At 42.0% G+C, this 60,798-nt stretch overlaps 4 protein-coding genes across 8 annotated transcripts; 2 read left to right on the forward strand and 2 right to left on the reverse strand.

Annotated features, from left to right (window-relative positions):
- Positions 1-431: 431 nt before the first annotated feature.
- gpr176 (G protein-coupled receptor 176) lies at positions 432-15,312 on the reverse strand. The gene is made up of 3 exons (XM_063902802.1): positions 13,430-15,312; positions 5,088-5,340; positions 432-2,514 (listed from the first exon to the last, which is right to left on the reverse strand). The coding sequence occupies exons 1-3, from the start codon at positions 13,650-13,652 to the stop codon at positions 1,287-1,289; spliced, it is 1,704 nt and encodes a 567-aa protein (XP_063758872.1). The 5' UTR covers positions 13,653-15,312; the 3' UTR covers positions 432-1,286.
- A 216-nt stretch (positions 15,313-15,528) lies between these two features.
- acot20 (acyl-CoA thioesterase 20) lies at positions 15,529-24,455 on the reverse strand. 5 transcript variants are annotated; one of them, XM_063902806.1, is made up of 4 exons: positions 24,421-24,455; positions 19,209-19,749; positions 18,938-19,140; positions 15,529-18,329 (listed from the first exon to the last, which is right to left on the reverse strand). In XM_063902806.1, exons 2-4 carry the CDS (start codon positions 19,663-19,665, stop codon positions 17,739-17,741), a joined length of 1,251 nt encoding a protein of 416 aa, XP_063758876.1. In that variant the 5' UTR covers positions 19,666-19,749; positions 24,421-24,455; the 3' UTR covers positions 15,529-17,738. The 5 variants fall into 5 exon arrangements, with proteins under 5 accessions (XP_063758876.1, XP_063758874.1, XP_063758877.1 ...); XM_063902804.1 differs by lacking the exon at positions 24,421-24,455 and adding an exon at positions 20,628-20,688; XM_063902807.1 differs by lacking the exon at positions 24,421-24,455 and adding an exon at positions 20,628-20,652 and having other exon boundaries at positions 19,209-19,746.
- On the forward strand, positions 23,246-53,212 carry susd6 (sushi domain containing 6). Its single transcript, XM_063902809.1, has 7 exons — positions 23,246-23,483; positions 29,242-29,409; positions 47,574-47,768; positions 48,546-48,740; positions 48,858-48,996; positions 49,771-50,240; positions 50,678-53,212. Exons 2-7 carry the CDS (start codon positions 29,283-29,285, stop codon positions 50,701-50,703), a joined length of 1,152 nt encoding a protein of 383 aa, XP_063758879.1. The 5' UTR covers positions 23,246-23,483; positions 29,242-29,282; the 3' UTR covers positions 50,704-53,212.
- A 1,522-nt stretch (positions 53,213-54,734) lies between these two features.
- On the forward strand, positions 54,735-60,182 carry srsf5b (serine and arginine rich splicing factor 5b). Its single transcript, XM_063902044.1, has 8 exons — positions 54,735-54,888; positions 55,162-55,311; positions 56,079-56,149; positions 56,276-56,395; positions 56,790-56,862; positions 58,173-58,246; positions 58,345-58,452; positions 58,716-60,182. The coding sequence occupies exons 2-8, from the start codon at positions 55,186-55,188 to the stop codon at positions 59,035-59,037; spliced, it is 894 nt and encodes a 297-aa protein (XP_063758114.1). The 5' UTR covers positions 54,735-54,888; positions 55,162-55,185; the 3' UTR covers positions 59,038-60,182.
- Positions 60,183-60,798: the final 616 nt, after the last annotated feature.

Consider the following 60,798-nt stretch of genomic DNA (forward strand, 5'->3'; position numbering starts at 1 on the left):
TTTCCAGCCGAGTGTGAGTGCACAATTCCACCTGATAACAGCACAGGTAGGACGCAGCATATGGATCCAGGTTTTTTTGTGGACACAGCAGAGAATTGTGGGTAGCCCCGGGGGGGAGTTACGGCTTGACAAATATTTGAAGTGCAGCCCGGCTCTGTTTGCCTCGGCCAAAGCTCCGGGTTGAGGCTGCTTCTATTGAATTATGCATCACAAAAGGAGACACAGCCAACAGCGTGAGAGTCGGAGAAATTGAAAAATTGAAAAATTGAAAACCATTTCACAACTCCTGATGATATAAAAAGGTGCGCTTGTATTTCGGCTCTTTTTCTTTTTTGCTTTATTCTTTTCACAGTCATTCGATTGAGGAATTGATTTTCAGGCAACACCTGGGAGAAATCCATAAAATTGATCTACGTGGACTAAAACTGGATTTCCTTTTGTGTGTGTTGTTGTTTTCAAACACACAGGTAACCTTCCTCCTTTATTCCTGTCTATGTAATGCACTTTGTGTTCCAGAAAACAAATCTAAAAACACAAATAAACCCTGAAAATTTCACATTTTTATAACAGGTATTTGCATACATTACATCTGCATTTTTTATCTTTATCAAATCCACTTACATTTAAAGTACAAATGACAACAACATCTACCACATTAGAAGATATGTTAATATTTTCTCAAAAGAGACTTGAGAAAAAAAGGCCAGCAGGGGACGAGTTAATCCCAAAAGTAAAACATAGATACAAAACACATTCCCACAAAGGGTTAAGAGAAAGGACTGACACTGAGACATGTTCATTTACAGAGTGCAATCACAGCATAACCATTTTAATAAATGTTTCGATAGCAGGTTTGATATAATCGCTTCATTATTTGCTATGGAAATATATGATTCTGTATCAGTGCATCTTTCGGGAGAATTGGATTTGTACAGTGGGTCTGTTCTACTGGAGCCAGCTCTAATCAAAACGGATTCAAAAACAGAGGTCTGCCTTCCCAGTAATCATGCAGCCGTGGTAGAAATCCTTAATCAAGTAATTGGATCTGTCGGAGTTGCATGGGAAGTTGGACACATTTCTCCCAGCGTGTAAATATTTGATATCAAATTGATTCTCGTCCAATAAGAAAACTGCAGTAGTCGAGCAGAAAAACCTCTACAAACTGTCTGAGAAAATTCAAAAGAAGGTTTCAAAAGACAAAAAGAAACCAAGCGTCTCACCGAGCAGCATGATTCGCCCCACACTGTAATGTGTGGTGTCCAGTGCTGCGGGTCAGAGGGGGCAGTTCACAGGTCCACCGTGGGGATGGTGCTCACCTTGTTGTTCCTGCTGATCCTCCTCTCGGGCCGCGGCCGGGGCAGTTTGGTCTGGATCAGCTCCTCGGGCGTGTTCCCCAGAGGAGGCAGCAGCCTCTTCTTGCTGTTCCTCGTCTCCGGTAACCACTGGGGGGGCAGCTCAAAGGGTCCGAACCCAAACTGTGGGGAGTCCTCAGCCTCTGTAGGTGTCGCTGGGGCCACCTGAGAGGAAGAGGCGTAAGCACATGTGTGGACCGGAGAGGCCCTCGGTGCTGTGACTAAAGGAGGGCCTTCCTTAGTGATGATCAGGCCCCCCCCTGACCCCTGCAGAGTGTCTTTTGTGGTGATCACCTCCCCTCTAAAGCTCCCCAGTCTCGTCCTGCCCTTGTGGTCGTCTTTAGGCCCAGAGCAACCTCCTGATATTTGAGGAGGGACCTCGTTCTCGACGTCCTCCTCCTCCTCAGAGGGCCTATAGATCTGCTGCTGGCCGATGTTGAACATCTCCAGGAGCTGGCTCCCCGAGCGGCCGGCGGTCTCCAGCCCCACTGGCTCCCCGATCACCCCCTCAGCTCCCAAAGAGTCCAGCCCCCCGGTGCTGACCACGTTACGGCGGCTGTAACGCCTGTGAATCCGGGCAAGCAGGTCCAGCCAGCTGTGGCGCACCGAGCGGTTCACCGTCAGAAACAGAAGGGGGTTTGTGAACAGGGACACCTTGGGGAGCCACAGCGCCGTTAGGTACAAGGAGGCCGGGAGCTCTTTAGTGTCCGCCAAGATGCTGCGATAAACCACCAGAGCTCCGTAGGGGGCGCTGCAGGCGGAGAACGCCAGCACCACGGCCAGCAGCGTGGCGTGCAGCTCGGCTTCTCTCTGCGATACGTACGGGATGGAGATGCTGTTCTGAGGAGTCCGCAGCGCCGCGATGATCACCTTCTTCTTCTGGCTGGTGCTGAGCGCTCTGCGGATCAGCAGCATGAAGAGGAAGACCAGCGCGAGAGGCAGGATCACCGTGGTGACGTTGTAGATCAACACGTACACCATGTGGCCCAGCGAGCGGGCGTGGTCGTCGGAGCAGGACGAGGTCACGTACACATCCGTCACGTTGGTCACAGCGAACACGGGGAGGCTCGCCACCATGGCGTGGACCCAGATGTAGATGACAAGTTCTCGGGATCTCGCATCGGAGATCTTCCTCTCCAACGGGTACAGCACAGAGTAATATCTGCAGCAGAAAGACAAATCATTTCATTTCATTTCAGCGGTAGGCCTTTTTTCACTGAAGGCTTTTTGACATTTCACAGTAGGAAAAGCACAGGTTTAAATTAATTCAGCTGTTTTGTATTGTAAATGCTTACTCACTGTCTCAAAAGTCAGGTTTCCATTAATGTATCACACATTTTTTACCAAAATTAGGAGAAAATTGTTAAAAGAAAATGAAAATAAATGCTGGTTTCCAGCCACTAGTATTATGCAATTATTAGAAAATTGGTTCATGGAGATTAGCAGAAATTGGCCACAATTCTCGAGTCAGAGAAAAACCTTTACGAAATTAGAAAGAGGGTGATATAAGATGGTGTAATTAAAAGAGCGCCAATCTGAATTTACATGATCATGAATGCATCTTAAATACTCCATAACAGAAGCTGAAGGATCCTTTTGTTAAAATACATGTTCACTCTTTTCAGTGTGTGTGTAGTTAATGAAGACTTGTGACTGAGAGAAAGGCTTTGAATGGTTCTGCAGAAAGGTTCAAATATAACGCACCTATTATCTAAGCTGTAATACAAAATCAAATCAGTAGAGCCCAAATGTATCTTTCATCCTCTGGCCTCCAGTTACTACAGTATATTGCAGGGGCTGATTAATGTCCTCTTTCTCTTAATTTAACTTTTAAGAAGGAAAATGTTTCTTCAAAATACCTGGATGGGAAACTCTCAGGATATGAAAATATATTTGTAGAGGAAAATAAACCATTGAATTATTATGAAACTGTTAATATGAAAGTGCCTCTAACCACACAACTTATCAACGGAAAAAAAATAACAAAAGGTATCTTCATCAATATTGTCTTAGTTGACTAAATTGGACTTCTGAATAATCCTATAACTAAGAAATGACTGCAGCATAACACCGTATAAGCTGCTTATAAAATAGGGGTAAAAAGAAAAAGTATGCATACTTAACATCATTTAACTGGAATGAGATTAAAGGATTTTCTCTCCAGTTATCCGGGGTGTACTAATTTATGTTGAAATCATGTAACTGCACAAGTATAATGTAAAACAAACTGTCATCCTGTTTTATTCCCAAAACAATAATAAAAAAAACACTAACTGTGTGAAGGACTATTTCCCTGGATCACATACTAGAGTGTGTGTGTGTGTGTGTGTGTGTGTGTGTGTGTGTGTGTGTGTGTGTGTGTGTGTGTGTGTGTGTGTGTGTGTGTGTTCATGAGTTGGTGCAGTCTCAGCCCGTCTGTACAGACACAGCCTCGATTGCCCTCCTTGAGATTAAATTATTCATCGGTTCGTTTGAAAGCGTTCTGGCTGTATTTTGTTCCTATGGAGGCAAAATCATCTTTAGAGCGGTGAAACCGAGGCTGAGGCGAGGCTGCGACAATACACCGTGTGACTGCAATCACCATCAGACCACACTTTATATCTGATGCTTTTAATTTGATAATGAAGTCCTGCACAGTGTTCAAATGATAACCACTACAGTCATCCAATATAGATTTTTTTCACGGACAAAATGGTCTGATATTGTTTGAGGAAACTGCAGGGATTTAATACATGATGGGGTTATGAGTAAGCAGGGATTTCATATGGTTATTACCCTGACTAAGGGGATTTAGGTTTGGTTTGTACGTCTGGTCCCCTTTATAAAACATGAATAACTGAATTAACCTCCTCCACTCTTAGTTCAAACTGCTCCACCGAAGATGAATGAGGCCATCAGCGTTGCTAGTTCTTTTCCAATAAAAGTAGCTAGCACTAAGAGGGATTTAATGGCGTTTTTTCTAGTGAAAATTGCCTCTTTTAGCTGCGGCTTTTATCACTGCAGGGAGGCCGGGGACGTGTCTGCACAGCGGGGCGTTGACATGCTCCATCCATCGCCACAACCAAGGACACAGGGTGTAGACGGAAAAAGTATTTGTCGAAAGTGGATTTTTGTGTCCTCTTATTATTTTATTTCTCTATGCCCATGTGGTAAAGGGGTTTGAGTATCATTGAGGTCAAAGGTCAAGGTTATTGTTTCATTTAGCTCTTGTTAATTATTTATTTTGTAGCTTGTTTAAAGGTCAGTGATTCCTTACTCTGTATCGTCTACAGAATCTGTGATACGTTGTTGTGTGATATGATTGTAAATTACAGAAGGCGGGAGGAGAATATTGATTTGTATTATCAATGATGGTATGGACCTGGAAATCAGAGTACACAGAGAATAAAAATGAATAAAACAGTCTGATGTGTCTCTACCTGTGTAGTGTTGATTTGCACTTCCAGGAAGAGAATTATAATGCCGAGGGATTTACTGATAAACTGATCAGAGGTTTTGAATCATCCACTTCTATCAAGTGGCACTTCCAGAAAAAGTGAGTGGGAGGTACGCTTCTGCTTTTTGAAACACATTTCTCATACGTCAGATGTTCAGGATGCAGGTTGAAGTGAACATAAAACATCTCTTTTATCCTGCTCAGGGACAGGGTTTTATATTAGTTCGAGGTGGGTTTTAATTTGAATTGCTAGTCACAGTTTTATCTCTATGACGTGTGTTTTGTTTTCCTGTGCTGACCTGTCGAGTGCGATGGCACTGAAGCTGAGCACCGTGACGGAGCAGAAGAGCTTGTGTAGGAACTTGATGGCCTTGCAGAGCAGCAGAGTGTGGAGCCACCAGCAGCAGCGCGGGCTGGCTCCCAGCGCCACGTCGAAGGGGACGCACGCCAGGCCGGCGCAGATCCCCGAGCACGCCAGGTTCTTGATGAATCGGTTGGTCACAGATTTGAAGACGTTTGTGCAGCAGGTGCACCACAACACTGTGGCGTTTCCTGTGGGGACAAGGTGCAGGGGTTTAGAAAAACATCAAACACACAGCTTACTGTCGTTTCCAAACCTGTGTAGAAAAGACTCATTTCTGCACATATTGCTTGTCTAGTTTCTTGGGGGTTTTAAGCACTTAAAGGCTTTCCAAAAACGCCTTTGAACAATTGGACAAATTATTGTAAGTACACTGGCCCGTGAATAAAAACATTTTCTTGGAAGAGCTGAAAAGACTTTGGTTTATTTTGAGCTTTCCGACATTAAGGGAGTGCTAGCTTGACCGCTAACATGAACCTTTTAAAGTCATATTCTAAAAAAATGATTTAGTTTTAACTTGTGTTTCACTTGTAACAAAATATGGAAACGGACAGAAATATCTCTTGGTCCTACCTGTCCATCTGAATGTAACTAAAGGAGAAACAGTTCATGGAAACCTCTCTGAGCATTACCGTGAACTTATAAAGACTAATTGCCCGGATCATTATGTTTCCCCTTGCAATGGTTGTTCTCCGGTCATTTCATTTTCCTCTCACAATCAAGAAAGACTAAATATGGGTTGCCTGGATACTCCATGTTGCCCATCGGTATGAAAGAAGGGCGACTGCCGATCTAAGTGCATTAGCACATATAGATGGATCATTGTTTGTTGGATCAGAGACTGTATGGAAAAATAAAGGAGCATTGCATGAACTGAGAGTAATACATATCATATAGATATCTGAGTGGTTACACCCCTCATTTTACACCATCGTTGAGTTTTCCTGGTTCATTTTTAAGGCCAAAACTGATACCTTGAAGTGACGTCTAATTCAAATTGTGCCACATGGCGAGATAAGACAACGATAATACATGTCAGCTGGGTTTATCAAATACAATACACACAACATTTTCATTTCTAGGTGCAAACACTGATTTTTCTCTACTTGTTGCAGCATATTTTGGATCCACGCATACCAGTCGCAGCCAGTTTTGCTGTTTTAAAATGATATTAGAGTCTTTATTTGGTGGGAAAAAGCGAGGACTCCTGCAACTGACAAAGGTGTGATGGCACAGAGATCTTTCAGGTAAGTCTGGAGAAGCTGTTGAGTCCGCTTCACAAAATCCCATCTGACAGGGTTTCCAAGGATAAGGATAATTCTGTCAAAGAAGAAGTACGATCAAAGACGGATTCTAAAACAGATGTAGAGCTCTTTGCAGGGTGAACAAATCTATTAAATCTAAACTGAGAGTGGCAGCACTTGATAAGGTTCAAGCGTGGAAACTGACATTTCTATAATTTGGAGCAACGGGACAGCAATGATTGTTAATTAGGTTTTGAAAAAGTGAATGTTAAACCCTACCCCCCGCGGCGCGCTGGCTGATGTCAGGGCATACGGGGACACGTGTGACACCAGCCTCTCCAAATGTAATTACCCGCAGAGTGTGAGCTGTGCTCTCATTGTGAGAGACAGAGCAAGATGTTCCCTGGTGAGGGAAAAAAACGTGTAATTTCTTCCTGCCGGTTATTTGTTCTCCTGTCTGCAAATGTTCAGAGCAGAGTCTGAAAAACAAGCACTCATCATCAAGTGCCAGAAACAAAAATCTGTTTACAGCTTACAAAGATATTAAAGCTATCAAATCAAGGTTATATATAAAAAGAATTACGAGTGTTTTTGGAAGCCGAATTGTAGCCGGAGAAGTTTTCGATGGAGCTGTTTTTGAGGGAACATTGTGTGCCTTACTGCTGGTTTCATAGCAGCACACAGCGGTAGTATTTCAGGGAAACCCTAATGAAGCTGTAAATAATGCTCAGTGAATCCATGAAGCTGAATCACATGGGATAATGACATATAAGCAAGAGTCATAACTTCCATGGTCAGTATAAAAACAATCAGTTCTGACCTATTGCCAGATAGGACACTCGACATGAGACAATTCTGCAAGACCCAGATTAAGTTAAATGATGAAAAAGAAATCTTGCTTTCCGCAATTTTGATCAAGTAAAGGTCCAAGTTATGGAAAATCGTGGCTATGGCAAAAAGAATTGGAGTATAATAACAAGAACAACACAAAGACTACAGTAGATGGTAATGTCTTTAGTTGTGCAGGTATTTGGTACTTGAACCAAATAACAATTAGACACAAATATGGCACTAGATCTAATGTAAGGGAGTCACTAGAGCTAAACTGTTTCTTGCAGAGGAACATGTACTATATTTCATTCCACGCATTCACCAGCTGTTAAGATATTTCCCTGGATAATGAACGTAAGTGATCATTTTCAAGGTTTACAAATAACGGTAGTAAAAATGCAAAGGGCTCTTGGGAGGAGCTGAGTGAGAGTTGTGATATCACACCCTGACAGCGGTTGCAAAGCAAGGGATTTACTGAAGGTGGGATCCAACATTTGATTTTAGAACAACATGCTAAAACATTTAACACAAAAAAACAAACAGGACCAAAGAGGGCGATTCTTAAACATTACAAATTAACAAGTTACTTTTTACTTCTTTGACATTACGTCATGGCATGATGGGTTGTATATATTGTGCCATTTTGGACAATTCTACAAGCAAGTGTAGACAAACATTATATATCCTTTGAAGAGCCTTTTGAGGACATCGATGGAAATCAAAGTTTATTATAGTAGCAGTTTTTCAGTTCAGGGTTACAAAGTGCTTCACATACATGTAACCACTAAAATATGTCCTGGTTAGAGCATCATGGAGACAATACTGGGAACTTTTCTCCATCATAATTGTTAGAGAATTTTTGGCTTAGGTAGTTAAACTTTGAGACAGCTCATGATTTTCTCCTTCCTTTGTCTGCATTCCCAAGGCATAGTTCTATGGCCTTGGGGGGCTGTTATCTCCCTTAAGGAGGGGCAGCTTGGGCGCAATGTTGATGCCAGTCTATGACCGAGCACAAGCTACCATGAGATAGTTATTGTTCAGGGATGTCTAGAAGCCTTTCTTATCTGGAATGCAGGTTCCCTGGCGCACATTCTTTTCCATGGACGACAGCTGTAGTTAGATTCAGCGTCCATATTTGTCTGGTCTCGCTGATGAGGAATGTTGATTATACACTCTGAACTGGTTAAAACCTCGTATTGGAGATCTTCAGGATTGGTCGGGCAACCGCTGTGTCACCTTGTGGCTGCAGCAAATGTCTTGTCAATTCTCCAGCCGTTAACTTCATAATAAAACTTCAGTGTTTGCCATCAAAGTTCCAGCTCTCCCCGCGTCTCTCTGAGTTTCGTCTCAATTGCTCCAGAAGTTTCCATCACAATAATCAGAGCCTTCATTGTCATTGTCCTTAAATACACGCCTGACACTTGAGCAGCTCCTTGGCAACCTTACTCAAAGCAGCCAATGTAAAGAGAGGGCACTCGCTACACATGATGGATTTTCTCCACTTAATAAATGCAAGAATAACTCTAAAAAGGTGTTTCTGCTTCACAGACATGAAGATAAAGTGTGTCATCTCTGGAGAGTTGTTAATAAGCTGCTGTGACGAGTGGAACAAGACTCATCCAGGCGTCGAAACATGTTATCATTAGCTGCTGAAACTCAAAGTGTGAAACATAATTAACACACATTTTTGCAACCCTGTGATGTTATAACTGCTTTTGTTTCATTTATGAATGGTAAGGAGCAGCGGAATAAAGAGCCAGATATTCACATCCTGTAATTCCTCACAGGTGTGATTACGATCTGTAATGGTGCCGTGCACGCAGCAGCACATTAATGCGCTTTACGGTTCAAATCTGATCTGTGCTTTAACGGGATAAACCACAATTGTCTGCTAATAAATAGGAATGTTATAACCTTGTAAGGCATTTTTTGTCAATGCTTTCTTTCTGAGTGTTCAGGATGACCAGATGACTCCCATGTCTGAGTTTAAGGGGCGCCAGATATGCAGTTTTATACCTTAATAAGTGAAAATGTGTTCCGTCTTTGTTTAAAACAAAAAGCAGCTCTTTGTAAACCTCTTATTAATTGTTTTAATAGCGTGGTGTATGAAACTCATGAACTGATGTGTGTTCATGTTTCATGATGTACTAAAAGAGCTTTTCTGCAATTTGTCAGTCACTCGGACAGATTTTCTCCTGGAAAAGAAGAGAAATTAAATCATACCCACAGCAGGACCATTAAAGTGCCTACAGGATGGAACCAACATCATCCTTGACAGTAAGTGCCATCTGATGATGTACTCTAGCTTTTATTATACAATGAAACCCTTATTGTGTTATAAAAAAGTGGCCAGAGCATCATGAACACACTTTTATAAACCTCAAAGACACTCCTCTGGAGCTTCATCACTTTTATTATTCATTGTTCTACTCTCTGGGCTATTTATGGATTCGTAGCCAGGCTGAAGGTTGCCTGCTAATAAAAAAAATGTATATTTCTCCTCTTTTTGTTGTTGTATTATATTCATTAGGTGGAATGAAAAAGATCTCCAATCAACCTTGCATTGGGTGTTTCAATAGGGACTGTTCCCAAAATGGATTCATTATGATGTGTAATGATAATGGCTTCTGTATTAAAACTTTAAAGCCACTAAAAACTTGAAACATAAACACTGTAACTGTGATGCTATTAGCACTGAGCGTTGGGAATTTGAGGCTTATAGCAGTGAGGCTCATTTGAAAAGAAAGGGGCAAACTATATTTCTGCATGTTACCTTTTTTAAATATGTGCAAATGGTAGAGGAGGACAGAGATGGCGTTTGCTTCGCAGCGCGGTGCAGGTGCTTTGACATTTACACAGTTTCTTTTTGCCTAATTTGGGCAGGTTCTTTTTTAAATGATGCCCTGGATTCACTGTTTCTCTGTCCCTCTAGAATCCTTTTGCTATAACGTTCAAGGGTTGTGTCGGTTTCTTTTTAACATACTGTGCTCCAGTGGTGCATTCATTGCTGTGGGAACATATGGCTTAACGCAAGTGTCTCATATGTACTGCATTTAAATTTTAGGCTCATAGAGACAAGGTTGTTTGAAAAGGAAAGTAGATGTTTTATATGTGTCCAAGCCAACAGATAAAAAGGAGGTTTTTAAGCTGTGCTGCTAAAAGGCAGATTTTGGCAGCCATTCCTGTCAGGCTTCCCTGACCCTGCCACATTGCACCGCACAGCAGGAGGTGGCACAGAGTCAGAACAATAGTCATTTGACAGTTTTGATATCAATTTCCTCCCATTTCATCATGGTGGACTGTTTGTGCAGCCTGTGATTGTGATTGCCTGAGTCCACACTTTTCCAAAACAGCACTAGCAATCATGTCTGAGTGTGTATAGAACAGCGAGGAGGTAGGATGTTACTGCCACATTTGTGACAAATAACACGTTCATATGCTGTGCTTATTTTCGGCCGGAGGATTATGTTTTTTTGGCTGGCATTAAGATGGAATGGATGTCAAAGGTTGTGACACTGATGTGCTGCTGCGCTCCGTCAATTCTCACAGCTCAATCCTCGCTTCCATCATTATCATCAGCACCCTGAGCTTCTCCTGGCACATGCAGGAATATTTGTCTCAGAGCCAGCAGAGACTCAGCTTGAAAGAGGCTTAAATTATGTACGATGAGTTATTGCTACCAATTTTTGCCAATTTCATGGTAAAATAGGTCACCAACACGTCATGTTTACCACCATAGACTACTGGCTCCTTGGGTTGCTTACCTAAGAATTCACTTTGAGGAAAGAAGGCCTTAAATACACAGTTTAAGGGTAACTTGGGTGTTTTCCTAATGCTGTTTAACATCCAATACATAAATAAGCATCCAATGAACATATAAACGCAAAACAGACTCATAGTCAGACATCATCAAACAAGATCACATGCAAACCATATTGTACTTCTTTGTGCATCCATATGGACAGCTACAGTGCAGAATCAAGGCTGCTGTCAGTACAGTTTTCAATGACCAAGGAACTGTCGCATGTCTTGACTTCCGTTTCAACAGAAGGAAGTGGAGTTTATCATCATGAAAATGTGGGGTATGTGCACAATGAGTCTGACCAGGTGGAGTGCAGCATGCTCTGAGTCTTCCCCCCAAAATACCTGCATCCTTCACTGCTGTGTGCAGTCAGGTTTGAATATTTTAGGGACGTCTCCCTATGATGATGGTCATGGTAGGATCATCTATGTACAATATGAGTTGCTAAATACCCCATTACGACCGTGACCACATTTTACGTTGGGTACAGAAGAAAGACACCATGCTACTGCCTTATATTCAATTCATTAAGGCTTAAGATATTTTAGGAAGACTTGTTTTTGCAGATGGCTTCAGCTATTCTAATTAATCTTGCATAAATTGTGTCCCTATGTGGATCAATTCAACTATATTTAAGAACCAAACTGTTGAGGCTCATGGATGCAGTAGCCTAGTAAATGTTTCAAAGGAGTGATTCCAAAACATACCTAAGGTTGTAATGTCTGCAGGTGGTGTAGGGGGCCTTCTGTCAAGTATGCACAGTATACAGTGGGGCAAAAAAGTATTTAGTCAGCCACCAATTGTGCAAGTTCTCCCATTTAAAAAGATGAGAGAGGCCTGTAATTTTTATCATAGGTATACCTCAACTATGAGAGACAGAATGAGAAAAAAAAATCCAGGAAATCACATTGTAGGATTTTTAATGAATTTATTTCAAATTATTGTGGAAAATAAGTATTTGGTCAATAACAAAAGTTCATCTCAATACTTTGTTATATACCCTTTGTTGGCAATGACAGAGGTCAAACGTTTTCTGTAAGTCTTCACAAGGTTTTCACACACTGTTGCTGGTATTTTGGCCCATTCCTCCATGCAGATCTCCTCTAAAGCAGTGATGTTTTGGGGCTGTCGCTGGGCAACACGGACTTTCAACTCCCTCCAAAGATTTTCTATGGGGTTGAGATCTGGAGACTGGCTAAGCCACTCCAGGACCTTGAAATGCTTCTTACGAAGCCACTCCTTCGTTGCCCTGGCGGTGTGTTTGGGATCATGTCATGCTGAAAGACCCAGCCACGCTTCATCTTCAGTGCCCTTGCTGATGGAAGGAGGTTTTCACTCAAAATCTCACGATACATGGCCCCATTCATTCTTTCCTTTACACGGATCAGTCGTCCTGGTCCCTTTGCAGAAAAACAGCCCCAAAGCATGATGTTTCCACCCCCATGCTTCACAGTAGGTATGGTGTTCTTTGGATGCAACTCTGCATTCTTTCTCCTCCAAACACGACGAGTTGAGTTTTTACCAAAAAGTTCTATTTTGGTTTCATCTGACCATATGACATTCTCCCAATCCTCTTCTGGATCATCCAAATGCCCTCTAGCAAACTTCAGACGGGCCTGGACATGTACTGGCTTAAGCAGGGGACACGTCTGGAACTGCAGGATTTAAGTCCCTGGCGGCGTAGTGTGTTACTGATGGTAGCCTCTGTTACTTTGGTCCCAGCTCTCTGCAGGTCATTCACTAGGTCCCCCCGTGTGGTTCTGGGATTTTTGCTCACCGTTCTTGTGATCATTTTGACCCCACGGGGTGAGATCTTGCGTGGAGCCCCAGATCGAGGGAGATTAGCAGTGGTCTTGTATGTCTTCCATTTTCTAATAATTGCTCCCACAGTTGATTTCTTCACACCAAGCTGCTTACCTATTGCAGATTCAGTTTTCCCAGCCTGGTGCAGGTCTACAATTTTGTCTCTGGTCTCCTTTGACAGCTCTTTGGTCTTGGCCATAGTGGAGTTTGGAGTATGACTGTTTGAGGTTGTGGACAGGTGTCTTTTATACTGATAACGAGTTCAAAAAGGTGCCATTAATACAGGTAACGAGTGGAGGACAGAGGAGCCTCTTAAAGAAGAAGTTACAGGTCTGTGAGAGCCAGAAATCTTGCTTGTTTGTAGGTGACCAAATACTTATTTTACCGAGGAATTTACCAATTCATTCATTAAAAATCCTACCATGTGATTTCCTGGATTTTTTTTTCTCATTCTGTCTCTCATAGTTGAGGTATACCTATGATAAAAATTACAGGCCTCTCTCATCTTTTTAAATGGGAGAACTTGCACAATTGGTGGCTGACTAAATACTTTTTTGCCCCACTGTATATATATATATGTGTGTGTTTGAAGCGACTTACCGAGTAGCGATCCTATGAGGATGAACACCTGGATGGCGGTGGTGAAGTCCCGGTAGGCTTGCTCTCGGAGGAGGCGCTGCCCGGTCCCCTCCGCAGCCCTGCCGCTGTCCCACAGCAGCGGCGGCGGGCTGGAGGCGTTCAGCGGCTCCAGCCAGAGGTGGGCTGCCGCTGTGAAATTGGCTGCCCCATCTCCCACCGTCACAGCCCGGCTCCCACTGTCCATGTCGCTCACCCCGCGATCCTGGCGGTGTTTAAGACGTCTGGCGGGAGGTCAGCAGCCAGCGTTGGAGAGGCATGTCTGTGTGGATGATAACGATGCCTTACGAAAAAAAAAAAAAACCTACAAGCTTGCAAGCAGAGATGTCAGTGAGGCGGACACACAGGTAGGCAATGCGCGCAGCTGCCAGGAATAACAGGATCTTCTGTCAGGAAATGTATCTGATACATCAGGAAAAAGCATGATGCAATTGCATCATGCATCAAAGCGCAGGGAAGTATCATGCATGGGCAGCATGACCCATAATCCTCCAATGCGGATGCATGGCAGAAATCAGTCACTTAAATCCGTGCGCAGTGATGCTGACACCGAGTGCACCTAAAATACACACCGGGTTGCAAGTATCCTTTCCAAAGAAGAAGCTTGCAGCACCGAGAACACGCCACCATCTCCTCTGGCCGTCCAGAGAAAATATCGTGCCCGTCTGTAAGGCTGATTCTCGCAGCAGCTGTCGGTAGCCCGAGAGATGTGGAGCAGTGTAACAGAATATCTCACAGCGTGAGGTGTAACACCGAGAGGAAGAGCCCCTCCTCTTCTTTGAAACTCCATTGAGTCTTATGAATGACAGTCTGTGGCCGAATCACACACTGGTCGGTGATTCACAGTGGTGGAAATGAACTAAGGTCACTTACTGAGCTATCTTTCAGATACACATATTGTACGTTTCACTTCTATTTTCTGTAGGCATAGTTACTTATACTACACATTTACTTCCTTTTTTTTATGGATAAACTTAAAAATTAAGTGTTCTTGTATGTGTTTAAAAAAGTTTCCTAGTTCTTAAACCAAATAACTTATTTAAATTGTCGCAGACCCAAAAATAGTGCTGCATTTTTAGAGAAACTCAAGAAAAGTTCCCCTTTTTTTTTTTTTTAGAGATGCCTTGTTCTCACAGGACAGCAATGCCACAAACATGGAATTGTTATTGATTATGATGCACTGCTGTATGCCGACCTACCCAACAAGTTAACAGTTGTAAACATGTACAGCAGCAAAATGCAACATACACATTAATGCAGCAGTGTTATTAACACAGAAAGTATAACTGATCCAGAGACCCAGTTAAACAATGTGAATGAATAGATATGTTTACAATAATGAAGCTCTCTATAATTGGTTGTTTTAACCCCAGACAGTACTTTCCATAGACTAATGTAACCAGACATTACATGGGCCTCACCCTGAACAGAAACCCTGCTGTTGTCCTGCTCAGACTGTTCTCTCATAGGAACGTGTGACATTCCCCATTGGTTTGCTGGAAATACCAAAATAGGAGAGGACATACCTCCATAAAACAACACAGAATTTCTACTTTACTTGATGTTATTATTTATAACAGTGTGATTCTATTTCTAACCAACCAGGGACACCCCGAGGAGATGCTTGAATGGACCGTTATGGAGAAAGGACAGAAGATCAATGATCTTATAATCATATGCTAATAATGCTAATTGTAATGCAAAATATATATAAACAGCACTTGTATTTCAAGCATTAATCAGCACAGTGCAGACATGCCTGACATTCATTAAGTCACATTCTGTAACATGTGATTTAGAAACATGTCATGTCTGCAACAAAGGTGGATGTGCTGAGAGGGATATCAGTGTCTCCAAGAGAATCAGACTATTTAATGGGCTACATTATTAACAAAACCCTAAGAGAAAAAGCTTCCATCATCAAAGTAAATCCACTTCCCTTTGAAACAGACCCTTCATGTAGAATTCCAAGGTTTTCAACATAAACAACGGGATGAATTTGCAACAGTGGGATCAAATTAAACGAGGAATATAGGCTTTTGTCACACAATCTTTGATCATGGTGTGTTTATATATCCTTTATTTAACCAGATAAGTCTCATTGAGATTCAAATCTCTTTTCCAAGAGAAACCAGACCAAGAAAAGCAGCACGAACAGCGTTACAACAAACAATACAGGCAGATGAATACAACACAAAAGACAAAAGAAACGGTAAAAACCAGTCAGTATGGAAACAAAAGATACTGTTAAAAGCAGAAAAACTGACAACTTCATTTAAGGGTTAAAAGAGCAACCACAACCACCAAGAGTATTTTGTTCCTTTTCCTTTAAAATGGACTTGAACTCCCCCATAGTTATCAAATCTGACAATTTCAGCTACATTTCTATTAGGAGGGGCTGCAAATTTAAAAGCTTTTTTCCCTAATTCAGTGCAAAGATAAAAAGGGACCAGTCCAAGAAGCGATTTATATATGAAACCCAACCAATGGGCTGCGTGCATACAGCAATGGACATTTAGCAGCGGCGTACAAAGTGCAATGGTGTACACGATAACCACCTTACATTGTACTTTATTATCTGTAAGAGACATCAAAGATAGATGTAGGACGGCTGAGCTGCCACTAGAGACCAATATTAATCAAATTATGATTCATATTCATGGAGTCTTTGTCTGGGAGACTAATTAATGCCTCTGCTGTTCCTCACGTCTCATAAAGCCACTGATAGATCATGCGTTATAATAAGGATGATGAAACAAAATGATGCAATTGCTTACTGACGTAGTGTAAGACTGCGATCCTAAATCATTTGGAATTACACATTTACTTTAGCTTCATTATCTAAATCTTTTCCTCTATGATTACTTTGTTAAGAGTAGCTGTCCTGTATTTTAAACACGAACAGTTTCTGTACTTTTCATAGATAATGGCCCAATTCAGTTTTATATATTTGATATTGCTGTATTACAATGATGGATTCATGAGTGTTTTCTTATATGTTGCAGCTTGTAAGAGATAGAGATCATTTCAACTATTCTATATGCTGCTGTTTGGATTAACTTGTAAAAATATATCACTCTCAAAATTGTACTTTTCAGTACTGGGCTAATGTAAGCAGATGAAATATAACACAATCATATTAATGTTCAATGCAAAACTATAACACAACCACAAGTCACAATATGATGCCACTCAAAATACACATCATTAAACTACTTTGCCTTTTTCTAATCAAACACTGAAAGAAAACACTTAAATCAGAGACACAAGGATTTTAGGATGATGAAACTAGAATTGTGCTGAGTGTTCTGTAAAAAGATACTGGAGGTCATTTTCCAAGCAGACATTTTGTCACTGCACTGTAGGAAGAGCACAGCTATAATTAATAACAGTATGACCGCTCCTTTACCTTCAGATGCATCAGGTCAGGGTCCTGGTATTGTGCATGCTCACTTACTGCCTCGCCTGAATGGAAAACTTAAAGGGAACAGAGGCATCGTTACGTTTGGTATCTGCCTCACCTGGGATTTTCCAATACAAGTTCAAATATCTGCGGTGGAAACGACATATATGTGAATACATGACCTTGTGATGTGCAAATTGGAACCACAGCATGCCGAGTTTGTTCCAGCGCTATACAAGTCTTTAGGAAACAAATTAAGGAATGGTTTGGCTGTTTTGAAGTGGGTTAGTATAAAGGTACTTCTCCATAGTCAGTACATACAGTAGACTGCAGATCACCCTCCCCAGTTTTCAGAAGAAGACACGAATACCAGTACAGTAGGAAAGCTTTGTACTGCTCAATTCCGGTGAATTTGTTTATGGTGTTTTGGGCTTTGGTGAATCCAAACTAACCCTTTAAATACAATAAAGCCACACAAGGTCAAATGTCATTTTAAGTCTAGGTCTGATGGTTTAATGAGAGCATAGATGGATATAGTGGCTTAAGTGTGTTGTTGCAAAGGGCTGTCTGATGGCAATGTAAAGCAGGGGAAATGTTCTAAATAAAGTATACACTGATTTTTTTGTTAGGTCCATATTTTAGGTTTAATAAAATGTTTTAAATCTGATGCCGCTGGCCAATGCATTACATTGCTTACCTTCCGTGCTGGTACTCCTGTTCATTCCTCCACACAGGCAACATAAGAATACTCATTAAGTATCACTAAGTACACCTTTGAAAATGTAATTCATTAGACACTGAAGGCAGTATTAAGAGTTACTAACGTCAGCCCTTGTGGCATGCTCGATACACTTGAAGCAGCATTGCGAGCTAACAAGTACTCTTGTTGTCCAAGTGGCTCTTGAAGAACTTCTGGACTCGCTCCCACAGATCGTACTGAGCCTCAGAGTGGGCTTTTGGCTCCCCACCAAACGCCACCTCGCTCCCTACCGCTGCATGAAACCCAGAGGGACAATGAGGCATGTTAGGGACTTCCAAAAAGTGTCCAGCTTTAGGGTATGTGACCACCTGAAAACACTCTTTGCCATGACTTTTGAGCGTAGCAGCAGCCTGGTTGGCAAAGAAAACACTGTTCCAGTTGTGGTCGTCTTCAGAAACAGCAAACAGGAAGTGGCAGCTGGCACATTCGATTGGAAACACTGACGCCCTGTTTTTCTCCAAAGAAGGGTCAGGTAAACCATCACGTATATATAAAAGCCCAGAGTCAGTGAATGTAATGTTCTTCAGAACAGGGGTGAGGGGAGGTATAATGAGGTCTTTGTAGTGTAGAGGAATCACCGTATTTGCATTGCAGCCATTAATGCAGACGGTGGCTGAGATCCCAGAGAGGAAAGAGGACATGGACAGAGCCAAACCGCCACTGTGAGAGATCGATATGATGCCGATCCCAGGACCTTTAACCTGCACAGAGAGGGTTTGTATTAATAACCAAGTTTAAAATACTGTTCCCCTACTAATGACTTAATTAATAAAAACAATAAAAACAACAACAGCGTCTTAATGGTATCCAGAACCGAATTATCTAAACATTGGTTGCAACTTACAACTATTTTCAATTCATATTACTTCGCCATTATTTTCTTTGTTTTAATCATTTTTAAACGTCAAATGTCAGAAAGTACACAATAATGTAAACAATTCCTGAAGAGCAAGGTGACATTGTCTTGCTTTGCCTTGTCAAACAATCCAAAGCTTGAAGATATTCGGTTTAATATGTCATGTCTGATTTAATGAAAAGGATCAGAGAAGCATCTTTATGCTTCATATTCATCCGTTTCCCTCACAGGCATAGACTTGTGCCTTCAGAGAGTAGCCAGTAGGTGGCAGCATTGACACAGAATTCTAGAAATGGGCCTATATTTCTAATACATTTTCAGTTTGGATGTTATTAGTCTGAATTATTTTTCCCAGCAGGTGCAAACAGAGAAAGATGAAATGGATGGATTATATATTGACATTCTAATTATCTAATTGTGATTGTCTTAACTGTTTGAATATCAGACACTTGCCTCTGGCTGTCCCCTCAGATATGTCACAGCCTCTTCAAAGTACTCCAAATCCAACTTTTTAGGGTTTTTGGGTAAATCCTCGTAGCCCATGTAGGCCAGCGCCAGAACGACAAACCCTTTATTTGCCAACAGGCTGGCTCTGGGCTCAGTGAGACGTCCACCAAATGTGTACAAGTCCACTATTCCTGGGAATGGCCCCTTTCCTGAGAAAATAATACGTATGAGTAAAAGTTAATCAAAACACTTTCCAATCTCTTAAAAAAACACTGACCTGGTGGTACGAAGAGGACTCCTCGTATTCCTCCCTCTTTTACAGGTATTCTCTTCATCCCCTCTGTCATGTATCCTCTCTCGTTGGTTTCAGAAACTAAGAGCTCACCGGTGTCTGCGCTCAGTGCCTCGATCTCCACACGTGTTGGACTGAGCACATTCTTCTTCAGGGGTTTACTGTGTGGAGTCTCCGGTGCCATGGCCCAAAACAAACCCATGGGCTCCACTCCGGTGTAACTTCCTCCCAGAGAGGGTGCACGGCAGACATCCACCTGGCCGCTTTCATCTGCTTTGTACAGGGCAGAAGCCTTGAACATCAGCCCTCTGTCATCAACTAGTTTGGACCTCAGTTCAACTTGTTTGTGAGGAGCGAGTCCCTCTACTTGTACCTGCACCAGCTTATCAAAGAGACATCGAACGCTGGGCAGAATTTTCAGGCGGATCTGCGAGTAAGCCATTTACGCTCTCTCTTGATTGTGTTTTTCTCCCTTTTCATTAGGCCTTATTTTAGTCTTGTTGGTACAGCGTAGCTGTCGTCACTTCTGTGAAAGAAAAGAAAGAATTAAACAAATATCATAGCTTTCACAAAAATAAACCTCTTGATGATGCTGAGAAGTCTTGCTCTTGTTAATATTTGTTACACAATGATATTCTGAGCCATTCCAGGTATACACGTTTTATTTTAAATGTGTTAATCTTGGGACCCACAATGTATTTTTGTAGGTACTACAGGTTGCAAAAGGAAATAAGGAAATATACTAAACTGCAAGATGGAGTCACTGATCCAACTATTGCACTTCTCCTACTATACTATGATGTATTTAAAGGGCCATCTGTTAATTAATGATGGCGGAATTACATTGAGCTGCTTTGATTTCAGGGTCATGGTACTTCGGATGCCTGCTCACTCTAACTGGAACACCTGAATACAACAGAGCCATTCATGTTATTAGTAACACATGTTCCTGCTACGACAAGTCATAATATCTACTGTGAGAAAGACTGTATAACTCCATGAAGGAGAGTCACATGGGCAGCACCTGGGTGTTTGGATAAATAACACGCAGTAGCCTGTCCTCCGTTGATAGAGAAGAGTTCATTTGTTTAACTGGGTGAAAGGTCAAAATAACACATCTCACTTTTCTCCAAATGCATAAAAGAAAAGACGACAAGTAGTTAGTAACTGAGAGAATAAAGCTAACTTTACATTATGGAGGTATCCGGTTAGCTAGCTTAAACATATTCATTAGCTAATGTTAGTTAGCAGTAAGTGTAACTTTGTAGGTTTGCTCAATGGTTTATGTTTTAATTTAACGCCTTGTTTTGTACAAAACAGCTCACAGTAGACTAATTTAGGGCATACTGTAAGTATTAATCGAAATGCATCTCCAACAGCCCTGAAAATGTCTGAATTGCATACCTGTTCAACTACGAATCGTTAATGTATACCGAGGACATGGAACGTCTACCATTGAAGCGAGTGGGAGGCAACTGGGAGAAACCACTTTGCTAAAGAAGGGGGAAACACGTTTTTCCGTCAGCCGCTTCTGGGTTTTGTTTGTTTATTGAGTGCACTGATTTGAGTGATCATTATATAACGACTTTTCATTTAAATGATATGATTAAAAAATCAAATAAAAGGAGAAGTTTGTGGCAGTACGACAACAACATCAGGGGTTCATCCCTCTTGTGCAATGTAACCGTCCATATATTTGACAGTGGTTCCTTGGAAACCATTGACAGATTTAAACTATTCAAACATGAAATAAAATGAAATAATTACTTATTTTTAATTAGTCATTAGTAATTGCCAAATAAATATGATCGACTTCAGGATCATACACATGTTTGTAGGAAGGTGAAGCAGACACTAGATGTAGCATTGGCACAGTGTATTATTTATATTTGGGAAAGCATGAAAGGTTAAGACATCCTTCCTGTACAAGCAACATTGCATTTTGATCTGCTTCTAGTGTAAATGGTATTTGGAGGATGCCATATAGTGTTATCACCATGAACAGGCCTGCAATACGACAAGGACAGGACATGATAGGAAACTAATTTACACCACATGTTCCTGCAATGGAATAGATTATCTGATTAGATGTTGGACTACCTTGCTGCATATATTTTCATATTAATGAGCTGGAATAGCAGAACACTGGGCTCAGCTGCCTCTTGTTTATCTCTAGGGTACCAGTTCAGGTCTTGTCAGAGATTGTTTACATGACTCAAGGACATGTCAAGGTGTTTTCCAGGAGATTTATTCAATTAATCATTATTTGGCCACTGCCAGGGTTTCCAAACCTCTGGGATAATGAAGGGATATGAATCCTTTATAGACAAAGACAGGAGGTGGATATAACCGTAAATAGAGACCAGGGTTTGAGCCAACTTTAACAGGAATTGTATAAAGTGAAAGTGAAAGTGTAGTTAATAACCTTATCAGTTTAAAACATGTGACAAACATGTTTGTGCTTTGCTAAAATGAAATGTTATGGTATCTGAATTTCCTTCCTAGACCTTTAGCTGTTGATTCATATAACTAGAAGCGACCTTTGCACCATTTGCTCAGTGCAATAACATCATAGCAAATAAAGCAATAATGATCGACCATATGAAGGACAATACAACACATACAGTATCGACAAACTCCACAAAACACAATAATCCATTTAAACAAATGTTTGTCTTTAAAGTGTTTTAAAAAGATTGTCTTATTGTGCTAAAAAGTAATAATTCTCATTTAAAGGAACCTATACTTATACGTCCAAATTTAAATGACAAAGAAGATAAAGGATTGATATGATATGGATGAATTTGTCCTCATATTAAAGCCAAATCTGTTTTATATTTTCCCAGTCAACATTTCACTGTAGTAAACATTATGTGGATTTCATAGCTGCAATGCATATTTAATCAGGCCAGAAAACCAATAACCCAATTAATATTGATTCAATATTTTCTTATGCATCCATAGGACAGAGATGTTTGCAAATACTTTATGAACTCTTGCAGGTTGCAGCACTAAGATGATGATCTAAAAAACAAGCAACTGCCTCTTTTGAGGTTTGCTTGTAATGACGCATTATGTTTTGCAGGTGACAGTACAGAGTGATCTGCGGTTAGGTACGAAGAGAAATCTCACTTTCTTTCCCTTCTGAGTAATTGAAAGTAATATTTCCACCCACTCGTTTACCTCTATCTTTTATCTGCAAGCACATTATGTAAATACATTGCAGTACTATGCATCAAATAATAGAATGCAAATACTTTTAAAGCACGTCAGGACCAAATATATGTGTATTGTATATTTATTTATCCGTTGTTGAGTTTAACAACTACTGCCTCTATGCATACACATACCATGATGATGTTAAGAGCCTTTCAAATTGTATAGCTACAGAAGACAGACAGAGGTAGAATAAACCCATCATAAAACATACTTATACTTGTATTTAAAATACATAGTATAGGCATACACATTCCTTTTCATCACTCACAATAGTGTGCACAATACAGTTGTACATTTCCACAATAAAAATACCCATAGTGATTCATTTCATTGGTGATCATTGAAGATAAAGGCATGTTATTATATTTGACTATACTCAGCTCCTCACATAATTATATTTTGTGTAATTTTAGTCTTTATTTGTTACAATAGTCCTACAATATATATATTTTTTTAAGGAGCTCTCCTCATAGTTCTATTTTTTATAACACGTTTTTGCTACTATTATTCTTTCTGTGTCTTTGTATGCACCATATGTTCCAAAGCAAATTCCTTACATGAGTAAACCTACTGGTTAATAAAAGCAATTCTGATTCTGATGAGCTTAGTGTCTAATTTGTATTCCTCTCTCATTTAAAATCTAAATAAGACATTTGCCGTTGTTATTGTTCAGGATGTTAGTGTATTTTTCTCTCTTTGTGTGCGTTTCTTTTGTCTCTCCAGCAAAATTCGGTGCTTTTATTTTGAAGTGGAGCCCTGTGTCAGAATAGGATCCGCCCTTTTTAACGAGGTAGCCATGGAGACCGCGCTAGAGCTAGGAGGCAGCTGGTAGAGCGAGTGTTTCCGCTCACCTAAAATAAAGAGCCGAGGACAAGGAACAACGGAACAGCACTGACGGAGCTACACGACGAAAACATTCATCGTTTCTTTTGTATTGTTTCACCACATTCTTGTTTTTGGTGTCTCCATTTTGTACAACCTTTTAATGCCTCGAAAGTGAAGCAGTGAGAGGAGGGCTCGTCGCTGGTAACCTTTCCGTTGGTGAGCCCGTTTTGTCTGTTTTTACGCAAGCTAAGCACACATAGGCCACTACGAGTTCTCTTGTCTTCCCTTTTCCTTTTGTTAGCATGTGATGGTTGTATTAATAAAATCGGATTCAAAATAGTGCGACATTTATTGATTTATGTCAAGGAGAATTACTAGTTGTCAATGTTGTGTTCGTCAACTAACTAGCTTAAGTGTGTTGATAATTAAGCTAGCCGTGACACACGTTAATAAGCTAACTGTTAACCTTTAAGATAGCTTTTTATTAGTGACACTTATAATGTACGCTTAGATTTGAGATATCCAGAGGTGGAAGAATTTCTCAGATCTTGTACATAAGTAAAAGCAGAAGTACAATGGTGTAGAAACAATCGGTCACAAGTGAAAGTGCTGCAATGCAAATTGTAGAAATGGGAAAGTATTGGCATCAAAATATACTCAAAAGTACTCATATTGCAGATTAGCCCATTTCACAATAATATATATGTTATATGTTTTTGATTATAAATATTGATGCATTCATTTGTTTATTACAGGCTATCTTGTTGATTTACTACAGGTGTAACTAAAGTCTTATTTAAGTGTTGATTGTAGATCATATCATTAATCCAAAGTAACTAAACATATGCAATTAATGTAGTGGAGTGAAAGTACACTTTTTACCTCTGAACTGTAGTGGTGTAGAAGTAGAAAGTAGCAAAAAATGGAAATACTCAAGTGTAGGTATCTCAGAATGGTACTTTACACCACTGCAGGTATCACATATCATTACATTACAAGTGTAGGTAGTAAGTCCAGGCTCTAACAGTTGTGTTACTGTATTGATATTCTTTTCATATCATGATAACAACAATACAGAGCACATTTATCAACGTTGTCGCACAATACCCACATTACTTACGGTGAATTAACGTAAGACTGACAAAGACCTTACCATTGTTTCCGAGCTACTTTGTTTGAATGTCTTTTCAGTGGTGTTGTTTTTGTCCTCTCTGTGTGTGTGTGTGTGTGTGTGTGTGTGTGTGTGTGTGTGTGTGTGTGTGTGTGTGTGTGTCTGTATTCCTGGCACTCTACCACACTCTTTGTTTAAATAGCTCGCAGTACAGTTGCACGTGTCGAAGCGTGTGACTCCGCTTTAGAGCTGCCATGAAGGCAGGACACCACGTTTCATACGGTTACAGGCAGTGGGTTATTGACTTATAAGGGCCGGTCTTCATCAGATATTCCTTACGGTGTAATTTCCCACTCGCCCGCTGATGTCCCAGTAAGAGTTCCAGTCGCTTCCTGTTAGCTGGGCAGAGTCAGATATGAAGCTTAGCGCAGCAACAAAGGCAAGGGGGTCCAAAGGTGAGCTGGGGTTTATCATCCTAATGGAGGACGTAGATTAAATATACATTTAGATAAAGGCAGAAGAATAAGTGTGTGATGTTACCTCTAAACAAATAGTATGGTGTGCTGTTACTGATATAGAGCCAACCAATGTTTATTTGTTAGGGGGGTTAAAGATTTGCTAATGTTTTGCCAGAGTTGACTGTTGATCTTTCACCTATGCATTTAAGTACTTTGATATGAGCAAACACATGACTACTCTTTGATTTACAATTCATAAAAGGATATTCCTGCTTACAAAAAAGAAGTACCGTTGCTGTAAATGTACTCCCCCACAAGTAAAACCACTGTCACACAACATTGTCCCATCAGTGGGCTACTTTGTCTAGCAGAACATAGCTCAAAGATGACATTTAAAAAGGGACAAACACTTTGCTTTGTCCAGAGAAAGCCAATACATATTCTTTGATTGCACATTTGAGGATCAGTGTTATTGCTGTGTGGTGATGTGCCTATTTCCACTGTTTCTTGATATTTTAGCATGCTTTTAAATCATTGTGATCAATGGTACACATTGTTTGTGTACATATGTAAAGGCAGCTTATTTAGGTATTTCTGGAACTATGAGTTGTACTTTCTATGGCTTGATTTAAACTTAGAGACGTTGTAGAACTGACTTAGTAAATTGTTGTGTCACAATCACTCATAACTCCTTTTGTTCAGACAGTGTTGTTTTGTTCTTCCGCATTGTTCACACCCTGGCTTTTACTGAGAAACTACAGCAGTTATACAATGGGTAGCTCTAATGTTTCTTGAATTAAAACCCATACTGTGACTGCAGTAAGATTTTAACTACTCCCAGTCCAGCATCCAGATGCTTTTCCTCTTTGAAAGCTTAGAGAAAACATATTGCGAGTAAAGATAAGAACACTGTGTTGGGCTTCACTCCCATTCTCAGATTCCCCCCTCTTTTCACCAATGTCAACGTAACATATGGCAGTGTTTCTCCTGTTTCATCTTCCTGTCTCTCCTCTTATGATGTGTCTTTCTCCTCTCCTTCTGTCTGTTTCTGTCCTGTTCCTTGCAGCGGTACAGAGGGATGCTCAGGCGCTGTGGGGCTTAACACTACATAATACTCCATAACAAAGGGGTCCTTTCTGTGCTGCCATGCAGAGCCCCGTCTCTGGGCTCCCTCCGCAGGCCCAGGCGGGCTCTTCCAGCAGCATTAGCATTGGGGCCTATCGAGTGAAAATCTCCTCCCGGCTCTTTCTTTGGCACACTGAGTGCTCTCTGTTCCCGGACACATGCCTTCGCTGCTGCTCTCCTTGGCTCCTTTTGCATTCCAGGAGCCTCGGGCAGCTGAAAAACTGCAGTAGCAGCCTGCTGGCTGGCTGGTGTCTGAAGTGCTTTTCCCCGCAAGTTGAGGATTAACCAGACCAAGTATTTTTGACGTTAAAAAACACCACTTTCCTAATTTAATGGGCCAAAGCATTGCCGACACACATCTGATGAACACCATTGCTATTTTTGCAGTGTCATTCAGGCCTGAAACATTGATTATTTGCATTATTAGTTGTTTTGGAGCAGGTAACATCTTAAATGGGCTGTGTTTGTTCCACCAGCAGTAAAAATGTAAAGATATTCAGTTTAAAAATGGAGAAAGAGAACATCAACTGCCCTGTTTCTTGCGTGAAACAAGGAAGTGTTCTAGATACGAAGCTGTGTTTGCCTTTCTTGCCACATACTATTAGCTGATGCTTTTCATGTCATTCTTAAGTCTATGTAGAATACTTTTTCACTTTCTCCTTGTAATATTCTTCTACTCAGTTGCCTTTGTGTTGGTGCTCTAGTTTCGACAAGATATATATAATATTCCGTCACCCATCTGTTCCAGTGACATTTATGTATCTTCGAGTAGTCATACTGCAATAATGGCTTGAATGTCAGCCATTTAGAATGACGCCGCAAGGACGCTGATGGCTATTTAATCACACAATGTTTGCCTGTACATATACAAATGACTCTACGGGATCTAAATGATGTTTCGCTATGTCAGGTGTTACCTGGCCACACGCAGCTGTTGGCAGGAAGTGTTGTTTAGGTGGTTTTGACAGGAGATGTTGTTCCAGGAAACTCTTGAAGTTTAAAATAGCAGCACCTTCTTTAATGTGATCTGTCAAGCTCAACGTCTTTGGCAGTGTCTGACAGGAAACCCACACAGCTGCAAGTTAGAAAGTTGACATCTAAACTTGAATTCTTTTTGTGCTTTCACTGTCAAACTGCCTGCCGTGTTATCACTCATATGAATGTGCAATCATTTGAAGGTCTGCGAGAAATTCCTTTCCCTCTCTGTGCTACCTTGTTCCAGCTGATTGGAATACTGTATTCTGTACCATGGCACAGAGTTAATGACTTTGTCCTTTCCCAGACGCTCTTGTGTGAAAGCAATTAAGCTAATTCTGCTTAAGTTTTCAATTTGCAAACACACTGGTCTGTCAGTATTCTGCCCTCAGCCTTCTCGGGAGGTCGGCCCAGCCTTGAAGATGCTGTCCTTATTAATATTTACATCCCAACAAGTGCATTAAATAAACATGCAATATGTTTTTTTTGACAATCGGGAGTCTTTTGTTTGTCCTTAATATTTCTAAGACACTCATCTGGCATGAGTTGCTGTAGGTCCTCTCTGTAACCCCATGCCTTTGCAGCAGTGCTCTGATCCCAACATCGACAAATGAGACCGTGTCTATGTATCAAATGGCTGGCACACGTCCCCTGCATGTGTTTTTGACTGGCTGCCCTTTGGCTCAATGCAGTGCCCGATCTGTCCTGCCAAATCCGGCTTACGTCACTCCCTCCCACTTGCATGCGCCACATGCAGGTACGCCTCTACATCCTAATCCTAGGAAGCGGAAAGGTGGCAGGCAGTAGGGGGCCCGGCTGTTTGTGTAGGGAACATTTCTGATTTAAAATGCAACCCAGTGCAGGATTTGAAGGGGATTCACAAAAAAAGCATGAATGTGAAAGTGTGTTTACTCTTGCTTCCCTCCTCGCTGTAGTTCCGGTTCAGCTGTGGCAGTGCCAGTGGCCAGGTCTGCAATCAAATTCTCGGCTCTCTTAGTGCAGCCATGCCATTACCGTAGCCATTAGCTCAGCAGCCTTGTGTAACTGCAATGGGCCCTCTGCCCTCTCTTGAGGATGTTCTGCTTGCCAGCTAGCTAGTTTTTTTCCACAAAACGCAACTACCGCTGCTTCATCCCAATCTCTCTGCAGCAGCATTACGAAGGCCGTGTGCACCTGCATCTCATTTATGTAATGGCAGTGTAAGTTTCCCCGAAATCAACCAACAAATGCTTTCAGGAAGTTCGTTAAGCTGGTATCATGGAGAGAGATTAATGAAGAAAGGATGGGGTGTACATTTTTGCAGACCTTTACAGCAGATAGCACTTTTATTAGATAGGAACAGCCCAATGAAAGCTTTTGTAGTCGATATGAAGTGAAAGCGGGCAAGAGGCAAACCAGAAGCTTATTAGGCTTCTATTGTAGGCTTGTGAAATACACTTTACGTCTTTCATCTGTTTGTACTGTATGTTGGCCATATGAGCAGCTAAGGAATGCTGGACACGTTCCAGGAAGCAGCACCCGAGGAACTTTTCTTTACATAAAAGATCCTAGCAAACTCTATTGCTAATAACACTGTGCAGCATATGGCAGGGTAGCATCCCAGCTGTGCAGACGGGGGTGCATCTGTTTGTCATTCAGCTGTAAAGTACTCTGCTTTTTTTTGGTGCAAAAACCTGTTAATGACTGAAGAAATCCACACAAAAGTTTTGGATTGTATACAAACTTGTATTGAATAACTAATACGGGCTCCAACACCAGGAAGTCATAAACATATTGAAACCTTGCTTATTTAACAATGACGCTACAGTGAAACGCAGCTCCTTGAGCAAACTCCTTTCATGAGTTGCTGTTCTGTTTTGCGCTGACTCTCTCTCTCACTTTTAGCCTGTAATGCTCCTCATCAGCAGCATGGATCTGTTACATCATCTAAAGCGAAGTGTGATGGCTGGTTTGGTTAGGGCTGTCTTTAGATCTTGTGGCAAAGACAAAAGTGGGAATCGAGGGGAACTATATTGCTGTCCGTCTGCCTGGGGGGGTGGTTTAAATAGCCGGATTTAGTTTAAGTAAGCACAGGAAATGCATGTAGATTCAATCAAAGTTATTATCAGTAAACCAACTTGCTGACCTGCAGAGAATACTTTTATTATTCTTTGTGACTTTCTCTCTCCCGTTGCGAGGGTTCCAGCTCTCTCGCTGTGTTCCCTTCTGTCTCTCTCTGTGTTGCTTTTGGTTACATAATCCTCGCTGATGTTGATAGTAATCCGCGTCGCCCCCTCCCCCTTCCCTCTCTGTATGGCCTGCACAGGTTAAGCCGTAGAGGTCTCTCGCTGGTCGCCGGAGGAAAAGATGTGCGATGGAATGGTAGCGTTTCAGACGAGAGCCCCGTCCTCCTCCTCTTCCTCTCGAGCCCACAGGCTGGCTGCCTCCGCTCTTCTCCTCCTCTTCACCCTGCTCCCTCATGGTCACGCATCAGGTAAGTCACACACACACACACACACACACACACACACACACACACACACACACACACACACACACACACACACACACACACATATTTCTTCTCTGTCTCCATTCCCACATGATGCACATCGATTAAACCGCCTTGTTCGCCCCTCTCTTGTGAATTGATTGAGGTTATTTTCCCCCGTCTTGCAGGTCAGTTAGATTAAATTGGCTTCCTTTTTACCCTTGGGTCGGTCGGGTTGCTCTGCCTACGAGCGGCAACTGAGAGCTCAATCCCACCCACTGTGGATCCATTCACTGGCCTAATGAGTCAAAACTGTTTTACTCTGCTATCGAGTATGGAGAGACGATGCTGTCTGCGGTCTCATGTTGTCATCAGGTTTTAATCAGCCATGACATTTACTGTCCTCTGAGAGCTTTTAGCACTGATACACAGCTTTGTTTGTTGCCCCATGACAACCTTCAAAAGAGGTTTTGATCTTAGATTATTATCTTACAGTGTGGGGAAATAGGTTTCCAAATAGATTTGGTTGTTGTCTAGTGGTAGGAAATGTAGTCCACACAGTAAACACGGGGAACTTCTCATCCGTCTTAAGATCTGAAGAGCTTCGGTCTTTTTTCCCTTCTTCCAGAGGAATATAATACTGACGGCATGTACTCACTGAACTCCGTCACTTGTGCCAGCTTTTCTTTCACTTCAGCCGTCCAATGTTCCAGTCCCCCTTCCCCCACACAAACACACACACACACACACACACACACACACACACACACACACACACACACACACACACACACACACACACACACACGCGCACACACACACTCCCCTCACATAGCCGGCTTGTGAAATGTGCCAGATGTCCTTGCCACAGAGAGGAGGCAAACTGTATGTGTGAAGAAGTGGATGTGTGTGAGGGGTAGTTTGAGGCTCTGTGATGATTTTAAAGCTTTAATTGATTAACTTTCTTTATGGCGTTAAATTAATGAATGTGTGTGAGAAACGGCAACAGAAGGAATGGAGGGAGAGAGAGATTGGCGGAGGAGCAGGGGGAGGGCACTGCTGATCCCAAGTGTATCGTGGCTCTCTCTATCTATGTGTTGCGTAACACACATGATTCATGTGGAGCCCAGAGGGGATGGTACCACGCTCACGTTCTACATCGAATACACACAGCATACTCAGGGACATTTGTCCTTAAGCCCCAGCCCACGTGCTCTGTACTGTATTTATGTGTTCCTGTGTGGGTGCTCCACACACCGATATTTACCAGTGGATTTGTACTCATAAAACACACTGTAATGTTTATTAAAAATCCTGTGAGTGACAAAAGGCAGTCACTGTCTCAACTGTGTTCATGACAGTTGCTGTATTACAAAACAAATATGCACCCAAGAACTCCTGTACCCATAATGCACCTGCACCAACTGCCTGTCAAATAATGGAAGAGGACAGATAGCTCTGTAGACTCCACGTCTAGGATAATCTGCAGATAAACAGAAATATTTGTTAGTTGCTGCCCGTCTTGTTTAACTGGCTTGTTTTGAAACCTAGATATACTATAAATATTATTTTTCTCCTAGTAGATTAACTGTTTGAAAGGATCCGTGTCAACGTTGCAGTTTCTTTTATACTTAATTTCTTATTGACACTAATATTTCTTTATGTTGTTACTTGCGTAGTTTTCAAACCTGTATTGGACATTCTAGGCGTTGCTTTAAGTGAACTGGCGTCCATAAAAAGGCTATTTTTAGGTGTTGTCTTAGGTGTGTATTAGTATAATTGCTTCCTTATGGTGCACAAGGCAATGTTCATGCTGACTCACAGCTCAAGAGTTCTGGCTCTTCAACACGTCACTTGATATTTGCTCTCCTGCAATAACTGAATATGAGATGACATATATTTAGAGTGAATGGCTTACACACAAGTGTCTAGGCAAAGTGTTTTGAAATATACCTTTTCCCTGACCTCTCAATGATGATGAGTTTCAGATGTCTGATGTGGGCATTTTCAATTCTGGCCCGTAGAATGTGAGTCAATATTTCATTACCTATCACAAGATACATTTACTGTGAAATGACAGATTTTGAGTTGTAGCCTCTTGATAGCAGGAGTCACAGAAAAAGCTGGAGTATTTTTTTGATCACATGGGAAAAGATGACACTGAGATAAGAAATATGCTTTCTTCATTGCCTTTGAAAAACACTCACTGCCGAGACGAGTGAATATGAATCAGAACAGCGTAAGCAGGGTGTACACATAAAAGACATAGCAATTTCAATACTAAAGCAACCAGTACATACATTTACAAAATGTCAGCATGAAAATACACCTATAATTAGAAATATTACCATAAAGGTGAGGCCGTCGTTTTAAACCCATTAAAGTCTTCATGTTATTAGTCCTTCTGTTCCCCCAGTCGTCCCTCTGTCTCCTGCTCAGCATACATAATTCACATAGGTAATCCCTTGACGTGTTCCAGGGATGGAGATTGCTCTGGAAATATCCATGAATATGAAATTTCATCACTGCTGACAGGCCTATTCCAGACTCATACAAATAGCAGTATGAATAGAAATCGAAACTGAAAAAATATAATGTACATCATTTGCATACTGCAGCTTGAATCGCCCGAGACCGAGCAGCATCAAGCTTCTGTTTTTAGTCTTCAGGTTTATATGTCATTCTTTGAGGCAACGTGTCTCTTAAGTAACGGTTACGGTTGAGGTACTCTTTGTTCCCATTCTCGGTTTCTTTAACAATAAAAGGAAAGGCTTTGAGCTTCCGCATTGTTCGCTTGGTGTTCTCTGTAAAAACGGTTTCTCGTACCTGGTAGTGCGCTCCGTGAGGAAGTAGTCACAAAGCCCTTGGAGGCCGATGTATTTTTAGGTCCAATCACAGTCCAGGCAGTGTCTTTTTTATCTCTTGTTCGGCTGCTCATTGTAAACAAGATTACCAGCGGGGTGTCTGTGCTAATGTTAATGGCTGTTTGTTGTTTCTGTGTATGATGACATTTCTGTTGATGATTCTTCCAAAAGTATAAACAAGCTTTATGGAATGGATGCCAGTAAGCAAACACCACAACAAACCAATTATGTGGATAAAATAAATGGCATTTCTGTTGAGGATTCTTCAAATATGACTTGTTTCATGTCTTTCTTGACATCCACTAATGTTGGCTGCGTGGAGCTCAGTTCCTAATATGGTGTCAATTTCTTCAAGTGAGCTTTTGTGGTTTGTTTCCCAAGAGATGGAACTAGACAGTGAGTCAGAACTGAGCGAGCAAAGAAGGGAACTGGGAGCGCCAAAGGGTCTATTCACACAGATCACATGGCGTGTTTTCTGCTCTAGCTGTGTTATATGTCAGGAGGCAGAAAGACCCGGACCGTCCTTGTGGGTCCACTTAAACGGATAAACGATGCCCTCCACTCACGCATTGTGTTCTGAAGTTGAGTTAAAGCGCTACAGGAAAGTGCCAGCAATGACCAGAAGTCTCCCACAAACAAGCCCGCTGTGTGCTCTGTGTGGGGGGGGGACGTTTATGTATGTTCATGTGTGAGAACGGGAAATGGCTTTCCCCTGCCGGGCCTGGAAGAAAAGTGGAGTCATAGGGTAAAGTCAAGAGCAGGGGGAGGAGAGCAGGAGAAGGAACACAGAGCTGCCTTTCTAATTTCCTCTGGGATTTGTGTTTGTTTTTGACAATCGATTGTTGTTCATTCTTGGCGCGAGTTCAACACATTTCTCTCCACCTGATGAAGTCCTCTTTTGCTCAGACGGATCCCTTTTTGTTTCGGCAGCTCTTGCGTCACCGTGTCGGACCATCCCAAGGATATGAGGATGTTTTCTTGAAAGTCGATCTCAGGGAAAAAGACTTGACAACTCCCTTTTTTTCCCCCTTCTTCTTTAATAACAGAGTCGACTCCAGTGGCTAGCATCACGTCACTGCTCTGACCACAGAGGAAAATATCTGAATGAGCCATGCCCCGCTCTTCAAACAGCTGTAGACTTTGAAACTTGGAAAATGGTGTGTTTTTAAAAAGCTGTAGTTTGTCAGTCTGCCTGCTGAAAGTACGGTAGATGGGCTAGGTGTAGAAACAGTGCAGCGAGAGGCGGGGGTGGGCAGTGGGTCCTATGCAATTAACTGTTCAGAATAGTTCCCTGAAGTCCTGTTAGCAAGGCAGTTTGCAGGCAGGAGGAAAGCAATATGCTAGCTACTGGCCCTCTTCTGAAATGTGAGAACAAAGAAGGCTTTAAGGGGGGTGTTGGAAGCAACAGGCCAAACCACAGGTGTGTGTGTGTGTGTGTGTGTGTGTGTGTGTGTGAGACATGTCTCTGTCTCACTCTCTCCGGCCATTCGCCAGGTGAGACCGGAGCCCATTAGCGGGAGCCTGGTCGAATCTATCTGCCTTTCTCTTTCATTACCTGTGTGTTTATCACTTGAGCCATCACTCTCTGCTCTCACGTTGTGCCACTTAACAGCACTTCCACCCAATCAAGCCCTAAAGGGAAACTTAAAACGCTCCTCTCGACAAAGAAATCCTCCATAGAAAGAGATACTGCAGTGCGCCGCAGGGCCATTTCTTTTTCACTTTAAAAACCATTGACCAGAGAGTGCAATTTCTGGACACTCATTTTGGTGTTTTAAGTTGTCTGTGTTTCACATTTTTCTCCTGCAGTGTGCTACCATCTTGTTCTATCTCCACTGATGACAGGGGCTGTATAGTACATGTTAATGAATGTTGAAGCAGGAATTTATGGCACCGGCAGCAGTGCCATAAGTGTTTCAAACCGACCTGTTCCTAGTTATTTGAGTATGTCATGTTAAAACCTGTGCAGTTGTTATTCAAAACACCATGTTTTGGGTGTCTCTCCAGAGCTTGATGATTATTTTTTAAGGCCGGGAAAAGGAGAGGCAGTGTGTAAATTGTTTCCCGGTGAAATGTGTGTGGTTGACTGAAGCAGCAGGCAGTCATAATGATTTCCAAAGGGCCTCATCTCAGGGACCAGCCTGCTGAGCAAAGGACATCTCTGACTAATGAGCTGCTAAATATATCCCCCAGGCTCTCGTTTCTTCTGTTGCTTTGCTTCTGTTCTTCCATTCAGCCTTTTTATTTATTCCTGAGTTTTATTAACCACCTTTGTACTTGTTTTAGTGTTCCTTATTTGCGTAGTCAAGTTGTTTCCTTATAAAGTATTTACACATGTATAGTTTTTGCCCTGTTCGATCTGTTGTTCTCTCCGTCTGTCCTCTCCTCTGTGATGTGTGTTTTTCAGGCCCACTGAAACAGTGTGGGCTGATTTTTGGATACACCGTTAGTCAGCAGCAGCCTCCTGTTCAAACACATTCATCAGCTTACCAATAAGGCAGCAATCATCCTACACACAAGCTGATTTTGCAAACAGTTGAGACACGCACACGGTGTGAGTCTGTGAGAAACCATGTCCTGCTGAGCGTACAGCATGAATGGGTTTCTGAACAACCGTGGGGAACATTGTGATATCTTGGGGAAGGCTTGCCAGTTTTCTGTGGCCTTCACCATGTTCCCACAAATCACACAAATTGCGCATTTTTTAACTGACAAAAAGGGAAGAAAAACATCCCGATTTTGCTTTTATAGAACAAGGAAGTAGCAGTTATTCACAATCCTTACTGTAGTTGCCTCCAGTGGTGTTTTTATTTGAATGTGAAGCACCAGAAGCAGCATTCTCCCTTAAAACAGCAATTACCACTTCAAGCCACGGAAATTGTTAGGTTAGACATCAGCAAGACTTTTCCTTTTTTCTTTACAACCGTGCTACAATTCTTTGGCTGCCTGCATGTCCAATTTAGCAATCAACAGCAAAGTCAAGGGCGGCAACTGTCATGTTCGTACCAAAATGCCGCCGGGGTAGCGTGGGTATCTCCTGCTGGGAGTGCACATCAGAGTACAGAGTGGAAATACACATGGTCATGCTTCAACATGCCACAGCTGTAGCGAGACGCTGTAAATGGGGCAATGCTGTGCTGCATCACGCACACACACCCTTAATCTGTTGACTCAGCTTTTAGCTTTGGTCCAACTTTAGCTCTCTGAGAAGCTCTCGTCAAAACTTTACTTTTTAAAAAAATACATATAGGCCATTAAGTCCCAGGATGCAACATAAAGCCTGATCTGACAGACTTTGTGATTTTAAGCAGAGTGTGTTGTCCTGCTGCTCTCGTGTTGTTTTGGGTGGAGGTGTTGTACAGCTGTTTATCTTTAACTCTTAAGCAGAAACAGCTTTATCAATGCTTTCCGGATATTTCTGCTCAAATAAATGTTGAACAGAGATTGTAAATAAGGGTAAGGGAAGGAAAGGCACTCCATAACCCATGATTCTTAGCTGATATCAATACAGAAGGAAGTCAAAGGCATACATTGGATCAAAACCGACCCCTGTAGCTGTTGGCTTTTAAATGCCTTCAATAAAAACACAATGCAAAGTTGCTGACTCTTGGTCTGGTTCCACTATTAAAGCCCTTTCTGCATCACCCTTTTTTCCACACACTTCAATCCAGTTTCTGCTGTGAATACATCAACACGCCTCACTCGTTGTTGCTCGCACGGCGTCTAAATGATCATACTGTACTTCCTGTTTACCTCCCATTAGTTCCCTGTCTCCATCTATTTTCATCTCTTGAGCTGTTACAAGTCCATTAGATTGCATGGTGAGATGTTTAGTGGCCAGTTGGCTTAGTGCCACTCTAATGCCCTCTGTCCTCATTACATCATCTGTAAACCGCGCCCTGCAACAAACAGCAGCCAGGCGCAGAGGTCTTTGTACCGGCTGCACTGGAGTCCATTTGGATAAATGTGTCAGGATTTATTAAGCGTATGTGTATGTCATATCTATATATTCATTGGCTTATCTATTTGTATAGGCTTGTAGATTAAATATTAATCTTTGAATGAGGATTACATTTAAAAATGATGACAAATGGACATGACAAGCTGTCCAACATCCTATTTCCAGCTTAGTCTGACCAACAGCCCAAAAAATTAATTTACAGTGAGAAATAAAGAGAGCTTTAGTATACATTCTGCCACTGCGTCGGGTTTGCAATTTATAAATAACAGAACATAATCACATGACTATCAATACTGCATTTGACTAGTGTTGATAGGTTTCTCTTTTTAGCACTACAACCTCTCTTTATCAAACCCTTGGCTCGTGTTTATGTGTGCATTGTTAAAGATGTCAGAGTCACAGCCTTGAGTATTTGTAACCCACTTTGCACATTTGGAAATACCTTGTGACGCGTTGATGACTTGAGGCTTATCACTTCCAAGGGCCCACATTTAATTCAGTATGTGTAAGTAAACAACTATATTTGCCTGTTTATTGTTCTGCGCTTCCTTTCACACTCTGTCGCAGCTACCAGTGAGAAGTGTGGGAGATGTTACCTTGATTGTTAATGATGGCGGCAGGCCTTTTCAGGATTTAGATGATGATGGGGTTTCATACCTCGTCACTGCTGAGGTCTAGCTGGCAATGTAAACAGTATTTTGTATCTTCCTCACGATGGTAAACAGCAGTTTGCTGGTAACTCTCTCACTGGACTTCCTACTCACAACAGCTCTCTGTTAGGTAGTATTTTTCTCATAAGTTAAATCAGTCTACCAAATGTTTTCACTTCCTCAACTTACTTCTTTTACTGTCGATTGTTAGTTTTCTTTTTGAATTTACTGTCATCCAGCAGGTTTTATTTTTGTACATAAATTGCTCATCTAGTTTAAGTTGAACAAACTTTTCCTGATGTGGTTTGTTTTGACTTTCACTTGAGGCTTATGATATTTTCCCAGGAGCTTGATTTTGTTTATTTGGTAATGTTCTGTTGTCTCTTTAAAATACAGGGTCAGGTTTTTGTTAATCTGAGTATTATTACTCCCCAGTAGATCTGCTGTAGTGACAGCAGTGAGTGTTGATGCTGCCTCTGATCCAGATCCAGGTCCTTTTTAGTATTTAGCATCATCATTAACTAATACAGGCTATGTTTTTTTTTATCTAAAAATGGCCTTTGACACAATTCCCTTTTAGATATGGACATGTATTTTATATCATTTAATTAATATTCTGGGGTTTTTGAATTTTCTGCCATTTTATAGACCAAACCCTCAGTTGATTAAATACAAAATAATTAGAATATTAATTGATAAAAACAATTCTCACTTGCTGCTCAGACAAACTGTATAAACTTTGTGGAGTTTGTGGTTTGATTAGCTTCCATTTGTGACGAGGCAGTCAGCAGCAGGTTGAGTGTATTCTGAGGTGACAGGAATTTGCAACAGCCTACTTAACCCCCCGTTATATATTAGTATGTAAGACCCCACTGCTAACAACAAACGGCATACCACCTCTCTCAGCGGAGCGGGCTGCAGGTGTTAACAGCTTACACACTCGCTGCCATTTGCCCCCCCTCAGAGCTGGTTGAAAAAGTGACTGCGTTGTGGAATCACTGGGAGATGATATGCAAAGCGTGAGATACTGTCTGTTGTTGTTATTACTTTCTCACCAGCGTCTTAGTTTCTACCACAGATAAATAAACCATTTGTGTATCCTAACTCCTGCTGTACGGCTTCCTGTAATAGAACTGTTTAAAGCTGCTCCCCCTGTGTCGTGTCGCCGATAGTACAGAGTGTGCTGTAGCAGTGAACCTGCTCCCCCATCAACACACACACACGCAGGTAAAGACACAGACAAGAAAGACCTGCTGCAGAATAAGCTGTAGTTTTAAAACATTTGCATACGGTTACAGCTGTCCTCAGACTTAACCCCCCCCCCCTCACCTGTAGTACCAATATCAGCGTGCTAGCCCTCCCAAGCAGGGTTGGGATTATCTCCCTGACTTTCACCTTCTACGTCCCACAGCACTCCTGCCTCTGCTGCCTGCTGAAGTTTGATCAGCCCACAGTTCGCATTGAACGTTTTTTAGGGGGGGGGGGGGTTTCTGAACACATGCACGTGTGTGTAGGAGGGGTCCCACACACTCTTTTGTTTTCCTCTGAAAGCTGAGAAGAAGGAATGTCTGCCTCCCAGCTGTCCTCAGCAGCGAGAAGGGGGGTGCTCACAGTTCGCTGACATCCATCCATCTGTTGCTCTGGGGGGGGGGCAGAGTGTGCGTGTATGCTTGTATCTTTGGGGTTGAAAAGAGGGTCACACAATGGTGATACCCCCACCCTGCCCTCTACCCTCTGGCCCCCTCATGCATATTTAACCCTTCATATGCGGAGTGGTCTGTTGTGGAGGCACGCCGCTCAAATCTGTTACTGTGCCCCCTCCCTCACAGAGCCGGGACAATGGGCTGATATGGCAGCACACGTGGCTCGCTAAATGCATTTCGACAGCCGGGGGGCGGGCGGGCGGGTGGGGGTGATGGAGGACGTTTCTGTTGATGTCTGTTCAGAGACTTCCTTCATCCTCTGTGTGTGTGTGTGTGTGTGTGTGTGTGTGTGTGTGTGTGTGTGTGTGTGTGTGTGTGTGTGTGTGTGTGTGTGTGTGTGTGTGTGTGTGTGTGTGTGTGTGTGTGTGTGTGTGTGTGTGTGTGTGTGTGTGTGTGTGTGTGTGTGTGTGTGTGTGTGTGTGTGTGTGTGTGTGTGTGTGTGTGTGTGTGTGTGTGTGTGTGTGTGTGTGTGTGAGAGCTGCAGCAGGAAGAGCTGCGGCAAGTGAAGCGCTCTTTGGGAAGCCTACAGATGTTGGACTCATGGCAAACATCCTGTTTACTGTACTCTTAGACTTTGTTGATGTTGGCACCAGGGGACAATACACACATTGGTTAGCCTTTTTAGGAGTGTGTGGAGATGAGTGCCCATTGCTTTGTCCTCATCACACACACACACACACACACACACACACATTCATCACACGGATAGGATGACATTGAGTTTACAGAGGCGCCTTGGGACAACCTACACTTGCATAGTAAGATAAAATAAGAATGACTTTATTAATCCCAATCTGGGAAATGTTTGTGTTTCAGCATAATACAATATAGAAAAATAGTTAGCAATAAAAAGAAGAAATAAACCATGCTAAAGTGTAGACATCTCAAAGAAGAAATAGAAATAAAAATAAACTGGCATTAGAGAAAAAATATATACACAGTTGACTCTGAAGATAATAATCTATGGACTGTCAGACAAGTAAACACTACTGAAAAGCTGGGAAAGCGTTGCCGCATTTCTACCATTAAACCCGGGGGCGCTGTTGTGTCATTCTGCCATTGAAGCCGGGAAAGCTGATACGCCATTTTCAACAGCACTGTGGTATTTTTTTTGCATTAATTATCGGCCTCTTAGTCAACGGAGGGAATTCTGGAATTAGTGAAGGTAGTGATATTGACAATCTGAACAGCGCTGATGACATTATTGCTGACGACTTTGAACCCGTCGAACCAATCGACCGAGAGTTATGGTTAAGACGTATGTTTGAAAACAACGACCATGATGACCATGAGTTCGAAGGTTTTGAAACCGAGTGGAGGACGGAGAGTTACCGCTCTAATCCACAGAGTTTTTTTCAACCGCACCCCAGGGGTGACAGTCAATTTACCTGCAGAGGCCACTCATGAAAGCCACAGCTGTAAGCTCTCAGATACTTTTTGAATTTTGTTTCTATCTGCTTCAGAGGCTGAGAAATCAATTATTTAGTAGGCGTTGACACAATTGCTGAATTTCCAGAAACACTTCAGGTTTTAGGGGGTTCTTCTAAAATCGCCCATAGGTTTTACTGGCATTTTTTTTAAGCCTTAAAGGGTTAACTAAATATAAAGCAGGATATTAAATAGTGAGTAAACCGCCTGTATCTGTGTGTACTCAGGCTTTTGTATAAATGCGCCGGCACCTCCCTCACACTGCATCCCTGATCCTTATCCTCCCCCGTTCCTCCTCCTCTGTTAGGTCACTCCACCTTTCCCCTCGAGCCTCCGTAGACGGAACAAAAGCGCTTTAAGAAACCTTGGGTTCATACTTTGAAATTTTAGCTAATTTCTTTCTGAAAAACAAGTCTCCCTTTTGATAAGATGTTTTCACTTTTGCGTTCCCACTTCCCATAGCCTCTCCCCCTGTTCAAAAGAATCTGCTCTTCTCTCAGAGTCTCTTCCCAGCTGTCATGAGAGGGCGGACATGAAAGCAGAAATGATCGGAGTGTGTGTATCAGTGTTACAGCATGACGACTCCTCACTCGCTCCATGTAGAATTCGACACTGCTAGTATCACTCACCCAGACATTAAGTGTCCCATGTTACGGCCCCCCTGTCACCCATCCAGGTCAGCGCCCAGAGAGCTGTGTCACTTCATACGGTGTGAAGCGTCTCACACGGAAAGCTAATCTGCGATGTTGTTGTAAGGCTGAAGGAACAAAAGTGAGAGCAGAAACTAAATCAGAAAGACTATGACTTGCCTAATATCATTTTGTGTATAGTCATTAGAATTTAAGATGGATTTACCTGAGGTGAACTAGTACATTTGAACTGTTATATAAAACAAATCTTGAATCAGTGAATCTTCTACTTTGAAATATCAAACCCGTTACAGAGTCACTTCGTTCACGGCACGCCTCTCTCATCTCATCTCTCCCTATTTCCTGTCTTCAACCACACTGTCAGTTTTGCAATAAAGGCGAAACATTGCAAAAAATATTGTCAGAGGAAAAAAAAAACGTTGGAGTAACTTCCCCCCCCCCCGTAGTCAGGAATGAGTTTCCAGCTCTCCAATTCTTTCCAACATTAGGCTCCGCCACTGTACTGCACTCTAATAACAACAGCTTGGCTAAAAATCCCACAGATTAGCCGCAGAGACGGGGGAACGTGGCAATAACCAAAAACACCCTCGGACCAAAAATGACAGCAACATCATCAAAAACAACAGAGGACTTGGCGCCGTGCCAACAGCAGGAACAAAAACATATTTACCCAGCCAAAGAGAGCATCATCATCATCCTCTTTGGGTTAATCCAACACGCAACCCCACCCACCCCTCCCCTTAGCTTACATTCACAAATTCCCCTGCTTCTTGACACACTTGTACACACACACACACTCGAAAGCGCACCCCCCTTTATAGCCTATTGTTCTGTAGAGCAGCCCAACAGCTGGCTGCAGAGGCATCAGGATCTGATCTGCTCTGGAGTTGCTTGTAATGGAGGATAATTAGAATTTTAATTTGCCCGAGCAAAGAGGGCTGAAACCCTTGTCTTCCTCAATCCAATCCCCCGTACAGCTCTTAGCGGGCGAGATGTGCCATCGCTAACAGATGGGGAAAGGGAGATATTCACCGCCAGGCAGGCACTTCCTAGCAAAGCAGGGGATTTTAACGCCCCCCACGGCCTGAGTCTCCTCCGGCATGGCTTTAAGGCGCTGGATGTTGGGATTAGCAATCAGCCTCGTGGGCGCTCTGTCCTTCCCCAGTCCTCCCACTAAATCAAGTGTTTCGCCAACCTTTTATGCGCTGTGATCAGCTTACAGTTGTTAGACCAGGAGATTTCTAGTAGTTTAACCTTTTAATATGTCCACTTCATTAAACCCAATATGGCAAGTGTCAGATCTTAAAGGCCTTAAAATCTCTGGGATGATACACTGACTTGAAATAGGAGTACTGTGACTCCTGAACACCTGTTTTTGTAATATTGTACTTCTGTTGGGCGTTCGCACAATCTCCTGGGAGAAATGTGTAGGGCTTTATTTTAAATTTTATGGAAAAATCCATTTCTGGAGACTGCCCAAACTTTTAATGACGTATAGAGTTTCCTGATTTGACAAAAAGCTTTAGTTGCTAAAGAAATCTAACTGCTGCTAACAGTAGCTACCAGTTAGCTGTTAGCTCCATTAACAGAGGTATTTACTCCTCTAGCCTTAAAGCAATGGACTGTAGGACGTTTTCAAGCTTGAGTCAGGGGGGCTTTAGTGTTGAGCGATGCCACGGTGCTGCCAGAACCTAATCTTGGCGAGGAACGAGGTCCAGCAGGCTCTATGGATGACTTACCGTGTATTCTGTTAGCAGAGTTAGTGAACCGTTTTTTGTTATCTGAGGATTGCCCATATATCTGAGCACTGTTTTCAAGTCAAATCCTTTTGAAAGGAAAATGTGGAGTGAAAACAAACACTATAACTTTTATGTTCATGTAAGTGTTTGTTACTGGCTTTTTCCATTTGCTTCTAAAAGGCACTTGCAATACTGCTTTAGTCATTTTTGATTTCAACATTTCTCCAGAACCTGTTCTGTCGAGCTAACTCTTAACATCAGAACGGTGGTAGAACAGCTTGTGTTTAACTGTGACTCAATCCCTTACTCATAAGCACAAAACACAGCATCCTGAAGTCTATTCTGGCGATGCTTAGTGCTTTAATCAGTATTTTTTCCCCTGTGTGTTTTCAAAGCCAATGAGAGGGCGATGGAAAAGGGACAACCAGGTTTTTTAATCTTAACCACTCTATTATCTCTGGATACAGAACACGCCTTCATTCTTTCCTCTGTTAGAGTCTCTGCGTTGTGCTAGCCCAACCCACAGTTTGGTATGTAATATATCGGCTGCTTTCTTCCAATTGTTGTTTCAAAGAGCCTCTCCTTCACTCGGAGAACTAGTGGTGGACTTGCCGTGACATGTCTGTTTTTGCCTTGTAATTGCTCAGGGACACAGTCCTCCATGCTGACAGTTTGTTCGCGCTCCCTGTCTTCTCCCCCTCCCCCTCTCTCTTTCTGCCTGTGTATCTGATGATGAGTACTTTTCCTGTCAGTATTTTTCTATCACCTTTGGTAATTTGCCAAAGTAGTGTCAAATTTGTCTCACATTTAAGGCAGGCTCTTACTTGTTTTGACGTGTATAATCCCATGCGAGGGTGATTTTAAGTCAAAAGTCTTCACTGATTTAAGTTTAAGAACCGCGGACATTTCTTTATCTTTTCTATTTTGTCATCGTACCTTTTTAATTAAGCTGACAGCGCCTGTATCTTATTACTCATACCGTAATAAGATACTGGTGAGACTTCAACTAAAGACTTGTAAGGGTAATTCTTCATTAAGTCTAACCACTGATATTGTGTAAGTGCCGTCAAATTCGAACGATGTTTGAAAACCACAGATGGCATACAGGCAGCATAAAAAGTTCTCCTGGAATGAGCATGAGAGCCAGGTTTGTTGCTCAAAGTGGACGTTTCACTGGCTTCATGGTTCATTTAGACTGACCTGACTTCAGTGACCTGATCCCTCTGAAAGAATTAACCCTCTGTTAAGCCTCACACAGCAACCATTTCTCAGCGCTAATGCAAAGGCCTTCCCAGTAGATCTAACGACAAAAGGAGTGGATTTAAGCGTACAAGAAAAATATCTCGTCTCATTCTGTTTTTGTGCAACTGATGAGGATCTTGACGTAAAGCGAGATTATGTCGGATGTTTTCCTACTAAAGCTCCGCTCTCCTTATTCCCTCATCAATGTTTTTTTTATTTTAAGCCCATACATTGTGTTCTCTTGACTTGTCACTGAAGGTATTTGTGTAAAATCTTTGTTTTAAGAGCCTAATGTTTTCAATACATAGTATTTGGTGTAGACAAAAACTACTGTAAACCTACTTTCTATGATAATGAGTAGAAGTACCTCACATGCCTCGTTTCTGAGACAATCCCACCTAGAATAAAGCAATTTAAAGTCACATAATGAATGCTGTTAGCACTCATCTGTCTTCTGCAGTTGTATTGACTGCCTCCTGCGCACCACAAAAGATCAGAACAGAGGCTGTTGGCTAGGAGCTTTTGTCCTAAACTGCCCCCTTAGGCCTTTTTTATCCCCCGCTGCGTCCCTTCCTGGGGTCATCAATTTATCACCTTTACCACCTCCATTAACACCATCTCCCCCTCAGAGAGCCTTCAGCCGCCCCGGGACGTCTCTGAGAACAACCGCCCCGCTCACGGTGTCGGGTGGCGTCTTGAATGGCGGCCGTGCAGATAATGTTTCTGCATGTGTTCCAGACATTAACCCGGCCTGTCTGTCATGGCTGTAATGAATGTCTATAGCTTTGATCTGCAAATGTGGCTTTCTACATGCATATCAGTTGCATATATAAATAGTATGTGCTTTACAGGGATGTTGCATTTAGATTTTTATTAAAATAGTCATTTTGATTTTGTTGTTTAAGAGGCAATTTAATATTTGTTTTAATGAGGACATACATTCTTTATTAAATCTAATCAAAATCATGCAGCAGTAATTAGTAGTAGTTATTTCAGAGACTGAATCCTTCAATCCTTCAAATACTTTTTCATCCCAGCTTCTTAAATGTGACTATTTCTGTTATTTTTGGTCTCATATGAGTTAATCTCTCATGTTTAACTTTTTAATGTAGGTCAAAAAAGGAGACATTTACTGCATACTGGCTTTTTTCCCTTCCTGGCAGATCACTCAGTAATGAAAGCGGATTCATTGTAGCCTTGCAACAGCTTCAATAAATCTTGTGATAGAGAAAGATAGACTTTGAATGAGCTCCAATATCTTCAGTAGGAGTCGTATTATCACTTTGTTCTTGTAGTATACCTGAAGTAAAGAGTGTTAGCCCGATGGTATCACTCAACTTAGCCCTGGGATTTCAAGGTTTTATTGGTCATATGCACAGCATATACAGCGTATATGTTGGCAATGAAAATCTTATGTCCCATGCTCCTCCAACAACTCCACATACAAGGTGCAACTAAGATAAATAAAATAGTGCAAAGGGAGGGTCTTTGTTTGTGGGTGTCGCTTGTGTCCCTGTGTGGGTAAATAAGTGCTCACACATTTGAGTGTTCGCTTTTAATCTTGTGCTGCCAGCTTAAAGAGACGTTCCTTCCCGGAGATTAGAGGATGGTAGCGGCAATGCTGTGGAAATGGTCTCTCTTTCAATTTCTTAACACACACTGAGGAAAAACAAAGTGGCTGTTTGCAATGGTGCTGTTGTGAAGCAAGCAATAAGGCCCTGGAAAACACCATGGCTAATATGATTTTATAAATACTCAGACCAAGGATTAAATAATGAGCCATACGGTCATTAGTGATGGTGTTATTAACTGTGGGGGTGTTCTTAAATGTACTTATATCTGGGCTTGTTACTGAGATAAATCGCTACACATATAATTCCATAATCAGATAAAACCATGAAAAAATGTCATGTATCACAGAAGATTTAATTTATATATATATAATATATGAACAACAGACTGGTTTTAAGTTAGAGCAAAGACTTTCTAAAGATGTGGATGACGTCACCATGATGTTGTCTTTTGGTTTGTGGACATTTTTCAAGCCGTGCGTTTGTAAATGTTGTTTTTTTTTAAACCAGAAAGGACACAAGAAGGTGGAGCTATGTACAACTGAACACTTAATACAACATATTTAGGAAACCGTCAAGAACTGCAAAACCACTGTTAAGGGTTTAAGTTGGAGAATGCCGTTGAAGCCATCTGTACCAACATCCTAAAATATACACTGCTTCCTCGTCAATGTGACACTAAACCTGACCAGCTTACAAAGTAAACAACGTGCTGAACTAAATAACTAGCTATTGGGAATAAAAATCCAATAAAAAATGTTTAAATCAAGAGAGAAGAAGGTTAATTTTCTCATAGACCTTTATACAACTGGCCTTGACTTCACTTCCACATTGGCTTTGTGTTTTGCTTAAAAAAATGTCTTCAAATCCAAACAAATTACAACATAATCATCCCTCTGTATTGACTAACTGGCCATTGAGACCATATTATCATTCATAAAATGTTTAAATCAAGTGAGAAGTAGGGTCATTTTTTCATAGACTTCCATACAACTGGACTTTGTTTTTAAGGTTAAAGCCACTTCCATGTTTTTTTCGACCTAGACTTAGTTGAGAGTTAGTGTTGGAAACATTTCCACTGAAGCTGAGCCTCAAGTCTTAGATAACCACTTCAAAGATGATCCAGATCAGTAGTTATAAAATCGGTATGTCTCTGTCTTTTGCGTTCTGGAAGATCAGGAATACTGAAAGTAATGTCGGCCTCTTGCTGTCGTGTCTCAGTTTACACAGGTGCTGCAATGTTATGTCAGACCTGCTGGATTTAGATTATCCATTCTCACCAGATTGCCGCTCCAAATGTGTGTGTATAGTAACATGAGCGTGTGTAATGTGTGTGCGAGGAGCTGTGGGAGTGAGCGAACTTGCAGATAATTCCCTCTCATACTGCGATGAAACACACTCGGACACAAGGAGCTGGCGTGACTCTGCAACATCTTAGATGGAGTGTGGGAAGATGGATCAAAGCAAAATTAACTTTAGGTTTTTTGCCTCGTCCTGTCTTTATTGGCCGGCTTAGAGCTTCAAGTCTGTCATTAGAGCTAGTAAATGAGTTCCCTGTCTCACCGCCGGACAGATAGATGCAAGGCTGGCCCGGGATAAAGACAAGTTAATAAGAAAGAAATAAGCAGGGAAATTAGATCTATATGAAGCTCTTTGTGACATTTAATTCCACTGTGAGCACTTCAGGTTTTCTCTGTGCTGCACAGCTGTCTGAACCGTGCTTCTCATGTTGATATAATGCTTTCCTTGTGCAACCTAGTTTCAAGTAACAATACCTCTGAGTTTCAATTATCAGCTCAACCTGTCAACTTGACAGAGCTTCCCTGTGAGAGGTTGTTTGACCCAGTGGCAGCTGCCTGCAGAGGAGACAAGCAGACAGTTTGTGTCAGCCTAATGACAGAACAGCAAAAATACTCCAACGCGTTCAAGTTACCGAGGAGCCAGCCGTAACCGGCAGCATTAGTGATCGTAAAGTCCCTGTTTATTTCACATAATATACATGTGATTCATCAGAAGAACCAGGACACGTGTGACGAATTGTCCTGGTTCCCCCAGCAGGCCTGTAAAACATTAAATCCCTGCTTAAATTGAAAACTAAGATATTAAATATTCTGTTTACAGGCCGTTTCTAAACCTATTAGGTTTAAGTACTAACTTTATAATTAACTTCATGAATTATTCAAATATTGTTCAAGATCCCAATTCGGCTGCGGATGCTCCTAGTTCCTCACATAAGGAAAGCATGATCCAGACTAGAAGAAGAAGTGCTTCATTTCTTTTTGTCCTGTTCAGAACTTTCTGTTATCTACGCCTCCAAGCAGCCAACCCATTCCCATTGTCTTGTTTCTGTGTCGTTCAGGTTGTGCGCGGCCACCCGGCGTGCAGCATGGAGACTTGCTGAACCAGACCGAAGCCAACCGGGGATCGTTCCTCCTGGGGACGCTGCTGACTTATGGCTGCGAGCCCGGCTACACAGCAGATGGAGCCACCACCATCTTTTGCACCATCTCTGGAGACTGGACCCCTCAACCTCCCCGCTGCATCAGAAGCAGCGGTGAGCAAGACTTAGGAATAGACACAGCAAAATCAAAAGGGGGGGGGGGGGGTGGGGAACCTGTACAGTTAATAATGCTTATATAAGTGTGTGTGAAAACAGCAAAAACTTAATTTATAAATGATTATAACATTTACATTTCCCCCTGTATTTCTTTAAAGTAAATCAGTGAAAGGCTCTTATCTTTTGAATGTATAATTGATAAGAAGGACAATGTAGGAAGGGGTTCTTAGTGAGTAAGCATTTTGTAACAGTATGTTTTACCTGCGGCCATTCTTTTCTTCAAAAGGAATGTGTTGTGTTTATTAAAACCTTTAGGAATATTTCCAAGGTTCCAACGGGTAAGACTAGTTGCTCCACTTCTTTCCAACAAGGCCTAACATATGGACAGGAAGCTCCCTCTAGCAGGAGTTTAAGAGCAGTTTCAATTGGTTTTCTGTTTGGGTGTTATTAAATAAACAGCTCAGAATTTTCGCTCCAAAACTAGCAGTTGGCAAACGTAGACTGGGTTTCCTGAACATGAAGTATACTTTGTGTTATAATACAATATGAATAAGTGTATGGTCTGTTTTAAAAGTGACAAGGAGGTTGAATATGTTCACTCATGGCTGCATGACATCCGTTCAATATCAGAGACAATAATAACACCGACCTTGAGGATTGTCCTTGAGAGCCTGCAGGGGACCAGCATTCAAACCTGACCACAGGTAGAAATGCATATTCGATACACTACAGCCACGATTGTTAAAATCCCTTCTGCTTCTGTCTCTTTTCCAGTGTGCTCTCCCCCCACTGAGCCAGAGAATGGGGGCTACCGCTGTCACCCATCTCCCTGCCCACGGCTCACCCAGAAGACCGTCATCGAGTACTTTTGCGACGAGGGCTACGCTCTGAAGGGGGACTACAAGTTCCTCACTTGCCAGAACGGAGAGTGGGATGGCCCCATGCAGATCAGCTGCCGACTCACACAAGGTCGGCCCCCCCATCTTTGACCTTTTTCATGTATTATATATGTTTGATCACAAAGAAACATTTAGATTAAATGAAAATCTATGAATCCCGTTTTCATTTCCCCTCTGTCTCCCTCAGACAAGGAGCCAAGCTCTCCGCTGGGGATCCCCGCTCTGTCCATCGTGGCGTCCACAGCCAGTTCTGTGATTCTCATCCTGCTGTTGGTGGTGCTTTTTGTTCTCGTACAGCCCAAACTCAAGTCCTTCCATCACGGCAGGTAAGATACAAAAAGTATTTTATCTCACCCAGGTAACACAGAAATGTTCTCTAAACATTTCTGATCCTCTGAGTCTGTTTCGCTTGACCTTATAAACTCCATTTAAGAATGGTTATGTGGCAGTGGACACTTCCCCAAATCACGTAAATAGGCCAAATAAAATATTTCATGTCCTTTTTTATTTCCCCTTAGTTCCAGTCATAAAGAGAATGTGTCAGTTGACTCAGAGCCTTCACCCTCTCTGTTTGAGTTCAATGTGTTTCCTTGTCTTTACTGAAGAGGGTAAAAAGAGTAAATGATTAGCCTTTTACTTCTCACCCAACAGCTGCTGCCAGAAACTCTGCAGAGCTGTAGTTCTGTTATTGTGGAAAAACACTGCGCTTATATATGTCTGTCACAAAGTGACACAGCAGATTAAGCCTTTCATTCTTTCAGTGGACACACCTATGATTCAGTTTTGGTCGAAACAAGATACACAAACAGGTTCTCCAAGTTGGCATTTCTTAAATACTTGAAAAATGAAATTGAAAGTGTGTAATGCAATCGGTGACACAAACCTCCTGTGGTGAACGGGCCAGGATGATTTAGATCGAGTGCTCATTCTTGTTGATGTGCTGCTGAGGGCTTGGTGCAGCTGCTGTAAAGGAACTGTACACACAGTGCTAATCACCTCCTCTGAGGCAAGGTACACACACTGCATCATGCCTCCAACCTGAGCCGGCTGAGGTGATGCACACACTGCTCTTCCTCACTCTGCGTCTCTCTGTCCCTCAGGAGGGAGCAGGGGGTGTCCGGCCAGTCCAGCTCCATCATGGTGGAGGGGGTCCAGGTGACGCTGCCCTCCTATGAAGAGGCTGTTTATGGAGGAGGTGGACCCTGTGCGGCCTCTGGTCCTCCTCCTTCTCCGACTCCTCCCGTGGATCCTACAGAGTCACGGGTCCCGATCGTGCTCTCTGAGGGTCTTCCCCAGGGGGCCACCGGAGGCCCCAGCAGAAGCCGCCAGCACAGAGACTTTGACTTCTGTCTCCCATCCACGTCCTCCTCATCGTCCTTCTCCTCCCGGCGCCACGCAGAAACGGCGCTGGTTCATCAGGCCCCTTCTTCCTCCTCCTCTTCCTCATCATCATGGGCTAGAGAGCACCCTGGGGGTGCATGCGCAGGCCCCCTACCTCTCCGTAGAGACTCTGAGAGCAGCGACCAGCACAGTCTGCTCTCTGTCACCTCTGTGGATGACTTCTCTGACGGTGAGAGGAAGCTGTTATTCCACACAGTTACCAAGGAGCCAGATGAATTGGGATTAATTAAAAGACTGTTAAATATTAATTGAAAGGATTCTCTTAAATGAATTACAACTCAAGTACATACTGAGAAAAAGAAGAAGAATAAATACTTTATTATTTTGGCCGGGGGAAATCTTTTTTTGTTTTTATTAGGCAGAAAAGTAAAATACACACTTTGGGGGATACATTATCTCAGGCTGCAGTTTACTATTCCTTATCTTGCTGACAAATCCAGTATGCATCGGTTAAGATATCAATCAGAGAATGCTTACAGGGGCAAAATATAACAACAACCCTAAATAGTGATGTATAATTGGTGATGTAATGTATTGCAGGACAGTGCGGGGGTAAACAGCTGACTCCAGAGCCATTTCTCTAATGTTTGTTCTGTTTCCCTGCAGATATCCCCCTGCTGAAGGAAGCATGAAGCCTCCAGCCTGCTATCAGCAGCAGCAGCAGCAGAGCCCTTATTTCCTTCTCTCTCACTGCTGACCAGGACTGACTGTGGCTGTCAACCTACTTTCCCCCCCACTCCCCTCAGCAGCCTGCAGAGAAAAGACTAGAACTATGCCCCCATTCCCCCAATGCAACCCCTTCTGCCATTGCTTTCCATGCAGAGCAAAGCCAACAACCAATACTCGCAATGAAGGAGCGCCTCTGCACCCAGATGCTGGATCAAAATAAAGACAATAAAGCGGTGCCAGCTCAACATAAGTCCTGTAGATCCTATGTATATGTAAAACCTACATACTGAGTCACGGATGTGTACTATAGGCTTTGTTTTATCACACACTTGCCTCCTCCCAGGTGTATTTCTCTATATAAACATTGCTGACAGAGGCTTCGTCGGAAACAGGCTATAGCAACACGCCGCCTCCGCCTGGGATTACTGCGGATAAATGAAAAATACTCCTGATGTTCGCCCCTGACGCTGCGGCACTCGGAATCAAAAATCGTCTTCCCGCTGTACTTGAAAAGGTTGTGAGTGACGGCTGGGATCTGTGAATGCTGCATGTGGTTTTTAGTTATTGCTGTCAGAGCGCCATGGCCCGCTGAAAGAAGCATGAAGCGTCCTCTGTCTCTCCCTCTCTAGCTTTCTGTGTATCCGTGAGGCGTCTAGCATATGGATTAGTGGGATCGAGAAGCACTTCACAAGAGCTAAAAGCAGTGCAGCATTTTTTTTACAAAGCACCATATCACAACTACAAAAAAAAACATACCCTTTTCTTTTCTGCCGCCAGCTGCACCCCATTGATTGGTGATTTAGATGCAGGACTTTGCTTTAAGTCTTGCCTGTATAAGGACACATAGGTTGCTTTTCATTATGCTAGTGTCTCTATAGCATCACTTTTGTTGATACGTCACGCAATATAGAGTACTACCTAGTAGGGTACTGTTCTTTTCCCCGGCTTTGAACCCCTTAAAAACCTCCTCTTCTCGCTCCTTGTTTCCTCGAGGTGCATTTGAGGGATGCAAGAACCTTCATGATGTCAGTTTTCCATTCATAGGGGAAAGAGGAAGTGATGAAGAATACGTTAGCATGAAGAAAAGCATCCATTATGTCACATTCTGTCTGAAAGCTAAGGAGAGTCTTGTGTTTCATGGTGATGGGACACATGATTAAACTTTCAGCTTTGTTTTTCTTCCGTTTGTATTTATTGGTGTGTGGCTCAGTTAGCTTTGACTTGCTGAATCTGAGTGTGTGAGTGTGTATCTTTACGTGTCAGCTAGGCAGGACAGGACATGTCGTCATATGGTCGGCCTTGATACAGCCATTTCCTGATTTGCCTCTCATTAGATCAGAGACTTGCTTCACAATGTCCCTGTCTTTCACCATTGGAAAGTGTCCCTCCCAGCACTGAATAAGTCACATGAACAAACCAGCGTCCCTTCAGCCAAGTAGTCCATTACACAATGTGTGTATTATTCATCTACTCTCATGCTAGAATATTTATCATTTTCTGCTGAATGGCTGGAAAACACAAATCCCCTTCAGAGGAACTGGCTCTCGCCCACCCCCCTACTGAATAAGACTCTCCACTATTGTGCATTATTGACACAACTGCAACTGGTTGCAGTGAAACGTTTTGTGAAATAGCACCGTACACCCACTCGCCCTCCCTAATGCCAAGTGCAAATTTAAGAGCGCATCATATTATTTAGTTAGAAATCAGTTTTTAATTGAAAAGCTTTTAGTGGTTGAGCTGGTCACCCTGGAAACGACATGACTCTGAAGCATCAGGAGAATTACTTTTCAAGCTAAACTCTACGAATTTATATTCTGGTTTTGTTTGGCATTAGTGGCTGTGTGTCAGTTTCAATGGCTATATTATTAATGCAAACAGAATGTTGCCTTAGACTTGTAAATTGTCTTTTTCTTTTGTATAATCTTAAGCGTCCGCATTGGTTGCTTTACAACACTGCAGCATATTCTGTTTTCCCTATGGCCTTACTCTGTTCTTTTCTATTCTATGCATAAAACTGTCTTTGTGTATTTATCAATGAGTTTACTTTTGTTGTGGACACGAATAAACGAATGTCCATTCTTCTCTGTCCCCCCCCATAGCTTTTACAGCTACTGTGATGATGATGATGATGATGATGATGGTGATAATGATGAACGTATAAGCACCTATATTTCACTATTCCTTTGCGTCTCCTGTGCAACAAGGCAATAAAATATAGTGGGATTGAAATGAGACAAAAAAACAAATGACCTGAACCCTTCAGAAACACTGTTGTACGGTGTTGCGTTCCTGAAAAATAACAAAAAAGTTCACATGTTGATTCTTAGTTTCAAAATGCTTTCTGCTTTGGTTTTTTCTCTGTACATGGCAATGGGTGTGAAGATAGTAATTTAATATTTGTATAAAGTTTAATTTAATTTTACAGTGTGTATATAACTTTCTAATTAAAGCTTTCTTTTAAATGTGGAATGTGATGGGTCATTATTCTCCAAATAACTGCTTTCTATACTACTTTCGATAGGATTATGGAAAAATCTGAACCATGAATGGAAACTCCTGTTCACTATCGACCTTGAATGAATGCAGCAGCCTTCTTCCTGGCACTGCAACCCATAATCAGCATAATATTTCTAGAGCTATTCCAATTGTGCATTAAGTATTACGTCAGTCACATATAGTACTTCATGATACTCTTACACCAGATTATGATATCACTACCAAACCTCTGTATAAGGAACTTCTCCATCTGCTCAGTCAATTCAGAATTAATAAAGAACCATCCAAATGGACAGTACATGCTTGGTCAATGGTGTTCCTAGTTTATTATTTATGTTCGTAACTACTTCCTGGATTATGCTGCCGTGTTTGATAAGACTGCAGAATGACACACCTGACGTCTATAGCTATAGTTACTGTCCGTCATTGTTTGTGTATGGTATTATTGTGTCAGAGTGACACCTGGTGGTCAGAGTTAGAAACGAAACTGCTGGAGATGGTGCTGAGTGACGTCATGTTCGGAAACCCTTCCGCCGCTCTTCGGCACTCTTCGTTCACCATCCGCCAGTTAGAAGAGAATGTAGGACATGCATTGTACTCGGGGGACGACTGGGAAAATACTTTAGCGGGGTTAATTTTTAAACTAAAAAATGTATATAGAATATATAACACTTACTGATGAATCTCGTTCAAATAAGGCAAACGTTAAAGATGTTGTCGAATGCTTAAGTAAAAGAGGAAATACCATAATCCTAAAATTCTCCATTACAATTGAAAGTCCCGAAATCAAAGGGTAAACGTTTTTAAGATAGCATGTATTTATGATAACAAAATTAAAATGCTTATTATGAAGAATGGCTTCTTTCAGAGTGGTACGTTAATTAAATATTAAAATATCCAGCAATTCAAGTAGATCAAAACCCCTTTTTTATGTTGCAATTCAATTACATATACAGTTATAACCCTTTACATTTCCCTTTTTTTCTTCAGGAACTTATATGAACATATTTTTTTGTATTAAAAAAAATCACATCGGGGTAGACACAAAGTATTACAAAATTACATTATTTAATGTAATTTTTTAAAGGGGTTTTAAAGGGGTTTTGATCTACTTGAATTGCTGGATATTTTAATATTTAAATAACGTACCACTCTAAAAGAAGCCATTCTTCATAATAAGCATTTTAATGTTGGTATCATAAATACATGCTATCTTAAAAACGTTTCTTTTTCTTCTTTAATTAATTTAAAGAAAGAAGAAAAAGATCGTTTCATACTCCAGGAAAAAAATGCAAATACACAATTAGTTTGGATTGCCTTTAGCCATACTGTTTGTAATAGTGTTACTACATTATTTTAATTCTTAAAAATGTTTAACATTTGGTTTGGAGTCCCCATTACATTTCCCTCACATCTAAATGAAGACGTTATTTCCGGTTATATCTCACCAACGGGTGGCGCTAACGTCTAAAAAGGAGTGGTAGCAACTCGAAGACGAAGAAGAAGAAGTGGTAGTAGAAGAAGAAGAAGTAGAAGAAGACCGTTTTCTGACACCACCCCCTCCCTTAAAGCAAAGGCTCCATTTTGTTTGCTTCCTGCGGTCACATTCGACACCCTGCAAGGAAAACAACGACACATCCCCGTCTACAGTAAGTGCACAGCGATTAAAATGCATCACAACATCACTATAGGGTTGTGTTCAAATATACGTTTGCTGCATAATAGCATTGTTAGCTTAGAATAGCACGACTAACGGCTGGCTAAGATATCCGTTGCTAGGCCCTAACGGTTTTCTTGCTAGCTTGCTAACAACACATTTCAACAAACGTTTATAAACGGCTTTATTTGTAAACACTTTTAAATGTATACATCATATTCAGTATTTTCTTCAATCGTGAGGTTATATGTACGCTTGTTTGCAGATAATTGCAACTACGACATCGGAAATGAGTGGATGTCGTATTTTCATCGGCCGTCTGAGCCCATCGGCCAGAGAGAAGGATGTGGAGCGGTTCTTCAAGGGATACGGCCGCATCCGGGACATTGACCTCAAGAGGGGCTTTGGTTTTGTGGTGAGTCCTCTTAAATTATATAGAATTTTTTTCTGAAAGCTTTAATATGCTGAAAAATGTCCTCCAACTCCAGTGTCCAAAGTAACTACGTAGGTGTACTGGTACCATTTTATAGGAAATTGCATTTGAGTATTTCATGGTTTGGCTCCTTGGTATTTCTCCCCTCACAAATGTTAGTTTTTCCACATGATTTGTATTCACACATACAACTGTAGATTTTCCATGACGCTAAAAAAACCTTTATTTTCTGGATTCTACTCAAGCATTTCTTCATTTGTCTTGCTGGCCAGTTTTTGTTGCACATGCTGGAAAAGAACAGGGAAAAGAAAATCTTATTTTACGTTATTCAAGATCTATGGTCTTTCAGTCCACGCTGCTTACAGATACTTAAAGTAACGTGAAACTAAATCTCAAGCCACCTCAACAATCTACCATCAGCAAAACAGGTTCCCTAAAGTACTGTACTTGAGTTCAATATTGAGGGTCTTGTACTTTACTCGAGTGTTCAGTTTCTGCTCCTTTGTTGTTTTACTCCACTACATTTATTGAGTACCTCTTTAGATACTCAGCAGATTTTTCTTTAATGGTGTGAAATATAATCAACACTTAAAAAATACTTTAGTTTCACCGGGTGTGCTTTCACTAGCTGCCCTGCACCATACAAATAAATATAAACCTTTTTACTTTTGAGAATTAGTTTGTCTATTCAAGATTGATTCACAGAGGTGTTGAAAAGGGACAAACGTGTTGTTATGTGTTTGTTTCAGGAGTTTGACGACCCCAGAGATGCTGAAGATGCCGTTTATGAGCTTGATGGCAAAGAGTTGTGCAATGAAAGGTAGGAATTTGGAAGACTTGTAAATCAAAAATGTGAGTACACTTGTAAGGGCTTTCTTGTTCTTTCTGTTTCAACAATAATTGTTTTGTTCAATAATTGCTAATAAATTGTTTCTGTCATTTTCAGGGTGACAATTGAGCATGCTCGTGTGCGTCTGCGTGGCGGTCGTGGCCGAGGGGGCAGCGGCGGCAGTGCAGGAGGACGTTTCTCTGACCGATACGGCAGAGGCTCCCAGAACAGTCGGAGGTAAAACTATTACAAAATGCCTAATCATGGTAACAAAAGGCCTGTTGGTATGATACCAGATAAGTTTAGCTTGTTGTCATTCAAATGAGGAAAGCAACTGATCAAAATGTTAAAGTAGGTGGTGTAAACAGCTGGGGGGTGGTGAAATGTCCATTATTGAATTATTGCACAAGTTTCTCCTGTTTTTATAAAGGATTTAATAAATAATCTACAGATTTGGAAATGTCATATCTAAAATGCAACAGAAGGCCTGTGCTTCCTCCGTTGTAAAGATCCATGACATGACTAAGCCTCACTATTGACAAGAAGCTAATGGGAGCTCTTCTGCTCAGGTCTGTGTTTCAACCCCTCACTGTTACAGTTCAGTATATTGATGCTTTCCCCCTCATTTCAGCCGAAACCCTCCTCCGATGCGCACTGAGAATCGTCTCATCGTGGAGAACCTGTCGTCTCGTGTCAGCTGGCAGGTTCGTTTTACCACATGATTGTTATGCACAGCAAGTCTCTACAAGCTGCAACAAATATTATCACCTCCAACAGTCTGCCTCCAACAATACACACAAACAGCTGTAGATTTTCCATGATGCTAAACAACATTGATTTTCTGGAATCTACTCGATCAGTTTTACTTGGCTTGCTAAATGTTAAAACAATCATTTTTCTTTATTGTGATGAGGCCCAAATTGTTATTTAAAAAGGCCGCTCTATTAAATCTGGATCTAATGCAGTTAGATAATGAGACAAAAAATTAGAAAACACTTAATTTGTTCATTTTTTTTTTCAAATTTTAACCAATTCTTCACCCCTCTATTTGCCAGCCTGACTGTTGTGTCATAAGGAAGAGCTCGCTTATGGTGGAGTTAACCCCTTCTGGGTCCTTCTGTCTGGGTTGAGCCCTGAGGTGTCAGCCGAGGTGTCAGCCAGTCTGTCCTACTCCTAGTTGATGCCTGCTGGTCATGTGAGCGCTCGCTCCTCACTAGAGGCGCTGGCGGCCCCTTCGTTCGCTCGCACCGCCCCCTGTTGAAGGCAGGGGGGCACCTGATGTGTGGCTGAGAGAGAGGAAACAGAGAGTTGGCAGAGAGAAAGGAGAGGAAAGAGCGAGAGTCGATGGTGGTGGCGTATTGATCGATGGTTCGTTAATTTGAGGGGCTTCAGTCGATCGATATCCCCCCTCCCCTCCCCCTCTGGTGTTCCCGCACAACGCGAGCGAGAGAGTGTGAATTCCTCCCAGGTGCCCATGGATAATATCTGCAGTTATGGTGGGCTCGGAGAGCCTGCGGCCCGCTCCAAAGGGTTTCGCTCTCAGGTAGTAGTTTCCTCTCTTCCACCCTGTTCACTCTCTTTACTGAGGCAGGGTGCCGAGACAAGGGCGGTCCCGGCGTGGAGCCCTGTGCCCTCTTAGTCAGGGAAAATGGGGCTCTTGGTGCCAAAGGCTGCCCAAGTGGCGCCACTGCAGTTCAGTTCATGCAGATGGTGTTCATGTCTCTGTAGTTGTAATGAGTCCAAGAATCTCAAAGCTTTTACAAATACCTAATTGATTTTCCACTTATAACACTTATCAAAATGGGTCTATCTAAATTGGCATACATTATATTTTCAAATAACACACTTTGTTTGGAGGACTGCCTCTGAGGTTCTTGGACTCATCATCCTTATCTGCAGTAGTCTGTGTAGTCCTCTCAGACAATCTAACCATCTCTCTCAGTGCTGTTTTATGTCTCAGGCTGTGCTTGTGTCCTGAGCCTCTCCATAAGTTGACTGATCTTTACGTGTGTAGGACCTGAAAGATTTCATGAGACAAGCTGGAGAGGTGACATTTGCAGACGCACATCGCCCCAAGCTCAACGAAGGGTAAGACCATTATCTCGCTAAGTGGCCATTGCTATCCAATTGATGACATACACATCCATCTCAGAGTGTAAATGCATCGTCTCCTGTTGTCTTTGCAGAGTTGTTGAGTTTGCCTCTTCCAGCGATCTTAAAAACGCCATGGACAAACTGTCTGGAAAGGAAATCAATGGCAGGAAAATCAAGCTCATTGAAGCAGCCAGAAAGAGGTGAGTTGCTTTTATCTTTCAGTCACTCATCCCTGGCGCTCTAATGATGAAGCTGTCCACCTTATACCCGTGTTTCCGTTTGACTCTCAATAAGAACATGGCCTCAACATGCTTAATGGCACTAAATGTTACAATTTTAAACATCACTAAACTGTCGCACCGTCAATGAAATGCTCACATGCGTATGAGAAAGAAATCCAGTAGAGCTACACGTGTTTTTTAGATGTTTTATACAAATATTTTCTTGCTCTTTTCTCTCCCAGGTCGAGGAGTCGCTCCCGCTCTGAGAGCTCATCTCGCTCACGGTCCCGTTCTCGCGGCCGCTCTCCATCTCGCTCCCCCAGACGCTCCCGCAGCCCCTCCCACAAAGCCCACAACCGCTCACACTCGCGTTCCCGCAGCATCTCCCCCGCCGGCGGTGCCTCCTCGCCATCCCATAAATCAAAAGATCCCCCCAAGCGCTCCAGGATGAGCCGGTCTGCCACCCCACCCTCCCCCATGCCCGCTAAGAAAGCCTCCGTGTCCCGCTCCCGTTCCCGCTCTCGTTCCCGTTCCCGCTCTCGGTCCACCGACAGTCAGCGCTAATGCCAGGTTTCCGTTTAATGTCAATCAGTAGAACAACTTGATTCAGCAGAGGACTCGGCTTAGAGGCACACTGGAGCTCCCATGAGCCTTTCTGAGCGCCGAGACGAGCGCTTTTCTCGAGTGAAGTTCGTTTTTACTTTCTGGATCTACCTTCTCACTTAACGCACAGAATCAAACCGGAACCATAAGATTAAGTCAAGTAGTTTATTGTCATAATAATCAGAGCTTTTAAATAAAAAATAAATGACCATAACAGACAACACTCTTTATAAAGTTAGTCAGGCCCCCCCCCCCCCCCCCCAACCTTATGTTTGTTTACACATCCAACTCTTTCGCTTCACAAGGTCACCAAAAATGCCCCAGTGAACCAGTATCATGTTTCACCGTGATTGGGACTGTACGGTTAATAATCCCTACACTTTGAAACACTTTGAAGAGGGAGTCTTTATTTTTCGGCAGCACTACAATGCTTTTGATAAGCTGTGACCACTTCTGATTTTAAGATACTTTTGCTTGTCCGTGGCAAATTTTAACCCATTTCCACCTTTTGAGTCCGTATCGTTCTTGTTTTCGAGGTCCGTTTGCCTCTTTTTTTTGTATTTTCTGCCCTATTGTACCACAGCTGTTTATCGATACTTGCATGTTTTTTTTTTTTTTTTACAATTTCGAATTTTCTTTTTAAATCATAATTGGCATTGGCAGTATCAAGAACACTGTACAATACCGCACATTTTTCCAGCAGTCAACATCTGTACAGTTAACTCTTAACGTCGTGGAGCTTATTCTCACCTGCAGTTGACAGTTTATTTTATTGTGTTGGGAGATTTTATTCTCCTCTGAGGAAAATGTCAACCCTTTGGTGAATGCAGTTTTTTCTAGACTTGTAATTAAAGTTTTTATTTTATTTTTTTGGTTTTTTTTGTGTACAGCATTGCAGGCTTTTGTTTTACATAAGTGTATAATGTAATTCCAAGAATGCTGGTTGGTACTGTGACTGTTTCTGTGGTTTAATGTAGACAAGAGTTTGGAAAAAATGCAACATTTTTGTATGTAAGGATTTTATTTTCAGTGAAAAATATGATTGACGTTTGTATGATGTAGGAAGATGGACGGTGGACTTAAACAATAAAAAGATTTTAACTAAATCCTACATTTTGTGTTCATCACTTTTTATAACGCAAATAAAAGCATGTCTACCGCATGCAGGGTGCATTTCTGGTTTTTCCGAGCCATACACCTTTGCACAGCAGATACACTGCATATTATAGTATGTTGTAAAAGCTTATTAAGTTATTACTCAAAGGAAAGCAAATTGGAAAAAGTAAAAACTGAGGCTATAAACCAGGATCAAGAATCAGCAACTATAACAGTAAGAGATACAGGAAATGAACATTTATTTAAAGGTGTACGAGTCTACATGGTGATCGATTTCCAAATTCACATGGCAAGTTCCTTAAATATATATAAAACATACCTAACTCTTCTTTGTGCTTCGATGGTAAGTTAACCTCCCCCTCATCCCTCCCCATCCTCGCTGCTGGCACGCTCGCCTGCTGTGTGCAGACACATTACCTCCGCAGGATTTCTCGTATCTGTTTTTCACCCATACAAAGAAATGTGAAAGAAACCAGAGAGTTTAATAAATGTGTCTCGGCTGCATGCTGCATCCGCTGCTGCTCTGGAGGTGTGAATTGCACACCTATTCTTTGGAGGTCAGTTTGGAGAAAATAGAAGAAACATCACAGAGGATTCCCCAGAAAC

Source organism: Eleginops maclovinus, chromosome 15 (genome assembly GCF_036324505.1).
Source record: "Eleginops maclovinus isolate JMC-PN-2008 ecotype Puerto Natales chromosome 15, JC_Emac_rtc_rv5, whole genome shotgun sequence".
NCBI lineage: Eukaryota > Metazoa > Chordata > Actinopteri > Perciformes > Eleginopidae > Eleginops > Eleginops maclovinus.

Coding starts and splice junctions, on each gene's coding strand:
- srsf5b (XM_063902044.1), top strand. CDS start 55,186: ATGAGTGGATGTCGTATTTTCATCGGCCGTCTGAGCCCATCGGCCAGA. Junction 55,312..56,078: donor AGAGGGGCTTTGGTTTTGTG/GTGAGTCCTCTT, acceptor TGTTTGTTTCAG/GAGTTTGACGACCCCAGAGA. Junction 58,453..58,715: donor ATTGAAGCAGCCAGAAAGAG/GTGAGTTGCTTT, acceptor TTTCTCTCCCAG/GTCGAGGAGTCGCTCCCGCT.
- susd6 (XM_063902809.1), top strand. CDS start 29,283: ATGTGCGATGGAATGGTAGCGTTTCAGACGAGAGCCCCGTCCTCCTCC. Junction 47,769..48,545: donor CCGCTGCATCAGAAGCAGCG/GTGAGCAAGACT, acceptor TCTCTTTTCCAG/TGTGCTCTCCCCCCACTGAG. Junction 50,241..50,677: donor TGTGGATGACTTCTCTGACG/GTGAGAGGAAGC, acceptor GTTTCCCTGCAG/ATATCCCCCTGCTGAAGGAA.
- gpr176 (XM_063902802.1), bottom strand. CDS start 13,652: ATGGACAGTGGGAGCCGGGCTGTGACGGTGGGAGATGGGGCAGCCAAT. Junction 5,341..13,429: donor CCTCATAGGATCGCTACTCG/GTAAGTCGCTTC, acceptor TTGTCCCCACAG/GAAACGCCACAGTGTTGTGG. Junction 2,515..5,087: donor AGTGCCATCGCACTCGACAG/GTCAGCACAGGA, acceptor TTTCTGCTGCAG/ATATTACTCTGTGCTGTACC.
- acot20 (XM_063902806.1), bottom strand. CDS start 19,665: ATGGCTTACTCGCAGATCCGCCTGAAAATTCTGCCCAGCGTTCGATGT. Junction 19,141..19,208: donor AGTCCTCTTCGTACCACCAG/GTCAGTGTTTTT, acceptor TTATTTTCTCAG/GAAAGGGGCCATTCCCAGGA. Junction 18,330..18,937: donor ATCTGAGGGGACAGCCAGAG/GCAAGTGTCTGA, acceptor CTCTCTGTGCAG/GTTAAAGGTCCTGGGATCGG.